The 72,089-nt window shown below is 42.5% G+C and overlaps 1 protein-coding gene across 3 annotated transcripts; it reads right to left on the bottom strand.

The window, feature by feature from the left end:
* Positions 1 to 5,101: 5,101 nt before the first annotated feature.
* Positions 5,102 to 58,396, bottom strand: LOC143996175 (integrin beta-1-A). Of its 3 annotated transcripts, none has more exons than XM_077491088.1 (17): positions 58,221 to 58,396; positions 40,089 to 40,155; positions 38,312 to 38,397; positions 35,760 to 35,976; positions 35,501 to 35,671; positions 31,430 to 31,668; positions 30,610 to 30,765; positions 29,498 to 29,593; positions 29,266 to 29,355; positions 29,013 to 29,153; positions 24,141 to 24,343; positions 20,960 to 21,198; positions 16,202 to 16,424; positions 14,328 to 14,560; positions 14,066 to 14,232; positions 10,476 to 10,556; positions 5,102 to 7,484 (listed from the first exon to the last, which is right to left on the bottom strand). In XM_077491088.1, exons 2-16 carry the CDS (start codon positions 40,153 to 40,155, stop codon positions 10,482 to 10,484), a joined length of 2,403 nt encoding a protein of 800 aa, XP_077347214.1. In that variant the 5' UTR covers positions 58,221 to 58,396; the 3' UTR covers positions 5,102 to 7,484; positions 10,476 to 10,481. The 3 variants fall into 3 exon arrangements, with proteins under 3 accessions (XP_077347214.1, XP_077347215.1, XP_077347216.1); XM_077491089.1 differs by lacking the exon at positions 58,221 to 58,396 and adding an exon at positions 55,785 to 55,859; XM_077491090.1 differs by lacking the exon at positions 10,476 to 10,556 and having other exon boundaries at positions 58,221 to 58,394.
* Between the last annotated feature and the right edge of the window lie 13,693 nt (positions 58,397 to 72,089).

Genomic DNA, 72,089 nt, shown 5'->3' on the forward strand with positions numbered 1-72,089 from the left:
AAAGGGAAAAAGAGGCACTTTATTTTGCAACTCCTAAGCCTGCAAAGGAACCTGTGAAATCAATTTAGAATTAGTGGACCTGGAAGCCTCATAGTCATAACCTCCTTTAGAGCCTTCTGGAATAACAAACAGGAAATCGGTCTACGTAAAACAAGCAGTGGCTAAGAGGTAAACCCTGATGGCCCTCGCCACATCCAGACAAAGAAGAGAGTTGTCCTTGGCATGAACTGATGAACACAATAAATGTAATGCAATATCTTAAGGGGAAAAGCAGAGCCCACTTTGCGCAAAAAGGAAGTCTGTCAAAAAACAACCTTGTCTTTTTGTAAAATCCAGTGGTGATACTTATGGGTCAATGCTGATAACTTTAAACAGCTAAAAAAAAAGCCAAAAAAGCTAGCAAAAAAAAGACAACACCAATAATAGTAGAATTAAATACCGCAGTTGGAGTGGGGCAGAATAGGGGTGCAACTCCTTGAATGAAGGTAAAAATCTGAGAATTATCATCAACCTTGAAAAAGAACAGACAGGGCGGACATCTGAGTCTTGATGGTGCTAAGGGCCAAACTATGTTCTGCTATCAACTGAAGGAATGAAAGAACACAGCCCACCGAAAAGGCACATGGGAAAGTAGTGCAAAGTTCTGGAATACTGGCATGCAGCTCTTGGAAGACTGATAGAATAAAGCTGCCGATCATGACTCTCCAAGGCCAGAGACCTTGTACGTTAGGTATCTGAAAATACCTCTTAGAAAAAAAGAAAAAAAAAAAAAAACAGAACTTGTTTGAGGACCTTTGTGAACACTGGCTGTGCGGAGGCAAAGCTAAAAGCAATGGCCACAAATTGATTATTGTTGCCTGGTGACCCTAAAAGATAGGAATGTGTAAATCCTTAATATTAATGGATGAGAAGTCTCCTTAATGATGGGTGGCACTAACAGAATAGGTTTTATCCAAAACTTTGAGGACAAAGGTATTGAGAAACCTTTAAATCCAAGCTAGGGTGAAGGCCTCCTCTGGGTTTTAATGCTGTAAACACTTTTGAATAAAAAAAATGAACTCTTTTGGCTGGGGGGGGATCAGGAATGGTAACTCCTGGTTCAATAATCCCTAAAAAGGAGGTCTATCCGATGTTGCTGAAACATGTAAAGACGCAAAGCAAAAAACGGAGGTGGAGGATGAAGTTAAAACAGTTTAATATATGGATACTACCAGGGGTCAAGTCCAGGGGAAAAAAGTGTGGGACTGTCACCCAAGATACGCTCCCCCACCAAAAAAATAAATGATACGCTCATATGCACAAACGCTTCAAAAGTGGTATTTTTCATCCAATTTTCGTATTGTGTGTATGAAGCTTAACTGTTAGTACATAAAAAAACAATCCTCAAACATAAATACGGTAATTCTCTGAATAATCAGCATTCATTCAATTGTGCTTCCATGCAAATGTGAACATGTTCTGATCTTTATTGGGGAATGTTATTTTGTATATAGAGTGTTTGTGGTGAGTTTACACTTTTCAATGAACAGAGTTTGGATAACACAGGGTTAAATAGAAAGGTCATAAATTAACTGCACATTATCTGGACAGATTGCTTGGGGAGATAGTGATGTGTTCCTGCTTAGATGTATGTTAGCTTGGGGGGCTGCAAACTCTGCAGGGCTCCAACACACACTCGCTGCTATTCCAACCCTTCACATAAACTTCCCTCCTGGCATTAAACTTTGCCAGGTATTGTGCTCAGCTTACCACCCCAAACTGATGTTCCTCTCTCAGCTCACCTCTCTCCCTGCATGTCCTGTGAGCAGAATAGCTGTGCTCCTCCTCTGGGTTCTATCATCATATGGCACTGAAGATAGAGGAGCAGGGGATTCAGTGGGACACACAAAGTATGCAGGAGACTAGGGGGGCAGATGAGGAGACAAAATCAGGAGGGGCCGGCGGGGAGGAGCTCATCACAAGAGGTCTGACTAAATACAATCTCTTAGCAACAGGGACCTGATCTACCTGTCAGCTAGCTGTGATTGACAGGTAGATGGAAGCAGAAGCTGTCATGGGGCCCCCTACTGGCAATGCCTGAATGGTCAGGGGTGCGGCGCTTACTAATGCAAGCTGTGTCGGCGGCTGCTGGTGTAGCACCTACCACACAGCTCGTATACTTCAAAGTCTTGCAGGACACGGCTGCTAATGGGAACGGAGTTTCTGTTGTGGAAAAAGTACAGGAACTCCGTTCCCATAGGACTTGAGCCCTGGATACTACTTTCTGAATCCATGAGTCAGCTAGGTTAGTTTTCCAAATGCCATTAGACATCCACCTCACATCTGATGATGCTGGTGGAGGCAGACCTTTATGCTAGGGGGAATGAACCTGCAAGCTTTGAGCTTGATTTGCTAAAGATGTTTGAAATCTGAGGAAATTGTGAAAGTCAACTTGTGGGTCTGGGAACCAGAACCTGGCTGGTCAATGCAACCAATAAATTGAGTATCAACACTGGCAGATGTCTAATCTTCACGTATAGAGATTTAGACTAGTGAACTAAAGTCTGGGACATATGAGCAGTGCCAAGCAAGGGCAGATCCCACAAAGGGGGTAGGTGGATTGAGAACCCTTAATGTCTCCATTTTGCAACTTTGGCATGAGTTAAAAAAAATAAATAATAATAATTGTAGCTACTTTACTGTATCCAGGTGAATTCTACCTTGTTTTTTAGGATAAATTGAGGCTTTTTTTTTATTAAAACAAAGAAAAAATTGTCCCAAAATAACTTCTCCCATTTCTCAGGTTTGTTTTGTTACACACTTGTATATTTGTTGTAAGCACCCATTAGTAGGCCTAGGGAAAGACCGTGTGTATTTTGCTTTTGCTTTTTTTCCTACCTAAAACAGACACATCGTAAATATATATTTTTTTTAAACCTACCTAACGCACACCGAGTCTTGACCATAACGTAGATCAAGCCTGATTCTGTTTTATCTTGGTGGTGGGCTCACATGTTGCGATTCCCCTACGAGTGCTGTGGAGAATCCCTGACAGACACAAATTCGGAGCATCCCCGAGTTATAATACACTGGGAATGTGACGGTGGATGTTTTAATACCTAGCATTAGCTTAGCCATAAAACCTTGCATAACAAAAAGGAACAAACCACTTAAACCCCCCCAGGAGTACTCAGACTCAAAACCTGGAGTTGGTATGTGGGATGTCGGGTTAACTGGCAGTAATGGCTCTGACTCCCCCAGGAGAAGACCGTGATTATTGCTAGCGCCTATAGCAGCCACTTGTGAATACGGCAGGCTGGTTTTACCCAAGTTGATCGATTGATCAACTTGCTGCATTCAGCCTGCCCATTAATAGTTTGAACTGTATATGGCAGCCTTAAGGCCTGTACACACGATCAGACTTTTTGACAACAAATATGCAAATTAGCCGTTTTGGAGCAACATCCGACTGTGTGTACGCTCCATCGGACAAACTTTCTGCTTTCATTCGACTTTTGTTGGCTGTGCGAACGGACAAACTTTGACAACATAAGTCCGATGGAGCAAAGTCTGCAGCCACAGCAGCCAAACAAGGGGGAACAAAGTCCAGCGATGTGGCTTATGAGAGGTAACACTAAAAACTTCTCTCCAACAAGACGGTAACCAGGCGGGAGATGGGCAACACCTGCGTTGGAGATCCATGAAAAAAATTAAATGCCATGCCCACACTTTACGTGAACTGTCACACAAATTATTGTAGTATTAGCATCCAGTGACGAAAAGCAAAAAAATGCAGCAAAAAAAGCAGATGATGACCATGGAGTCAAAACGCGCAAGTGGACCTACTGTTTGCATTGCTCTTTGTACTATACATGCTTTTTTATACTCTTCCAAATGTGAGTGTTTTATCCAATTTTTAATAAATTGCCTTTATACAGTATCACGCTAGGTTAGCCCATCTTGTCATTGCATGATATATCCCTCCAGGCATTTACCTTACACCCTCCTCACAATGACTGGAGCCTTCAAGTCACTATTCAGTGACAGTCCAAGGTCAAGTGACACAGATCTAGGACCAGTTGTTTCCAACAGATGTGTTCAACCTAATAAGCTCTGCAGACTTGGGTGGTGTAAGCGCCACCAAGTCAATAAGTTCTGTTAAGCCTCCCCCTGTTTACGGTGGTGGTACTTCTGTTTTTCCCTTCACAGTTGATACCAGTGAATGGATTTCTTTGGACTTTATAATTCACCATTTTCATTTTTTGGACTTTGTTTATTGTGCAGTTATTATACTAGCACATTTTTCAGAAATTACTCATTTTTTGGACTCACATTGAAGTTTGGAATCGCATTCATTAATGTGTTAATCCTTGTTTATTTGATATGTTTATGTTCAAATATTAACACCCTAATTTCTATCTCTCACCTTATTTATGGTATAGTCACCATACTAGCACATTTTTCACCATACCTGCATTTTTTTCAGAAATGTCACTTTTTCTTTGATTCACATTTCACTTGTATGAATCTCTAATTGATATATTTTAGTTTAAGTCACATTTATATAATTTATGCAAAATAGCTTTTTGTAACCTTAGCGCTGCACTTATTTATTCATAGTTTTTGCTTTTTGTCTACAAGCTGTGCTGGCTGCCAGGTTGCAGGTTCACAGCGCAGTATTCCTTTAAACTTTATTTTTAGACATTTTTATTATGGTTTCCAGACTGAAGTGTGGATTCGGCTAATAAGCATGAGAGGATCTTCATCTGTTCCCTCAAGGATCTGATGAGGCGGTTCTGGCACGGCTAACAGTTTGTGTATTGTATGAACTGAAAGGAGGGAGGAGGGGAAAGGTCACTGCAGGTATGTCTCTGGTTCAACACAGAAAAACCAATGACAAATAAAATGTAAATGGCTGCATTCTGAACAACATGGCTGCCACACACATAGCCTGTTGCTTGCCCAGTATGCACAATTACAATACTCATTATACATTGGCCTTTATTGGGTGTTCAAGGCAAACTGGAAAGAAATTTACAACCAATGGTCTTAATATGCTTATGTAACTTATCCAAAAAATAAATAAAAAAAATAAAGTAAAAAACACAATGAAAGACGGGGGTAGTTTTAAAAGTAGTTTTATTTAATAAATAACTTCAGTTAACAGTTTTGTAAAAAGTGAACACCTGCTAAAATAAAAAGGCACTTAAAAACAAGAGATTGTGACAAACATGAAACACAGGCAAAGCAAAATGGTCCAAGGCTAAAATACAATGAAACCATATGGCATAAAATGTTGATTGAGCTGTGACAAGGCTGAATAATAAAATGGTCACAGTGTAAGTAACCTAAAAAGGACAAGTCTGTACATTTTAGGCCCCTTTCACACATGCAGATGGTATGTCCGTATTTCATCCATCCGTTTGCGGATGAAATACGGGCCATACATTCATCCCTATGGGATAGCGGGTGTCTGCGGATGAGCATCCGCAGACACCCGCTATTGTCCGCCTCCGCAATTATCCGATTCTGCAGACGGAGGAAAATCCTATTTTTCTGTCCGTCTGCAGAGCGGATCGGATGAACACGGACACACGGTCCGTGCTCGTTCGATCCCCATAGAGGAGAGCGGAGAGCTGACAGAGCGGTCCCCGCACAGTGTGCGGAGACCGCCCTGTCCGCAGCCGGCTCAGCGGGGACAACGGAGCGATCCCCGCTGAGTGAGCGGATCATCACGGGGCGGATCTTTACTGATCCGCCCCGTGTGAAAGAGGCCTTACAGCTTCAGGTGAAATTCTGATGAAATGCAAAAAGACACTAAATGATTAGGAAGACAAGGAAGCACTTGATTTAAAAACAAACATACTCTGACATTACTTAAGGCCTTTAAACAAATAATGCACTGTGAAATTTTTGGCTGGGTATTAAAAAAGTATGTACACACTTGTGCAGCGACTGCAGTAACCGAGTGGTGCATCCATCTTGTGTATAGATCACCCTACCCCAGGAATTCGGGATTAAAAGTAATAAAGCCAGAAACCAGATTCTCCCTTATACGAGGAGGATAATCGAACTGGTTGTAAAGGCCAAACCATTCTCCCTGTAGTGTGATAAAGACTGACACAACTTTAGTGGAAACAAGACATACTTGGAACTTGGATATGAAGGCCACACCATGGACACTGAAGTCCTAAATTTAAGCACCATTTACACCTCTGACCACATAAATATGCATACAGTTTAGTGTACAAGTTTACTTTAAATAAAACTACATTAATTCACCATTCCTAGACCGGCCAACTCATTTTATGACCCCCTTCTCCAAGCTGTTTACTTAGCTGAGGCACTGTCCAAGTTGTGGCCAGCGTTGAAAAGGTTTGGGGGGTCGACCACAGTAGATAAAAATCACTGCTTGGGATGGTCACAGCTATCTTGTTAAACAAGTAAACTGAGGCAGGATTTATTATACAAAATAGGCTAGGTGGTCTAAGGAGGGAGGCCAATATACTTTTACTGTAAGCTTACTTGTCCTTTAAAAAAAAAAAACTGACAGTCTTCTGAAAATGCAAATTTGCCCATTCTTTGTGTCAGTGATCTTGTATGCTTGTTCAAGGGTCAGCAAGACAGCCAGGCAACAAAAGCTGAGATTGGTCAGCAACGGCAAGCTTTTTATTTGTCCCTTGACATTTTCTTTTGCCATTATTTTGATGCAGCTATCGGGACAGCAGGATGGAAACTGCAGTGCCACACAAGTGTGCTGTTGCCCTTAAATTGTGGCAGAAATTCCTACAGAGTGGGAATTTACCATTTACAGAGGCATGCACCAGGACCATTTATGGCTTCCATTAATCAGGACATTTTTTCCTCCCTCTCTCATTTGCACTTAGATTCATCCATTATATATATATATCTTACAAAATCTAACCTACATTACACCATCCAAAACTTGCTGATCATGCTGAAATCTGAGGTATGCATCGCATTAATATTGGCTAGTCTGTAAATTCCAACCCCGAATTTCCCTGTGAAGCAGAAGTGTAATACTTGCATTGGCAAACCCTGTAATTACAACCCAAGAAAAAAAAAAAAAAAAAAAAAAAAGAAGAAGAAAAAAAAAAAAAAAAAAGAAGGATCTGCTTGCACAGAGGTAGGAGGTCAAAAAGGCACAATGTGACCTTCCATGACAATGAACCTCTACCCGATCTAAATTTTTTTTTTTTTTTTAACAGTCCAATGGCACAAGCTACATTTTCTCGAAAACCTGACATGAATGATTTTTTTTTTTTTTAAACATAAACTGTACATTATGAAAATCTGAATGTCAAACACTGTAATGTTTCAGTGAATTGCTGCAGATTCACCCATCAGATATCGGTGGTGGGTTTAGAACAAACGCTACTTTGTAAATAGCCTGGCAGACCAAACACAAGTCATCACATTCATTTTCCCTCATATTTAGGATTCACCACTGTCGTTACAGCACTCTTGTAGATGGGGTTTTCACCCTGGAAAGAGTGAAAGAGGCAAGCGTTAGGACAAGATTTTACTAGAATATGTAAAGAAAAAAAAAAAAAATACAAAAACCGTTATAATGAAGCCAAAACACAACACTTCACACAGTGCATCATCTCACCACACTGTGACTAAAAAAGGAATCAAACACGAAGCAAAGCTGTTAGAGTAACCTCATTCTGATAAGGTACAACATTTTTTTAGTATAAAATCAGTTCTTAAATGAAATGCAAAACCCTCCCTCAAGTGTAACATCTCTTACGTCTGTTTAAAACTCAAGAAAAAGGCAAACCGGTGTGGGGGCCCCCCAAAATCCATGCCAGACCCTTATACGGGCACGTAGCCCGGGAGGTCAGGAAAGGGGGTGGGGATGACTGAGCGGGCACCCCCCCTCCAGAATCATAGGAAGGCCGCATGCCCTCAACATGGAGGTGGGTGCTTTGGGAAAGGGGGGGCGCCCTGCCCACCCCAAAGCACCTTGTCCTCATGTTGAGGACAAGGGCCTCTTCCCGACAACCCTGGCTGTTAGTGGGCTTATCGGAATCTGGGAGCCCCTTTAATAAGGGGGGCCAAAGATCCCGCTCCCCCCCATGTGAATGATTATGGGGTACATCGTACCCCTACCCATTCACCTGAGGAAAAAAAAAAAAAAAAAAAAAAGCGTAACAAAAACAAAACACAGGTTTTTAAAGTAATTAGGCAGCTCCGGGGGTCTCTTCCGTCTTCTCCGCTCACTCCGGCTTCTCCCGCTCTCCAGCCAGCATTGGCTCGGTCTTATGAATCGTCTTCTTCCCCCTTCTCTTCCTCCGATGTTGACACGACGCTCTCTCCCGCTGAAATGTCATGTGAGCGGTGTGCAACGACTTGGGGTGACCCCGCCCCTTATGACGTCAGGGTCCCATCATGCCTCGGGCTGTGACATCATAAGGGGGGTGACCACGCTCCATGCCTATATAAGTCGTTGCACACCGCTCACATGGCATTACAGCAGGAGAGTGAATGTCGTGTCAACATTGGAGGAAGAGAAGAGGGAAGAAGATGACGCAGAAGACCGGGCCAACTGGCTAGCAAAGGAGCTGGAAGAAGACAGTGGAGGAGCAGACAGAAGAGCGGGAGAAGAGGAGTGGAGAAGTCGGAAAAGACCCCCGAAGTTGGAAGAAGACCCACGGAGCTGCCTAATAAATTACTTTAAAAACCTGTGAAGTGTGTTTTTATATTGACACTTTTTTCCCCTCAGGTGATAGGGTAGGGGTACGACATACCCCATACTCATTCACATATGGTGGGGGGCAGGGATCTGGGGGCCCCCTTATGCCAGATTCCAATAAGCCCCCCGCAGAACCCGACAACCAACGGCCAGGGTTGTCAGGAAGAGACTCTTGTCCTCATCAACATGGGGACAAAGTACTTTGGGGTGGGGGGGCTGCAGGGCACCCCCCTTCCCCAAAGCACCCACTGCCCCCATGTTGAGGGCATGCGGCCTGGTACGGTTCAGGAAAGGGGGGGGCACTCGTATAGGGGTCTGGTATGGATTTTGGTGGGAACTCAATGTTGGTTTTTATTATTAGAAAGGCGACTTTTCCTGTAAAGTCGCTTCAATATAGATGGAGATCCAACTTGGAGGTGACTTCCATTGAATTCTATGGGTAGAAGTCGGATTGAAGTAGTACAGGAACCTTTTCTGAAGTTGGAGCTACTGCAGTAGTGTGCATTAAGACGGATCCATTCACTTACATTGATTTTTTCATGTAGCGCAACTTGAGACGACTAGGGTCAACTTGAAGTCTGATCCAAAATTGCCCGTGTGAATGGACTCTCAGGCTTTTGATGTAGCAACTGCAGGGCCCCTTCCCTCCGGCAACGGAAGGCTTTGTTTAATTTTCAAAATACAAGTTTTCTGCTAATGAACAGCAGAGGGGTAGGGTGGGAAGAGTGGCTGCTGTATGGCAGAGCACATCTGTCCTGAATGCTGAAAGTATAGCAATAGCTGCACTCATGGTGCTCAGTAAAAAAATGTAAATTATAAATAAGGCGGCATACACCTCATTGGACTTTACCACTTCATAACCCAGCATTTTTTTTTTTAAGTGCGGACATTTTTAGAGTTCTGTTTTAAAAAAAAAAAAAAAAAAAAAAAAAAAAAAAAAAAGAAAGAAAGACCGATTTGACCACAGACAGTTCATATTTAAAGAACCATTGTATAGTGAAGAAAAACTGCTTGTGTACTAAAATACTATTCAGTACACAAATTTCTTTATTTCAACTATAATGCTGTCAGGAGTCCTTAAAAAGAAGGAGTTGGCACCCGCCCCAAAAATGAAAAAAAGGCAGCAGCTACAAATACAGTAGCTGCTGACATTCTGACATTTACTATTAGGGCACTTACCTGTCCAGGCATCCAGCAGTGTCCTCACCTGAGCCGACTCTTGAATCGGCTTTTGGGTGCTGGCTAAGGAAAACCAGCAGTGAAGCCTTGCGGCTTCGCAGCCGGTTTCCTACTGCGTATGCTGGAATCGTGCTGCGCTCTGAACAGGCCAGCGAACTTCTGTCTCACTTTGCTGTGGTGAACTGAGCCGGAAGTGGGAGTAACTTCTATTAGAGTGGCGGATGCATTTCAACAATCCTGCCAGTGTTGAGATGTTGTCAACGGCAGAATCGTCTGAGTGACATGGTCCAGCTATAGTTTGTCCCAACCTCTGTTAGTGTCACTTTTAAAAATGGGACATCAGATCTATATGTAGAAAATGTGCATAAAAAACCCAAACATTTGGATAACCACTTTTTTCGCTCACCTTATACATTAAAATAGTTTGGATTGAAGCGTTTAAATTACCATTTAGCCACATGTAAACCACCCGTGTCAGTTCACTTGTATACAGGAACACTTCACACTGCAGTTTCCAGCAAACAATGAGAGTGTTAAGAGGCAGGACAAGGAGCATGCATGAAGGAAGCAGAAAGGAAAGAAAAAAGGAAATACAAACTGAGAATCAGAGAGCGGCTTTGCGTCCATAGTTTGGGTTCTTGAAATTATTAATAGGACTCTTGTAAATAGGATTCTCTTGCTGGAGAAAGGAATCCACAGAGAAAAGGTTCACACATATAGTCTGACAGAAGTCTGGACAGTGACTGAAAAGCAGGTGAAATCTGAAATACATCTAACAGGACAGCTTTGTGGAAAGAAACTTCTGGCCTGGAAAGGCTAGCAGCTACCAGAAATATCCCAGCTGTAAGCTATCTACACTGCCAATCCAATGTACAGGAACAAACAGACAACTACAGAAGCTCAACACACATGTCCTGGGAAAAAAGGCATATTTGGATCTCCTCTGGTCTTCAGCATGTCTGTCTAGAGGTAGTTCACTATAATCTACTTCATCAGCTCTAGCATAAGTTTATCAATAGACCATTCCATCAAAAGTGCAGTTTTGGGAGGGTGATGGTTTAACTACCAACTGGCTTACACATAAACCAGTAAAATAAATATTATAATATAATGCTCTCCTTAACCGTTTTTTAAAAACGGGAAAAAAAATAAAAATAAAATGTATGGCACTCAAAGAACCCTGCCATAGCAACGTCAGAGATTTATAGCTCTGGTGCCGAGTGATGTACAGTTGATGCTACTTACAGAATGGCCAGCTTCAGTAGACACACATCCAATGCAGTGGCTAGTGATCATAGCACATCAACCATTTTTATAGCAGCATACAGCAGACACACACAGAAGCAACTCTTCAGCCAGCTACAGCTCAGAGAAAAATAAAGAGGGTTGTAGCTGTTACAATGCTGCTGGTGTGAAATGGCTCTTAGGGGTACTACAATGAAGATCTTCACCTGGAGACCAACTGCCATTTATCTGCTTCAAGATAAGCAGCAGTGTCTTCTAAATAGAGAATGCTGGGGGGAAAAAAAAAAAATATATTCGTATTCCATCATCGAGTACTGAAATTCTATGGGTAACATGTCACATGCCATTGAATCATATCTGTGATGGGGAACACACACCTTGTACAACTTTTGGGGCAGCAAGTTCACAAACAAAATGCAATGCTGACACCCTTACTCTTTCATAATTAAGTGTGTGCGGGCGCGCACACACACACACACACACTTGTGCGCATAAGTTTATATAAACTGGCAGAATTACTGGCAGAATTTATGATTTCTTGGCCATTTTTCAGAGAATAGGAACGATAACACAAACGTTTCACTCATGGTTAGCGTTTACCTGAAGCCATATCAACTGTGTTGACCCTTTTCAAATCAATCGCAACAGAAGCTACTAAAAAAAAAAAAATGACCCTGATCAAAGTTTACATACCCTGGTGATTTTGGTTTGATGACATGCACACAAAGTTGACACAATGGGATTTGAATGGCTATTAAAAAAGGTAACCATCCTCACCTGTGTTTGCGAATATATGAATATATATATATATATATATATATATATATATATATATATATATATATATATATATATATATATATATATATATATATATATATATATATATCCATCCTACTGTGAAATACAGGAGGTGGATCGCTGATGTTTTGGGGATGTGGGCACTACAAGGGCATAGGAAATTGGTCAAAATTGATGGCAAGATGAATGCTATGTTTTAAAAAATATACTGAAGGAACATTTTCATTCATCAGCCAGGAAGCTGCGCATGGGACGTACTTTGACATTCCGATTATCCAAAACACAAGGCCAAGTTGACCTGTCTTTGGCTACAGCAGGATAAAGAAGGTTCTGGAGTGGCCATCTCAGTCTCCTGACCTCAATATCATTGAGCCTCTCTGGGGAGATCTCAAAACGTGCAGCTCATGTAAGACAGCCCAAGAATTTACAGGGACTGCAGGCTTTTTGACAAGAGGAATGGGCAGTTTTACCACCTGAGAAGATAAAGAGCCTCATCCACAAATATCACAAAGGACTTCAAGCTGTCATTGATGTTAAAGGGGGCAATACGCGGTATTAAGACCTGGGGTATGTAAACTTTTGATCAGGGTCATTTGGGTAGTTTCTGTTGCAATTATGATTTAAAAAGTAAACACAGTTGATTAAGAATAAATGGCTTCAGCCAAACACTAACCATGAGTGAAAGAAAAGTTTGTCTCATTCATATTCTCTGAAAAACGACCAATAAATCATAAATTCTGCCAGGGTATGTAAACTTATGAGCACAAATGTAAATATCCGCAATTTCAGGCTTCCATCTTTGCCGGTCTTCCTTTCTGGTTCGTGGGCTGCTTCTGCTTGAATGGTTGAGCAGTCATGACGTCACTCCTCCATGCATTTGCTACACAGATCGAAGGAACGGCACGGTTATGCCGTTCCTTCAGAGCATATACGGTAGGGACGCCACAGCTGCTGCTCGCTTGAATATCTATCTATAGATATTCATTTTAACTACAGGTAAGCTTTATTATAAAAACTTACCTGTGGGTAAATCTAAATGTGGGTTTACTACCACTTTAACAGATAAGAGAAAATAGAGACATTAGCAAGTACTGCAGAGGTGGCTTGAAAAGAGGTCTATAATACAATATGATGGAAAGGAAGAGATGATAAACTTTTAATAGTATTTTTTTTTTTACTTCTAGTAATATCAAATCCACGATGACATTGTGCTTGCCAGAAAAATCACACAGGATAGCGCCATTAACACATCCCCAGTGTACTCACCAGAAAAATCAAAGAATTTCATACACATCCCCAGGGAACACCACAAAACCGTAAACACAAGATAATACCATACACATCCCCAGTGTGCTCATCAGAAATATACACACAGGATAAAGCTAGTTTCACACTATGCTGGTTTCCCAGCAGCCAAGTTTGCATAGGCACAGAAGCCCATTCATTTGGATAATGCAGGGAAAAGGTCCCTGTACCTACTTTAAAACTGCAACCGCAGGAAAACAGCAGGCAGCAATGCAGCTCCAACCATGGTAACCTGCTTAGATTTCCAGTGTGTGGGAACCACTAAGAATTAATGGCACCCCCATTGGTTGGGAAAAAAAGGTGAGCATTTACACATAGTGCCACATATAGTGTGAACCTCTGTTTTTAACGCATACTGTTAGGTTAATTTGGTTGTCTGCGAGCTGGTTGGTAAGCTTGGGTTTTTGCCTGGGCATTCTCCAGGCCTTGTTGTTACATATAGTGTGAATCTAGCCTGTTTTCATTCATTTCCCCAGTGTACACACTAGAAAAGTATGCGCAGGATTTTCTATGTACATTCTCAGTATCCTTACTAGAAATGCACACACAGAATAGTTCCATACACGTCCTCACTGTGCTCATTAGAAAAGCACACACAGGATAGTTCCATTCCCCATAGTGCTCCAAACCTAGAAAGGCACACACGTGAAAACCCACTGCACAACATCATAAAATGGGAATGGATTGTCCCATCACACTGTAGTCATTACTCTTAAAAGAAACCATATTGTTTGTGGGGTAAATCAGTACAGTGTGACCAGGAAACTGCTGGCATGTAATATCCAACAGTGCAGTACAATAGCAACCCACCAGCCCCCTCATGGCAAAAATACTTACAGCATCCCATTTGGCATTCATCTTCTCCTTTTCAAATTTGGCAAACTCTCTTCTGTCGTGAATAATCATAAGAAGCTTCCATATAAGCAACAATGCCAATCCTATAAGTACAATTCCAGCCACCACACCAGCAACGATGGGAACTATTTCAGGGCCACTGGGACACTCTAAAAAATAGGAAATGAGTAGAGGTTTCCTCATTAGCTGATCACTTTATATGGAAATACGGGTGGGGGGGACGACTCTGCAAAGCCTACATTACCTGGGTCTTTTACAACATGCACATTAACCTCAGAGTTAGAATTTACAGAGTAGGTATAGTAGAACCAGCAATCATCTACATCCTTCTCTTTGCAGTGTGTGAGAGCATCTTCCTGTCCTGGCTGAGGCAACTTGTCACGGCTGTCAACCATAGTAAGGTTAAAATGTGCACACTGGGTATCACACCCTTCTTGTTTCTCTCCTTTATGGAACGCTCTGCACTGAACACATTCCCTGGGCAAAAAAAAAAAAAAAAAAAAAAAAAAAAAAAAAAACACAAGCAAGCATTAGCAAATTGCACTGTTAAATAGATCAGCTCAGTTTAAATAACTTATGAAGTTAAAGGAAAAAAACAAAAAAAAACAAAAAAAACATGCTAGTCCATAAAAGACCAGTATTTGTCTGTCATTCTACGGTGTGCATGATGGAACAGGGTTGAAATGTGGATGGTGAAGATTCACCTGTAAAACCCTCCCAACAAAAAGGGAGGAAGCCCTCCTCTGTTCACCTGTTATGTCTGCCTTAGAACTACACAGCCATGCTTCTAAAGCCTAGGCTTCCCACTTTAGACATAACTTTGTGAATCCAAAATGTATGTATGCATGCATGTCTTAAAGCGGTAGTAAACCCGCACTAAAAAAAAAAAATAATAATAGCAAGGCAAAGGCATAATGAGCTAGTACGTAGCATACTATCTTATTATGAAATACTCACCTTAGAACGAGGCGCCGGAATCTCACCCGCTCCACGCCGAGGGAGCTGACTTGTTGCCTCGGCGTGTCTTCCAGGTATCGCGGCTCCGGTACGGAGTGTCCGAAGCCGCCATACATCACTCCTGCGCTCAGTCTTTCCCACCAAGGTCTGGCAGTTCTGCCAGACCTTCAGCCAGGCCTTAACAGCGAATGTGCCGCATGACGTCAGCAGCTGCATGAAAATTAAATATCTCCTAAACTATACAGGTTTAGGAGAAATTTTACCTACAGGTAAGCCTTATTATAGGCTTACCTGTAGGTAAAAAAAAAAAATTAAAAAACACAGACTATACAATCACTTTAACCTCAGTGGTGACAACAGAAGCTTCCTAGTTCCAACTACAGAACTGTGGCATCAGTTACATTATAGTAGTGTATTTCAGCCTTTTTCAACTAGGGTGCCTTAAGGTTTCTTCAGGGGTGTCCTGGCAAAATGGCTAAAAAAAAAAAAAAATTATCAAAATGTTATACAAGCTGGCAGATGGATCAAGCCTGCTATTTAGATACACAAAGCCACGAGTTTTCATTATGAACCATTAAGACTTTCCAGACACTGGCATCCTAACCAATGACATCAGTTAAGGAGGATGTCTGTCGCCTTCACAGCATCCTTGTTTGACCCTCCTGTGCCCCTCTCCCTCAGCACTGGGGTGAGATTAGCATAAATTGAGGGAGAAGAGAAATCAACGGAATACTAGTCAGTACCAGCATGCAAAAGTGTATTTGCTTTGGAAGGATACATAACCTCCAACATTGGGTGCCCTGTGAGTGGATGTTGCTGCATTATGTAAAGCTATTAGAATAGTTTACATTTGAGAATGGGGTGCTTTGAGACTGCCCATAATTTTAAAGGGGGCATCTTGAGATCGTCTAATTTTCAAGGGTGCCTCGAATGAAAAAAACTTTGAGAAACAGGTAAAGTTGATGCGAAAGCCACAGAGAAGTAGGTAATTGCAGGCAAACGGCAAACTTACCACTAAAAAGGCTTAGTTATGCACATGGTACATGCAATTTATTTATTGACCATAGATTTGTTTCAGAGATAAAAACAATGATTTCACTGAACTAAATTTAATTTACACATTCACTGTTAAGGAGAAATGTGTTCTTCCTTACTACTCACTTGTGTTCCGCACAAACACCAACACAGGTCTGGCACATCTCACACGTCTGTCCCTGGAATTTGGGGTCTGTACATTTGCACCTTCCACATTCACACGTTCCTCTTCCATTACATAGCTGACCATTAGATGCAATGCACGTTGATTTATCTTCTGAGCAATCACAAGCACTACCAGAAAAGTTGGGTAAACACTCGCAAACTCTGCATTTGCAGACTCCATTACCTGTAAGAAAAGACATGCTTAAGGAAGAATCCAATTTGAAAAACCCGACATACAACTACAATATTCGCCACTTTGCAATTAGAAACACCCTTCCATTTCTGTTGGCGAAGACCCATTATTGTTACCGCTTGTTTAGGAGAACTCATTTTTCCCAAAGTGCATCTCTACACCCTGAAGTAGAAGGAAAATCACAGGCTGCCTGGTTGCAGAGTCTTTGAGAAACAGCCCAACTACAGACAAGTACATGCTCATAAAAGGAATAGGATTTTTACATTTCCACTCTGGAGCATGAGCAAAAAAACACAAAGATATAAGATTTTTGTACTTTGATTTTAAATCATTTTCTAGGAGTCCATTGAGGGACACAGGAAGTCTCTAACCTTAGAGTTATAATTCTGCCCAGGGGAGGATTATACACGGGAAAAACAAAAATTTGAGGCAAGCCCAGGAAAACTCCTACCAGCAGGTCTCCGTTTAGTGGCTAGGCAGTACTAGTAGCATAAGCAGAAACAGAGGAGTTGGGCTACAGAAGTGCAACTTTTGGAATGCCTCAAAACATTCAAACTGAGGGGTGGGCAACACAGCTGACAGACCCAAGAGAAAATAAATAAAATAAAAACCAACCAACGGGGTTACCTTCAGCTCAAACCTAAAAAGGACCTTGCACAAAGCAAAAAAGGGGCTGGCAACAGACCAGGATGAAACTTCAACTTAGTAGAACATGTGAACCATGAAACCGTTACCCAATCCTGAAAAGCCGAAGAAGCGCTCACAGATTGAGCAGAGTATGCCTTTACCAGAGCAGAGCCTGATCCTTGGAGACCATAGGCTTAGATGATGACCTTTCTGAGCCATCTAGAGATGGTTTAACGAAAGCTGGTGGACCCTTTCGAGGTCCATCCAGGATAACGAAACTGAATCCAGTCTGACAGAAGTAGTTGGTGAGAGATGGTCCTTAACACCACCTTACCCCTATAACAAACCAGAAAGTGTTCCTTGCAGGATAAAACCACCAATTTAAAAAACACCCATCACAGAGAAGAATGTCAAAATGGGATATAAGAGAGCGATTTCTAAGACGCAGACAGAACCAGATTCAGATCTCTTGGAGTCATAGGCGAAACAGACAGGGGTACTACATGAGACCGCCTATACAAAAGGGTCTTAAATCAAAGTTAGAAGGCCATCAGTCTCTGAGACAGCCTAGAAAGGGCAGAGACCGGATCGTTGATAGTTGTGAGAACCAGCTGAATGGAAAGGATTCATTACATGGAGAATTGCCTGGAGTGGAAGGTCAGAGACTCAATTCGTACCATTTAAATATATGCCTTCTATGTCTAATGATAGTCAAAAAGTCCTTTAAGGTCTTCCTAGGTTATTGCAGTACAGAAATAACAGACTTGGAGATGACCCTTTCCCTTAGAACCTGGGCTTCACAGTTATGCCTTCAGAGCTAGAGAACCTGAAACAGGATGACAAATCAATCCTTTCTACCGAAGGTCCTGCTGGTCTGGCAGTAGACACGGCGTGTCTGAGAAAAAAAAAAAAAAAAAAAAAAAAAAAAAAGTCTTATGCCGTGTACACACGACCGTACTTTCCGTCAGACTAGGTCCGACTGACTTTCCGAAAGAACAGACTTGGCCACACACAGACTAAGTCCGCTCGTTTTGAATGTGATGATGTAAACAGGACTAAACAAGGGAGTTCAATAACCAGTAGCCAATAACTTCCCTTGCGTTGTATTTGGCCCATCGGACCAGCACATAGACAAACTGTTTTCCCGATTTTAGTCCATCGGATAGATTTGAAACATGTTCTATTTCTAAGTCCGTCTGATTTTTTATTTTTTTTTCCCCTTCTAAAAACGTATGGACTAGCCAACACACGATCGGATTGTCTGACGGACTAATCCCTTCAGACCTAGTCTGCCGGAAAATCCGGTCGTGTGTACGTGGCATTACAAGACTGCCTACCACATCTGCCTGAGCCAGTCTGGTGCAGCGAAAACCTCTAGAATCTCCCAATCTTGAATTAGAGGGGGGCAGGGGGTGTTAAGATAGTAAAGGGACATATTAAGGTATACCGAGTCCATGGAGTCACCAGAGTTGTTAAACCTGTGACACAGGTACTGGAACAGCTCTGCATGTAATGATCCCCGTTTCAGGTCCAAGCACTGAGTAACTCTGGCTGCCAATTGTCTACACTTGGAATATGCATGGCTAACAAGGCAGGAATGTGAAGTACTACCCAAGACAGGATACACTCTACCAAGTTAAAAGGCAAGACCTCAGGTACTCATGAATCCCAGAAAAGCTAGTAACAAATAAAAGGTCAAATGGCCAGGAGGTAAATCAAAATCACCGTTATCAAGCAGCAGGAACAGAATTTCTTAATGCTGTATGGCAGCAAACAGTGCAGAGCGAGCAATACTCCACCCAGGAGATGACACCAAGGCTCATTCCCACCGCGTTAACCTTTTCTGTGGTTAAAAACAAGTGGGGAATAAGAGGTGTCCATTGAAAATGAGGTAGCTCCAGGCACTCAGCCTGGCAAGCCCACTCAAGTGTTTTTGAAGGTGCCCCAAGAGGAACCCCATTGCTGGAAGGCCCCTTCCAGTCTTTCCGTGCAACATTCATGCCTGTGGAGCCAAGGCATTGTACTTCAAAAAGCCAGGCCTGAGGTCAACTGCAGCAGATTAGCTGATAGAGACAAATCTCTAGCAGCAATGTAGAGAAGAGTCTTGATTTAGGGGGAAAAAATAAATAAAGTTCTGGCAAAAATAGTGCAGTCCAAAACAGCAGAGCTGGGAGAAGAGATGCACATCCTTATAGGACACAAACAAAACAGACCTGTTGGTAAGTAGGAGGAGCATCCTGGGTCAGCCTGGTTTTGTTTGCAAGTGTCAAATCCTCCTGTAGGTGGCAGTACCAGCAGACGATTATAGTCCCCAGTGAAAACAAAACTACCCCCTTGCCATGGAGCTCCCTCTAGAATCAGGTGCTGCTGAAATCCTCTCACACTCTGGCTTGTGGGCAGGTCCCTCTGAGTCCCCACATACAATGCAGAGCTATTGGCCTGCATTGTACCCGATAATGTCAGTGCCTGCCACTGCTGGAGCATCAGGGAGAAAAGACTGTGGGGAACCAAAGTGTGGAGGGAGTAGGGGACTAGGCAAGTAAAAGTCATTCTGGGTACACTAGGCATAAGCAAGAATTTAAACCTTGCAGTGAAGAGGGGCCCAGAGTTCAGTCTTAAAGACTTCCTGTATGTGTCAATGGAAAAGAGAAAAAAAAAAAATAAAAGAAGAAAAAAAAAAAAAAAAAAAGTGTCATTTTTGGAGACACCCTGACATTTGTACCAAGGTTTTTTTATTCCCCCTGCCAGAAAGACAGATCTACAAATTTTGCAGTTCTACAGAAACTTACAGTAAAAGCAAAAAAGGAATGGTCTGACAACTTGCAGTATAGTATGACTTTATACAAATTTTACCTTGAGTACTGTACAGTGGTATCAAAAGCAAGAAAAACAAAAAGACACAAACAAAACCAAAAAAAAAATAAACTGCAGTTTAAGGATCTTTAAACAAGGTGGCTAAATTCGTTTTTGTTTTTTTCACCTTATGATCCAGACAGTCTTATTTCTTAACTTCCTTTAAAGTGGAATTAAACCTCTGTCAATTATTATTTTTTTCTTTTAAAAGGAATTTTTATTGAATTTCCATACAACAGGAATAAAAAAATAAAAAAAATAAAAAAATAAAAAAAAAACCCATCTATGTTAAGTGTAAAGCAAAAAAAGGAAGCAATATAAAGATTACATAACTTTACTCAAGCCAACTTTTTTTTTTTTTTATTGGGACCCAGGAGTGTATGCAAAATGTATTAGCGCATTATGGCAGACTTACCATGTTTTGGATCTTTGGCTGCTTTGATGGTGCAGCCAAGGCAATGTTACTCATTACAGCACAGAGTAGTGCTGTAAATGTATGCGGAGCCATGTGGCTCAATGTACATAAATGCTGACAGGCAGGTGTGAAGGGTTTAGGATGAGAGACCAATAGGGACCCTTCTTTTATAAAAATCCTGCCTGTCAACAAAAAAATGGCAGAGGATTGAGACAAACCATTCAACACCGACAGGGGTGCTTACAATGATCTGATATTCATGTAAAGCCTTTATTGCAAAAAACAAACACACACAAACTATAAACTGATGGAAAATAAATAAGCGTTCAGATTTTTTTAAATTTTTTCTTTATAGTCAAATCCTTTTATATCTGCCAGTGCATCTAACACTATCCTATCCCCACATTGGCAATGCAGCTACCCAGTTTCTGCATTGCGCCTCAATCCTGAGTGGAGACACCCTAAGAAAGAAGTGTTACTAGCCATATTACAAAGTAAGGAAAGAAAGAAAATAAAATAAGAAAAACAAAAGATACCATGTTTAGGGATTGGCAGATTTATTTAGGGTTTAATACATCAAGCATCCAGAGTTGTTCTTTCCTAAAGTTTGTGAATATAGTGCTGAACTCACCTCCACAAATCAATCCATTGGATCGATCACAATTGAAATTGTCACAGTCACAGTATTTTCCAGAGTAGACCTCATTGGGATTTTCCCTCTTCTTACACACACACTGGCCACAGATACAGTCTCCATTGTTACTGCAGATCTCCGAGCTGTTCTCCTTTCTGCACTGAGCATCCATGTCTTCACTGCTGACTTGCTCTGTGCTGCATTCGCACTGTTTTCCAATACGACCCTCATTGCATCTGAGAATAGATTAATCTAGTGTGAAAAGCCAACATACACCAAAAATAAGGGGACTCATTTACAATAGTCAGCCAAACAGCACCTACATCCAATCAGATGCAGACAATGTTTGGGCATCTTGGCAGCTGGCAAAGCGTAAAGGCAGTTTTTTTTGTGTGCAGCAGCCTCCTGAGCCTCATCTCTGTCCAGCGATGTCAATGAGTCCCTCGGTCATCCCTGATGCTTACTCCTGATTGGGCTGAATGGCAGCTCTGTCTAAATGGACACACGGAACTGGAGCTTGGGTGCCCCCATAGCAAGCTGCTTGCTGTGGGGGAACTCGATAGGAGGGAGGGGCCAGGAGAACTGAAGAGGAGGATCCAGGCAAGGATAATATACGTTTATTTTTATTTTTTTAAAACAATCACTTTAATCAAAATGCATTATCTGCAGTGGGAGTCTCGTCCATCTGCACTGTGTGGCATGGATGAAGGAATCTGATTTGTTTGCAGACTGAACAAAAAAAAAAAAAAAAAACGTATGGCCAGCTTTACCATCACATTGGTGGGGCAAAGTAAATATAAATCAATATGTACTAATTTACTATTCTTGAAAAAGCTGCTGCAGTGCTGCACCGTGGCAAGACTGAATATTACAGTAAGTATAAAACAAATTAAGAAGCCATTAAGTTGTCTGTTTACAGAATACAGCTTCAGTACATCAAATAAACCCTCAAAATAATCCCCGTCAGTAGTCAGCAAGGGGAAACCACAAAAAAAAAAAAAAAAAAAAAAAACACAACATTTAAAGTGGAGGAGAAGTTAGACTTCTATGGAAACCTGAAAATGAGAAAAATAAATAAAAAAAAAGCTTCCCGTTACCAAAAAGTGACATTAGGCAAACAGATTAAACTGCTGTAATTATTCTCTCTAAAGTGGTTGTTAAGTCACTCTGCTGTTGTCTCCACACAATCCTCTTTAATAATGCTGTGTGCCCCAGTGACTTTTTTTTTTTTTTAAACACAAAAGGAGGTTGTTCTATACCCGATTTCAGAGCTCGTGACTGGCTGCCTCTCCCCTCTCGATCTGACAGCTACAGCGGGAGAGGCCGAGAATCCCCCTGCTGATGTCTGCCAGGAGGAGAGGAGGAAAGAGGCAGAACCAGGCAGGATCAAACAGGTATTTCAGGTCATACAAGGGAACAAAATTACACAGCACAAGCACAGTGCTGTTATGCATGCTTTAAAAAAGGAAAAGGATCCATCTTTAGGATCATTTGCATTTTTATAAAGCAATGCGTAGGACAATCTGCACAGTATAGTATGTATTGAGGCTGGTGGTAATGTAACAGTGTGTAGTATATTTTTCTGGTAGACACTTGCACATTACTTGAATACAACCGTGTACTTTAAATATTATCTCGGACCATGTGAGGGATTCTTCTCGTGTTCAGACTACCAATATTCCAATGTCAAAGCAATGCATCACCTATTCTACAGCCATGACAAAGCACACTTGGACTAAAGAGGAAAGGTGGTGTGCCACAGAAAAACGTGGTCAACAGAAAATGTGAAAGACTGCCTGATGCCATCTAGTCAGCCTGGACTATTTACAGGGGTGGTGAATGATGGGATATTCATGGAGGCTGTTCTAAGCACTGTAATGTCTTCAGCTTCTCCTGCCCTGCTGATGACATGGGCGGCAGAGCGAGGGACCCTGGAGAGAACACACACAGGCTGAATTCTGAATCCGAAAGTAGGACTGTACAGTAGTACAGAGTAAAAAGAGGGGGGGGAGTGCATGACTGCAAGGGGCACTGTGACAGACTGCACACGATTACAGAGCAGTCCCCTACCTACAGGTGTAGGAAACGTTATCAAAACTACCACAAAAACACTTGCTTTAGGTGAAAAAAAAAAAAGCTGCAAAAAAAGGGAACTACAGTCAGAAAAGTGGCACTAGAAATTTAAAGTGGCTCTAAAAGCATAAGGGTGTTTACCGCAATTCATCTTCTGTGTTAAACGTAGTAGTAAACCGTATATAAAAAAAAAAAAAAAAAAGGGCCTAGGCAGTTTAATGTGCTAGTACGCATAGCATTCTAGCACATTAAGACACTTGCTTGAAAACAAAGCCCTCCAGCACTGCACTGTCACCGCCGACGCTGCTTCCATCTTCACCCGTCTGTCTGTCTTTCTTCCATGTTGGCGGTGTGAATAGCCAAGCTGGCAATGCGGTCACCCCTGGGCATGCACACAGGAGTCACTGAAGGAACTGCACCGGTATGCAGTTCATTCAGAGCACATGCGCTGGTGACATCACCGGCTGTATCTAAAAAACAATATTTCCTAAACGGTGCACGTTTAGGAGATAATTTCTGTACCTACAGGTAAGCCTTATTATAGGCTCACCTATAGGTTAAAAAAAATAAAAAATAAAATAAACCCCCACACACAAACAAGGGAGTTTACTCCTATTTTGAAAGTAAAATAATCTGTGTTCAGCGCACCCTTTTACTTATCCAAGCCTGATCTCAACCCAACGATGTATAGAGGCGCTCCCCACACTGGCTAAAACACAGCAACGAGAGCCTTTGGCTTCTGCTGCAGTCAATCACAGCTATTGAGAAGGGACAGCACGTGGCTTGGGAGCGAGCCTGCACGAGTACCCCCATAGCTAGTGACTATGTTGGCATTCAAGGGGGGGGGGGGGGGGGGGGTAGGGAATCAGAAGTGTCAACTCCGCTTTAAAGAACATATAGGGAAATATGCATATGTTGCAGAGATTTGCTGCATAATGTTATTTATTGTGCGCAGGCAACTTTGAAGGCAAAATACTTGGACATCAGCCCCCAGAGAGTCTGATACTGCCTCCTCCCACAGTGCTTGTAACACATAAAAGCATAAAGGATTGTGCATGGATCAACAAAACATGTAGATAAAGAAAGAACAGCCAAAAACAATTACCTGCAGGCTCCACATTCAAATGTACCATTCCCAAAATGACATTCTGGGCTATCAGGTGTTCCCGACTCTTGACAATCACATTCACAGATAAATTTCAGAAGAATCTCAACCTCCTCAGTAAAACCCAATGGCTTAATTTTAATGGACTCGGTTTGGTCCTTTTTGGGGCACTTGTGAGCAGTTACACTGATCTCAAATTCAACCTGAAAGAAAAACCATTCTAACTTATGCCATGTTTCCAAGCAATCCAAAACTGTCCAAAATACATTGATGCGGGACTTTTAGTGGAGTGCAAATTAAGCATATGGGAGATAGAGGGATTAAAGAGAAAATGTATTCAAAAATAAATAAAATATATTATATACACACACATTTTATATATACATATATAGATACATATATATATATATATATATATATATATATATATATATATATATATATATATATACACATATACATATACATATACATACACACACACACACATCTTTAATCTGCTGTCTTTAATTCAGCTTATTCCTTCTCACAGGAAGAAAAGTTTTAAGTTACTGTTCACCACATTGATTTATTGTGGTGCGAGACAATAATATGATCGGTGAAGGGTTATTGCTGTCTATTTCTTGTTCAATAGTTTTTATTGATATAAAGTAGTAAGTAGAACATTACAGAAGAATCAAAATGGTACAATGATACGAACATGTAGCATATGTATAGTGGGGACGGAAAGTATTCAGACCCCCTTAAATTTTTGGCTCTGTTATGTTGGAGCCATTTGCTTATGGAACCTAACTCGAACGACCAATTAGAACTGCCCCCTTTCCCTATTTAAACCACTTCAAACATGGTAATCCAGATGCCTGATGAAGGAGCACGCATGCTCCGAACGCGTGCAACGTAAACCACAAACGAAACGTCATCGCAGTGCGCCCCTCAACGTAACAACGAACGGACCTCCCGGACGCTGCTACACCGAGCCGTGCGACGCTGGGAACCACCGGCGCCACCGGACGAGAGATACAGCCGAACGAGTTACCGCTTCTCCTTGGGAGCCCTGCGATGTCCTCTAGATACATGATGTGCCTGAAACTTTCTGGTAGAGTGTGAGTGCATAACTTCACAAATTAAATGTCTTTGATTCAACAATACTGCACTTAGATTGGCGCTGTTTTTCTTCTGTTTATATGTCTTTTACAAGGTACCTTCTACCCTTGAACATACTGCCTTCCTGCCTGTGCTAAAGAAATCCTCCCCTTTCTATGGCTATTTTCCACAACCAATAACTGTGGACTATAATTTGTGATCATGCCAGCTATCCATTACTTTTGCTGCATTTACTGACATATACAGCAAGGATTGCAAAACTCTGTGATAAGCAGACTTGACATCCCTAAATCCGCCACGCCAACTTACCAACTTCAGCCTTTTTTTTCCCCAAACCCTTCCCCCCCCCCCCCCCCCTCTTTTTTTCCTTCCTCACTCCCCCCATCCAGGACATATATAATCCAGCAGCGCAACGCACAAAAAAACAATTTCTATTGACAGGTGTGTGGCTTTCCTAATCAAGTCTAATCAGTATAATGAAACACAGCTGGATTCAAATGAAGGTGTAGAACCATCTCAAGGATGATCAGAAGAAACGGACAGCACCCGAGTTAAATATATGGTGTCATAGCAAAGGGTCTGAATACTTAGGACAGTGATATTTCAGTTTTTATCTAATAAATCTGCACAAATATCAACAATTCTGTGTTTTTCTGTCAATATGGGGTGCTGTGTGTACATTAATGAGGAAAAAAAAAAGTGAACTTAAAGGATTTTAGCAAATGGCTGCAATATAACAGAGTGAAAAGTTTGAAAAAATTACACTTTGCTACAATGTAAAGTAGTACTTGTATAATGGTGTAAATTTGCTTTCCCCTCAAAATAACACAGCCATTAATGTCCAAACCGCTGGCAACAAAAGCGAGTACACCCCTAAATGAAAATGTCCAAATTAGCCATTTTCCCTCCCCTGTATCATATGACTCGTTAGTGTTGCAAGGTCTTAAGTGTGAATGGGGAGCAGGTGTGAAACTTGGTGTTATCGCTCTCACTCTCTCTCATACTGGTCACTGGAAGTTCAACATGGCACCTCATGGTAGAGAACTGAGGATCTGAGAAAAAAAAAAGAATCATTGCTATACACAAAGATGGCCTAGGCTATAAGAAGATTGCCAAGACCCTGAAACCAAGCTGCAGCATGGTGGCCAAGACCATACAGCAGTTTTAACAAGACAGGTTCCACTCAGAACAGGTCTCGTCAAGGTCAACCAAAGAAGTTAAGCGCACGTGCCTAGCAGCATATCCAGAGGCTGTCTTTGGGAAATAGATGTACGAGTGCTGCCAGCATTGCTGCAGAGGTTGGGGGGGGAAGGGGTGTCAGCCTGTAAGTGCTCAGACCATACTCCGCACACTGCATCAAATTGGTCTGCATGGCTGTTGTCCCAGAAGGAAGCCTCTTCTAAAGTTGATGCACAAGAAAGCCTGCCAACAGTTTGCTGAAGACAAGCAGACTTAGGACATGGATTACAGGGACCATGTCCTGTGGTCTGATGAGACCAAGATAAACTTATTTAGCTCAGATGGGGTCAAGCTTGTTTTGGGAAACCATGTGAGGAGTACAAAGACAAGTGTGTCTCGCCTACAGTCAAGCATAGTGGTGGAAGCATCATGGTCTGGGGCTGCACGAGTGCTGCCGGCACAGGTGAGCTACAGTTCATTAAGAGAACCATGAATGCCCACGTGTACTTTGACACACTGAAGCAAAGCATGAACCCCCCCTTTCGGAGACTGGGCCACAGGGCAGTATTCCAACATAACGACCCTAAACACACCTCCAAGATGACCACTGCCTTGCTAAAGAAGCTGTGGGGTAAAGGTGATGACTGGCCAAGCATGTCTCCAGATTCAAACCCTATTGAGCATATGTGGGGCATCCTCAAATGGAAGGTGGAGGAATGCAAAGTCTCTAACATCCACCAGTCTTCATGGAAGAGCGGTAGAGGACTCCAGTGGCAACCTGTGAAGCTCTGGTAAACTCCATGCCCAAGAGGGTGAAGGCAGTGCTGGAAAATGGTGGCCACACAAAATATTGACACTTTGGGCCTAATTTGGACATTTTCACTTAGGGGTGCACTCAATTTTGTTGCCAGCAGTTTAGACATTAATGGCTGTGCGAGTTATTTTGAGGAGACAGTAAATTTACACTGTTATACAAGTTGTACACTCACTACTTTACATTGTAGAAAGTGTCATTTCTTCAGTGTTGTCACATAAAAAGATATATTTACAAAAATGAGGGGTGTACTCACTTGTGAGATATTAGAGAATATATATATCCCTTTGGAGGTATACCAACTTCAACTCTTCTTGGAAGGCTGTCCACAAGTTTTAGGAGTGTGTATGCAGGAATGTTTGACCATTCTTCCAGAAGTGCATTTGTGAGGTCAGACACTGAGGTGGAAGAGAAGGCCTGGATTGCAGTCTCTGCTCCAATTCATCCCAAAAGGTGTCCAGGCCAGCAAAGTTTCTCCAACCCAAATTCGCTCATCTATGTCTTTATGAACCTTGCTTTGTTCACTGATCCAAATTATTTGATGGAGGGTGTTATGGTGTGGGGTCATTTTTCAGGGGTTGGGCATGGCCCCTTAGTTCCAGCGAAGGGAACTCTTAAAGCGTCAGCATACCAAGACATTTTAGACAATTTCATGCTCCCAACATTGTGGGAACAGTTTGGGGATGGCCCCTTCCTGTTCCAACATGACTGCGCACCAGTGCAAAGATAGATCCATAAACACATGGATGAGTGAGTTTGGGGTTGAGAAACTTGACTGGTCTGCACAAAGTACTGACCTCAACCGATAGAACACCTTTGGGATGAATTAGAGCGGAGACTGCGAGCCAGGCCTTCTCATACAAAATCAGTGCCTGACCTCACAAATCCGCTTCTGGAAGAATGGTCAAACATTCCCATAGACACACCTAAACCTTGTGGACAGCCTTCCCAGAAGAGTTGAAGCTGTTAAGGGTGGGCCAACTCAACAGTGAACTCTGCGGACTAAGACTGGGGGTGCGGACAGTGGGTAAGAACTTATGTGGAAACACGTAAAGCTGTAACCACATGTCCTGAACAGAAAGCAGAAAATTTAAAGGAAGGGTGACCGGAGAAGACGAAAAGCTGGTAGGCCAGCAAAAGGAGAAGGAAAGAGGGGAAAATAGAAAAGGGCAGGTAAGAGGGAGGCTGCCAACTCCACACCAGTGTAAGGGTTATCTACGTACTATGCAGGATTTGTAGAACTAGGGTTTCAAGAGCATGGAGTAAAAATGTGAAAGGAGGAAAGGATTCACCCATGGTTGCCAAGTTTTCAGATGCTGCAAGATCTTATATAAAATATATAGTCACCTCAATCTTACTAAGGATCATAGATTGGGTCACCCTATTCTCGGTTTCTAAGAGGCAGAGTGATGGGAATTGCCAGGCCTTTGCTATAGTCTGCTTGGAAGTTGTCAAGTTTCAATTGTACTTTTGTGAGGTCAGTGATGCAACAATGCCAGGGCAGTGTCAGAGTACTGCTGTCTATTTTCTAGAAAATGAACAGAGAACATTGAAGAACTGAATGCCCAGGATCATGCAGGTGATATATTACTGTTTAACTCCAAAACAGCTGAATAAATAAGCTGTGTAAATCTTAGGAATGGATGGACAGAATACAAATCTATTGGCAAGTTTCCACCTATGTATCTCACCTGTGTATTCAGCAGTTTGCCTGAAGTTCAGATTTAAGAAAATGAAGTACATGCTGCATAAGCTTTTAACCTGTAAATTCTTACCTGATCTCCCAGAGAGATATTGGAGCATTTCCTTCCATTCTCTCCTGTTCCAATCACTCCGTTTTTACAGAATGACTTATAATTGATTGTTACACCTTCTGGTAATTTGCTGTTTTCTAGGATAAGCTCTGAAGACAGTGACTGGATAAAATAAAAATATATATTTTAAACAGAAATACCACAAAGCTTTGAAAAACAGGAAGCAGACATGAGCCAAGATGGTTATCAGCCAGAGACAGAAGTGTGCACTTACGTTGTAGGAATCAATGATCAGCTGAATTACATTACTAGAGTTTGAAGACAGAGTTCCCACAGCTGATTTTGGGATTAGATTTTTCAGCTCCTAGAAATGAGAAAGAATACTTTAAATTACTATTCATACAAAAGAACTATACTAATGGGGTAATTGTCTAGGATGCTCAAACATGAAACAAAATACAGGAAAAACAAAAAAACGCACACAACTCAAAAAATATCATACATACCTTGTAAACAGCCTGAAATTCCACAGTAACAGCAAAGATTGTCTGTATGTTGTTTTCACTGAGCTTCTGGACCAAATGAGCAATTGATGGGTAGTCCTGTAAACGAACATATGAAACAGTATTGAAGTAACTCCTATTTGGGTAACTGTATTGGAGGGAGAGAGGGAGAGAGAATTTTTCTCCACTGTTCACTTTCAAATAAGATCAGTTCTAGAATTATCTAACTGTTCTCCCCCTACCACAGACCTAAACATCGCTGCTGCACGACCATATGATAGGCAGTAAGATTTTGGTAACACCCCCCCCCCCCCCCTTCCAAGGAAAGGTTGCACTCTGCAGCAGTTCACAGGACAGTAAAACTTAATGTTTGCCTGGTCAATGAGAAGCTCATGGCAAAAATGATATCAAATTTAAGTGGTTTTGGGGATCCCTGGATTTCGCATTGCCTCCCAGGGAATTTTGATTGTCGTCTCCTCAACCTTTTATTCACTGGTCAGACGTAGACAAGGATCATGCACTTGGAGGAGGAGGCGTTTGGGGAGCACTCCTCACCCAACTCCCCCCTCTACTCCCCTTCAATTCTTCTATTGCTCCAGGATAGTTAGTTTCATTCCCCTACACGTGCCATGGTCTTAACTAGGGCCATGTTATCAATGTCCCCACTGGTCACTCTTGCATTCCACCAGATTCCTTATTTGTGTCCTTGTTACTGGGCCGACGAGTATCTTTGTATAGTTATACTTGTAACACTATACCTCAAAATATAGTGTACCGCCTTCGGTTTCTTCGCAAAGCACTTTTGCAATGTTTCATTTTCTTTGAATATTTATACAAAAACTAATACAAATATTAAAGAAAAACTTTTGCATTGGAATTGCAGCTTTATGGAAATGCTAATAGCTTTTGTATCTTGTGCTGTGTTATGGGAATAGTGTTTATATGCCTTTAAAATAAGTCAGAAGTATTAGCATTACAATTAATAGCTTTCAGATACAGAGCAATAAGAAATACATCCAATTTTTATAAGAGTTATAATTAAACTTCAACTGATCCAACTTATTAGCACAGTCTAAGAGGAATTAAAATAATCACAAAGACATCTGCAGACTCACATAATAATGGCTCATTGTGTACATATTGTTTTGCATGTGACATTTTCCATCATTTGGCAGGACGATTCCTCCTAACTTGCCATCACCAGCAAAATGGAAGCCAGCATCGGTAGAAAACACCAACAAGCGTGTGACATTCCTCCATCCAATGTGATCCTACAATGAAGGATATTATTTTCATGGTAGAAAAAAAACAGTAACATTCAAATGCTCATAGAAACATGAAAAACAGCCATGCTATGTGTGTTTAGCAATGCCACCATGGTGGTGTGAGAAGGCTAGGCCAAATGACAGCAAATAGGACTACCAGTGCCATTCTTATATATAGCAAGGTCTTGAGGAATAAGGGCACAGCACTGTAAAATTAGTATATATGGCACAAGTTAGAAGGGGATTATGCTGTTAAAATTGTCATCTTCTTAACAGAGGGAGATGTGGAGTGTAGGGTGTTCTGTAGCTCTCTAGGTAATTGGGTAGGGCTTATAACACATGCAGAGGGGCACATCAACTTGATAACTCACTGTATTTTTGTCAGGATCAACTTTTTTTTTCAAACAGATAAAATGCTTTTAAAATGGTAGATTTATAAGACCAAAAGGAAGCAAAACTGCATAAAAATTGTAGTGTTTACACACACACACACACTCCGCAGTAGGAAGGGTTGAAAGCATTTAGGGCACAAGTGGACTTATCATTCAAAACATTCAACTAAAGCATAGCATTATGTGTGATATAGTGGTGGGTCACCTATATAAAAAACATATGCAAGTGCGGAAATAGTTGGTTCCAATGTTCACTATACACTTTGTTTAGGACTTACACCACACACAGCGACTTGCATGATGGCATCAAATCCACCTTCTGGGGAATCCAAATTACCAGAAATCTGCTGCTTGCCTACTAGTTCATTGAAAAGGTTTCCATTACTTGTGAGGCTGAGAACATTCTTGTAACTGAACGGACTGGTACAATTCTGTTCGGCTGTGCACGGGTTTATGAGTTTAGCAGGAGTAGTACTAATATATGGCATGACTGTCTTCTCTACAAAAGACCCAAAACCTGAAGCAAAACAGAGATGGTATTAAAATTTAGTACATTTCAAAACATACAGAGGGCAACTTGCATCAAACAAAACAAGCCAAAACCCCCAAATCCGAAAAGAAAAAAAAAAAGTCAGAAGTTATACAAGCCATATTTTATTAACAGAAAAACATAGGCGTTTAAACTGAGAAATATGTACCAAAAAAAAATTAAAAAAAAAAGGCAACAAAAAACAAAAAGTGAATGGCACAAAAGGAGGAGCTGGAAGAACGTTTTGCAAACAAATAGATTAATTGGTAACAGTTGAGTAACATAATTGGGTAAAAAAAATAAAAAAAAATAAAAAAAAATGCCAAGTTGCAACTAATCGTCGAACAATTTCAGAATAATGTTAAAGGGTTCGTTAACCCATCTATATAAAAGACTATGCCAGTCCCTCTATTAGAGGCTGGCAAGCTCTATCGTAGCTGTAAAGTGGCCGTGAGACCGGCCTGAAGACAGCTCAAATTTGGCATGTAGAACACTTGTTTTTGAAAACTACTGACAGTGTGCTATGCCAACCTCTAATAGAGAGGCTGGCAGTGACAATTTTAGTTTTTTAGTTTTTTTTTAAACACAAGAAGCAGCCGGGGCCGGAGACAGACACAGAGGGAGATGACAGGCAGGAAGGAAGGGGGCGAGAGGAGAGCTGGGAGGATATACCGGCGTATAACATGCACTTTTTTCCCCCTAAAATCAGGGGGGAAAAAATCGCGGGTGCGTGTTATACGCCAATCCTCCACGATTTCTGGGCGGCTTTAAGCCGCCTCCGGCCCTTCTCGGTGGCCGAACACCGCAGAGAAGGGCCGAGATACAAAGGACATCCCGGCAGCGCCATTTTAAAAAATAAAACCCAACACTGAGGGGACAAGGACGCACAGGCTGCAATGAGGACACTGACAAGGCTTCAGATGGACACTGATAAGGCTGCATTGATGGGCATTTAAATGCAAGTTTTTTTTCCCTTAAATTTCCCTCCTAAACTTGGGGTGCGTGTTATACGCCGATAAATACAGTAGCTGTATGATGCAGGGATGTACTCTGACCACGGTGATCAGCCCTGATTTTGGTCAGCGTAGAGAAGGCATACAGGAAGTGCCAGGTTGGGGGTTTACAGTTGTTTAGAGGGAGGCAGATTACACAGCACAAGCACTGTGCTGTGTAATCTGCTTTAAGGGACCAGGATCTGTATTTTTTTGGGTTAAGACTTTAAAATGCAAAATTGCAACGACTTTAAAATATATAATTTACAGTACATAGTATCAAAAGATTGAGAATCTGGAGAAATCTTTGCATGCAAGGGACAAGGCTGATGTGGGCCGTCAGACAGCACTGCGTTAAAAACAGGCATTATTCTGTGACGGACTTCACTGCATGGGCTCAGGAATACTTCCAAAATCACTGTTTGAACACAGTTCTCCGTGCCATTCAAAAATACATTTGAACATGATCCATAAACGCCACCATCTTCTGTGGAACAAAGCTCATTTAAAATGGTCTTGCAGAGTGGAAAATTTTTCTGTGGTCAGACAAATCAAACTTACGTTTTTGGCAACCATGGGCGCTGCGTTCTATGGCCTTAAGAGAGGGGCCCCTTCTGGCTTGCCATCAATGATCAGTCTAAATCCTGCATTAGTACGTATGAAAATGGGCAGCTTGCATATCTGGAAAGGCCCCATCAGTGATGAAAGATAGCCAGGTTTTAGAGCAGCATATGTATCCAGACAATGGTTTATTTCAGGGAAGGCCTTGCCTATTTCAGCAGGACAATGATAAACCGCATACTGCACCTATGACAACAGCATGGCTTCATAGAAGAGTCAAAAAAAAAAAAAAAAAATAAAAATAAAAAAAACACACAAGACCCAGGACTGTTGAGCTGTTGGAATCCTATATCAGGCAAGATAGGGACAACATCCCTCTCTCCCAAAAAGCCAGCAACTGGTCTGCTCAGTTCCCAGGCATTTAAAGAGTTTTGGTAAAAGAGAAGGGGATGCTACACCATGGTAAACATGGCCCTGTCCCATCTTTGAGATGTGTTGCTGCCCTCAATTTAAAAATTACCTTATTTCCTTCAGGGTTCCCAAAAGGACATCAGACCACAGACGTGACATGAAGTCCAATTTATATCATCCATCGCACTAAAGCATGAGGGTCACCTTCTCTGCTTCTGGTGCCAATTGCAGAGAAGGCTTTTGACCGAATACACTGGGGATATTTTTAGCTAAAGTATTGTCGGCCTTTGGAATTGCAGGCTCAATATATTCATCATATAACCATCATGGTTTTACACACCAAATCTTCGGCTCAGGTATACACTTCTGGCATCCTTTCCACTCCTTTCGCCATTCGGAATGGGACCTGTCAGGGATGTCCACTCTCCCTGTTGATCTTTAAAATCTTATTATGGAACCCATGGCAACTAATATTTGCAACCATCCCTGCATCTCAGGCTTTTAAGTCCAAAACTCACATACCATCAGCCTTTTTGCCTATGACATATTAATGCTCACAGATGTATGGAATTCCCCGGCTTTGGTACACTCTGCTTTAAAACTGTTTAATTGCCTCTCCTACAACAAGGTGAGACAAAATCTTATGTCTTAGGACTGAACCCCCCCCCCCCCCCCCACACCCATAAAACAAACCAAGTCCATCATTTCCCAATGCCTGGAGGGCTACAGGGATACATTTTTGGGTATCACACCAATGGCAAGACTAGAGTAATTCTTCAAAGCTAACTATATCAGTTTCTAGATAAACTATATTTAAAACTTAGCAGCCTTTAAGATGATCCTCCAATTTCTATACCTATTCAGAACTTTGCCATAGCACACACTAAACGTGTGAAAATCTGACAAGACATCCTGTCAGGTGGAAGGGATCCATGCATGATCGATTAACTTAAGAGGTCAGACATCAGTATACAAAATATAAAAAAAAAAAAAAAAACTTTGGTCCCCTAAAACAATGGCGTTCATTAATATATATATAAAAAAAAAAAGTGTAAAATATAAATTAAAGTCACACCCAAGCAGCACTAAATTTTAAATACAAATCAGTCCCAGGTCACACTGCCGTGACTTGTTGTGCGATTTGAAAGTTCAAAGTCGCATGACAAGTCATACCCCATTAACTGCAATGGAACCATTCTAATTCTCAAGTCACTCAGAAAACGTTGCTTGCACTCAAACTGCATAGCTACTTAAAGTGGTTGTATAGCCAAATTGGGGACTTACCTACATGAAAGCCTACAATAAGGCTTACCTGTAGGTTTAAAAAAAAAATATATATATATATATATATATATATATATATATATATATATATATATATATATATATATATATATATATATATATATATATATATATATATATATATATATATATATATATATATATATATAATCTCCTAAACCTGTACGGTTTAGGAGATATTCCCCTCGCAATGTGCCGCTGACTGCAGCAGCGCATGCGCACAGCGGATTCCCGGCTGGAAGCCCGGCAGACGCCGGATCCTTCCGGAGAGAAATCTCCCACGCTCATGCGCGGGAGTGACGATACCCGGAAGAAACGCTGAGGGAACATGTCAGCTCCCTCGGCGTGGATCGGGACAGATGTCGGGGCCTCGTTCTAAGGTAAACATTTCATAATGAGCTAGTATGCGGTGCATACTAGCTCATTATGCCTTTTGCTTTGCAGGTGAGCAAAAAATAAAAAATTTCAGCGAGTATACAACCGCTTTAAGATTTAGAGGAGAGTTTGTTCTGATCTCTTCTCTAACAAGCCTATGATGCAACTCCTCTTACCTATCCTGAAATCTGAAGTAATTTGTTCCATTTCTCTCATGAGAGCAGTGCCAAGGCTTTTTACATTCTCCAAATCGTCTTTCATGGAATATGACAGGTCCATAAGATAATACAAGTCAATGGGATAATCTTCTGCTCGTCTGAATGTTAAATTAAATGTCTGGGGCTCTCCTGTACAAAACAAGAAACAAAAGTTAGATAATCCATGTGACAAGGCTTATACACAGAAACCCACCACGCTTAGAATATATGTCCGCACCTGATCTCAGTTCAAATTTTAACTGCTGGGGTCTGATCTGTGTAATTTTGGAGGGGTCCATACGCTCTCCTTTGGCCTTATTTGTTATAGGGTTGTCCTTTAGCTTTTCTTTGCTTCCTCTGGGATTTTGAATGTCTTCCTCTAGACAGCCCTTCGTTTTTAATGCAGCAAGATCATCACAGCGTGCAGATGTGGGCTCACCTTCTTGCAAAAAATCCTAAGAATAAAAGGTACAAAAAAGGTTAAAATGCATGAACGTAAATACACAATCAACTTCATAAAATAAAAATGACTTCTAACTTGTTATGGCAGTTAAAGCAGTATGAATTATACCATTCTTTTTCTTGGTTTAACTGGCTCCACTTAGCCCAATGTTGTACATCAAAAGTTATCAGTACAATCAAGAAGGCTACCAGTCAGTAACTAAACTAGAAACACACGTTTCAGCCAAGGTCATGGGTTAAATATACAGTAGACTTAAAAACCAAAATAAAAGCTTAAATAACCATTTGGAAATGTGTCCATATACTGTACATGGGATTTCAATAGAGTGAGGAGAAACTTACTCATAGCAGCATGCATCAGTGACAGTCAGAAATGTTTCAATGACCTTTCTCTGCGATACCATTCATGGCCTTGTTTACAAGTCAGCCAAAATAATATTGGCAAAAAAAAAAAAAGGGCCAACAACTGCCATGTTCATTAGAACACAGCAGGAAAAACTGTGGTAAAGTTTTCTGAATTGCATTATATAAAAATTGTTATGAATATCTTTATACAAATTTTACCAAATGCTACAGATATACTGTGAGGCACCATATTAATTGTATACCCAAGGAATCCCTCTTACTTTATATAGTAACTTCATAATGGTTTCATAATTTTATCCAAGACCATTGTGCTTTGATATAAAAAACCGATTCAAGCTAAAATTTTAGTTATTGAAAGATAATCGATAGGGGTAGGATACAGAATTATAGGTAACCGTTATAGGTCACACCAGAAAAGTTAGTGCTTTTTTAAATTTTGTTGACACACTAATAGGGTCAATTTTAACAAATGTTCTGTTGATGCAAAGACAATCAAGATGTTCCCTCCTTGAATAAATGTTGGTTTTGTAGCAATGTCCACAACCTAGAAGAGGTAGCCCTTCATAGTATGCATTATTATCCTTATTTTCAAAATGAATCCATACACATCCGCTACATAAAATGGCCATATAATCTATTTCTCATCAGAATTGTTTTACAATACTGTGTCTTTCTGCCTATTTATAACATCCTCCATGACCTCCCGAACCTCCAGAGAAGGCTGAGAGCAATAGAAAATACTTTTCTAAGTTAAATTACATACGATTCACCCGTCCCCTCTAAGGGGGCTGGTGACAGATTTCAAGGTGGGTGGCAGATAAGATGGAGACACGGGGACTCGGAATGTGGATCAATTCTAAATAATATTTCTGACGAGGGGATATCTTGCTCTGTAGTAACGAGTTATATGGTTTCATTTTATACGATAGTTAATAGCGGGAACTGGGAATCCCCCTTACACTTTAGGGGAATGAAGTACCCTTGCCCCAACCGATAGTCCATTATAGGGCCAGAAGCGGGGGGGAACAAAATAAGAGGACAGGCTTCATTAAAAGTAAAACTACAAGATAACAGACACAGATATATACTTTTAAAAAGCAGTAAAGCTGGCTGGCTGTATGTCTAGATAATCCTATGTCCTCTGTAATGATATATGATGCAAGTTTTTTTGTTCAATGGAAGAGTTTATCCAAAAAAAAAATATATATATATATATATATATATATATATATATATATATATATATATATATATATATATATATATATATATATATATATATATATATATATATATATATATATATATATATATATAAATAATAATAATAATAATAATAATAATAATAATAATAATAATAATAATAATAATACTAAAACAAAAAAAATATAAAAACACACTACATACGATTCAAGTATGCATGTCATTTTTTAAGACCCCTTTCACACTGATGGCATTTTGCAGGTGCTAGAGCATTAAAAATAGTGCCTGCAATCCGGCCTCAAACAGCTGCTCCATTGTCTCCAGTGTGAAAGCCCGAGTGCTTTTACACTGGAGCGGTGCGCTGGCAGGGCATCAGGAAAAGTCCTGCAAGCAGCTTCTTTGGAGCGGTGTGTTTACACTGCTCCTGTCCATTGTAATCAAAAACGCTGCTATTGTGCTGCATTGCTGGCGGTTTTAACCCCTTCTCATCCACAGGGGGGTTAAAAGCGCACCGATAGCGCCCAAAATGCACTGCAAAGCCGAAGGTAAAATGCCATTAAGAATAGTGCAATTTTATCACAGATGCTATGGGCGGCACAGTGCACAATGGGGCTTAAACCAGAGCTTAGTGTCACTTTGGATGTTACCGCCAAGCTTTGTTTTGCTAAATACCCTTACAAAAATTGTAATTATGTAGTTGCACAATTATATATACACACACCTATCGGATACCACAAACAGTACATCATCCACACTCACCACTTTTGTGCACCACCCACAATTTGGTCCAGCTTGTATACATTCTCCACAAGATTTGGCATTAGCTTTTAAGCACTCTGTTCCACCTAAAAAAATAAAAATTAGTTACCCTGGCATTATCAGTCCAAGCTAATTCAGTCTCATACCAGTTTAAGGCAAGAGCTTTCCAAAAGCCACTTTTAACCAGTGTCCCTCTAAAACAAGCAAACAAAATTTATTTATGGTTATTTATCATTCCTTGCCTTTCTCTTCAATATATAGGAGTGTTTTTTTCTAGTGTATATTTACATTAGTATATTGGTGTCCTTATTGTAATCACTGTACATAATTCCGTATAAGATCGGTGTTAACATTCACTTATCTAATTTTGGTGATATATTTTTATTTTATGTTTTTAGCGCAACCCACTCCTTTTTTCCTAGACTTTTAAAAATGTGCATTTTTTGGATAAAAAATAAATGACTTAAAATAAAAATATAGTAGATTTGTTTTGTTTATCAAATCTACATTTTCAGGAAAAAAAAAAAATACATCAAAATAGAATTTCTTGCGCACAAACAAAATTGAATCCCCAAAATTTTTTGCACAAAATCAAAGAGGAGATGGTAACAGAGACCAAATGTGTCAAGCCTCAAAACTGTGTGCATACATAAAATCTTCTCCCCGATTTCACCATCATTCATTCACAGAATTCTTCAAACAGGAAAACTACAAGTGCCTACACCCTTTGCGGTAGTTCTCAAAGCACTACCAGGGCACTGTTGAGCGCTCTAGGTAGTTCATGGATGCTTTTTGTCAGTGTGTAACTGCCTTATGAGGTACAAGCAGACTGCTTTCATAGTCTGAAGGAGCCTTGCATGGCACCTGTTAGCTGCCCATAGCGGGTGCAATGCTTTAAAGGCTCCTATTGAAAAGAAATAAACGCACATTTTTTTTACCTGCAAAAAGATGGGTTTTGTTTGTTTTTAAGTGAATTTACCCTTTAGCCCTAGTTCACACCGATGTGGGGAAACGCACAAGATACCCTGCATTTCCCCAGCATCGCAATCGCACAGCCTCCACGCGATCTGCTGCAGGTGTCAATGTTAGATTTACAGCACCCCGAAACAGATTCACATCGCATGGGTGTTTGCACTCATGCAATGGAGGAGGAAGAAGAGATGGAGGAGGAAGAAGAGATGGAGGAGGAAGAAGAGATGGAGGAGGAAGAAGAGATGAAGGAGGAAGAAGAGATGAAGGAGGAAGAAGAGATGGAGGAGGAAGAAGAGATGGAGGAGGAAGAAGAGATGGAGGAGGAAGAAGAGATGGAGGAGGAAGAAGAGATGGAGGAGGAAGAAGAGATGGAGGAGGAAGAAGAGATGGAGGAGGAAGAAGAGATGGAGGAGGAAGAAGAGATGGAGGAGGAAGAAGAGATGGAGGAGGAAGAAGAGATGGAGGAGGAAGAAGAGATGAAGGAGGAAGAAGAGATGGAGGAGGAAGAAGAGATGGAGGAGGAAGAAGAGATGGAGGAGGAAGAAGAGATGGAGGAGGAAGAAGAGATGGAGGAGGAAGAAGAGATGGAGGAGGAAGAAGAGATGGAGGAGGAAGAAGAGATGGAGGAGGAAGAAGAGATGGAGGAGGAAGAAGAGATGGAGGAGGAAGAAGAGATGGAGGAGGAAGAAGAGATGGAGGAGGAAGAAGAGATGGAGGAGGAAGAAGAGATGGAGGAGATGGAGGAGGAAGAGACGGAGGAGGATCTAATTAAGTCGGAAGAAAGGGGTCTAAAGGATATACTCACTTTGCTGAGCATTGCTGTATAAAAGTGAACCAAGACACAGCCCCAGGAAGATGAGTTTATGCGCCATCTGTAAGATAACAGAATGATTTCATTAGTGGATTCATTGCTGAAAGGTCCCAAACTAGCCATACATCAGCCCAATTTGCCATAAATTTGATCTTTTGGATTAACAACATATTGTATATCAACAACTGTTTAACATGAGGGCCCACCTAAACAATTTCCAGGCTTTTATTACTGGTAAGAAAGCAAGTGTTTCATGGCTCTCTATGATCTGCCAGATTCTAAACTGTGCACAAACTTGCATCAAATATTACCAGAAAAAAAAAAAAAAAAAAAAAAAAAAAAAAACAAACACCATGCCACAGATGTGACAGCTTTTCAATACACAGGCTACTGAGAAAAGGTACATATATTTTGGCTTAACATGTGAGCAATTTTTTTTTTTTTTTTTTTACAAAAGTGCCCCTGTGGTGGTGTGGGGCACTTTAACCTTATACTCTTACAGGATACTAGCCTTTTGTTTAGAAATGCATCAGGGTTGCTTTAATTCTAGTGCCTCCTTAAACTGTATCTAGAGATTACATTTTCCTTAATCTGTTTTTTTTTTTTTTTTTTTTTTTTTTAGCAAAGATTCAAGTGTAAATGCAGCGTTATTCAAATGGTGCAATAATACATCTCAAGCGTTTTACATGTTTGTTGTAGCGATGCAATTTCTGATTACCAGTTCCCCATTTTTGGTAATCCTAAAACTAGATATGTTGCAGACCCATGCCAGCCATATAAATAAGCTCTGAAAAATTCAGCGCTCCCTGAGTAACAGCCTGGAAGACCAGCAACGTATCGGAGGAGTGGAGCAGTCGCCGGATTCCTGAACTACAATGTTTCCATATATGGGCTGGCCTTTGCCTCTATAACAAACACTCCTCTGGGCTGGTTACACCATTACATTGAGCTGTTCCTCTTGCAGTTCAGAACAACCAGACTTGTGCAGTAACACTATATACAGTTCAAAACAAAGAAACAAGCCAGGAAACGATCGGCGAGACATTGGTTAGAGGCCAATGCATCACATATATTTCATAAATTTTTCCTTAAAGCAAAAAAAATAAAAAAAAAGTAGTTACTTGAGGCAAAGCTTACAAAAACTCAAAAAAAAAAAAAAAAAAGATTTTGCACATCTAGAAATATAATTCCCCCCCCCCCCTTCAGAAAAGTACCAGGGCATCCACAAAGTGCATGGTGGGGCTCTTTTTTTTTTTTTTTTTTTTTTATTTGTCATAGAAAATTGTTATTGCAGCCCAATTTACTGTATAACAAAGAATGGAGAGCAATACACTATAATAAAGTTCTAAATCCAATAAAAATTTTCTGACAGTTTAGCTTCCTCACCCTGGATCTCAGGACTATGTTATGCAGCCAAATAAGCAGGAACATCACCCAGCAGCGGTTTTTCAGCAGAGATCTATAGCTACTCATGTAGAAATAGATAGTTGGTTTATACAGCTACAAATCGCAGTGTGCCGTGACCATCAGCAGCTGCACTGGTAGAGCATACTAAGAAGTCAGCCATTCTGCAGCTACCATTATCCGCACAATGACTGAGCCACCAATCACTGGACTTGCTGTGATCTTCCACTGACTGCCATTAAAGTTCACCCCCCGCCATCACTTTTTAAAAAAGTTTTCTTCATTCAACCAGCGAAAACACACAGATACCCACATCCATTCAAATGATGAATGGATGCAGGGATCATCCCCACGGAGTCCGCGCCCCCCCATAATATACATTCGCTACAAGTGCTGATCAAATGCTGTTCAACACAAACCAGTTATTAACCGAATTCTGATGAACAGAGAGGAGGCATGCTTAGCATTAATTTCAATGGCCAGAATAAATGACTATTCTGGCTAACGAAATGAACACCCAACTGCTTGGTGTCTAAATGCATCGAAAAAACACAGCTTAAAGAGGAGGGCCGTTTAAAAAAAAAAAAAAAAAAAAAAGTCAGCAGCTGCAAACACTGCAGCTGCTGACTTAATAAACACATTTACCTGTCCAGGGCGCCCGCGATGTCGGCCGCTCCGTCCCTCGGCTCTCGGGTCCCGGCGCCGCCATTCCCTCTAAGGGAAACAGGCAGTGGAGCCTTATGGCTTCACTGCCCGTTTCCTACTGCGCATGCGCGAGTCCCGCAGCGCTTTCTGAATGGGACGCGCTGTGTTCTGGAACACACAGTTCCCAGAACACAGCGCGACCCATTACCCAGAAGACGCCGCGACGAAGAGAGAAGACAGAAGATCTCCGCGGAGGAGGAAGAGGAAGATTAGGATTATGTGCCTAGCAACAGGCATTTCTGGTAAGTCAAAAAAAAAAAAAATTCTTTTTTTTTTTAGATTTTTTTGTAATTTTTAAAAAAAAATTGTTTTCAGGGTGGCCCTCCACTTTAAGGCCTGTTTTTAAAGCTTATGTCAGGAGAAAAATAAAAATAAAAAATTCAATAAATAAAAAAGGTGTTCAGAAGAGCATAGTATGCACGAGGCCTAAGGGGAAACATACATGATATACAATGCTTCGTTATATGGGCTGCTCTGTATCAAAGACTAGTATTCACTTTTAACATACTGCAACATGCAAAGTTCTATACGGGCCATAGTGAGAGTAAATCATTATGCCACGCTGCCCTCACACAGTGCAATCATTATGGCTGCAGAATAAGGGTCCTTTCACAAGGGCGGTCCGCCCAGCGGACTTCACTTTGCTCAGCAAATCCTCACTGAGAAGGCAGATAACAGGTCAGAGAGATCGGATGAAAACGGGGCGCCTGTTTTTAATCCGAAAAAAGGGTCTCCTTCCATCTGGATTTCACGGACAGGATCAGATCAGATGATGGTGGATGTCAGCGGACAGAGGAGGTGGCAAACATATTAGCCTGGAGCTGCAACGAGTGCAACCAGCACCTGCTAAAGGGCATTCATTAAAACATAGGTGTGTCTATGCATTGCTTACATAAAGGTTTAGCCCTGGAGCCTCTGAAACGTTACAGGATCCACATTTTGTGTTTTTAGGGGTGAGGCTAATATAACAGAGCCCTGATGCAACCCTTTAGGCCAGCGGTGCTAAACATTTTGAAGAGCAAGGGCTACATAAGCGATTTGGTAACCAGCCAGCCACAATGATCTATGGCGTTTCATCGACCCCCCAAACCACAAATGTAAGGGAGCCCTTACTATCCTGAGCCCCCTATAAGACTGATTTCAAACTGATGTGCTGCAATTTACCGCACTGTGGCTGCAGGGCAGGGCACCTGCGGCTTTCTCCTAGGTTATCTGCACTGATCCATGTAAATTCTATTATGTCTGGCGGGTGGTACACTTTCAGAAATTGCATCAAACGCGCAGTATGAATAGAAGTCTATGGCTCAGTGCAACTAACCTATGGGAAAGCTGCAGGTGCACTGCCCTGCACATCAGTGTGAAAGCAGCCCAATACCTTTTTTTATTTTTTTTTATTTTTTTTAAAAGGTGCCAATATGTCCATTGCAAAACTACACTTGAGGACCAAGCCTATTTCTGACATTTGTTGTTTACAAGTTAAAATCAGTATTTGTTGCTAGAAGATTACTTAGAACCCCAAATATACCTTTTTTTTTTTTATTTAGCAGCAGTCTTACAACGCAATTTGTTTTGGGATCGAGAGCGCGAGCGAGATAGAGCGCGAGCGAGATAGAGCGCGAGCGAGATAGAGCGCGAGCGAGATAGAGCGCGAGCGAGATAGAGCGCGAGCGAGATAGAGCGCGAGCGAGATAGAGCGCGAGCGAGATAGAGCGCGAGCGAGATAGAGCGCGAGCGAGATAGAGCGCGAGCGAGATAGAGCGCGAGCGAGATAGAGCGCGAGCGAGATAGAGCGCGAGCGAGATAGAGCGCGAGCGAGATAGAGCGCGAGCGAGATAGAGCGCGAGCGAGATAGAGCGCGAGCGAGATATCCCCTTTTTAATAATGTGAAAGATGTTACACTGAGTAAATAGATACCCCCCATTTCACACTTTAAAATTGCACCCACTTATGGAATAGCGTCAAACTACAGTACTTAATCTCCATAGGCAACGCTTTAAAAAATTCTTTTACAGGTCTAGTGCTAGACTTGTTGCTCTCCTAACATTTGGGGCGACATGAACACGACTTACCTAAGCATTTGTCGCGTCTGCGCGCGAGCCTAGAGGAACGGAGTGCTAATAATTAAACAAAAAAATAATAATAATTCCCCCCTTATTTTTTTATTTTACTTTATTTTCACACTGTCCCTTTAAAAAAAAAAAAAAAAAGTGTTTTGATCACGGTTATTCCTGTTACAAGGAATGCAAACATCCCTTGCAATATAAATAAGCAGGACAGGGCCTCTTTAATGCAAGATCTGGGGGTCAAAAAGACCTCAGATCTCACATTTACACTTAAAACCAAAATAAAAATAAAAAAGGGCCCTTTAAGGCTGGAAGTGATGTTTGATGACGCTCTGCTACGCCAAGGGCATAATGTCAAGTGGGGGCCATCTTGCCCCCACTCGACTTTCTGCCCATTAGCCCAGGTGGTTGGATCATTTTCACCGCTACTGACGGCTGCGGTAAGTAGGGAAAACGAACGAGAAGCGGCGTTAATATCCTTCAGCATCTGTGAGCTCTAAGACAACGGAGAAAGAGCAGAAGGGACATGCAGCCAGGGTGGATTTGAGTTAAGCCTTGGTTCTGACTAGTGCAATCTCAGACACCGAACATGATTTGCGCCCTCACAGCAGGTGCTGATCACATGCAATGTCTGAGCAATGCGAGTTCAGCCATACAGTTGTATGGCTGAACTCGCACAGAAAAAGGTGCATGGACGCGTTTTTCCCTGCATTGGAATCGGATCGCATGGGCGCTCTCACCTATGCAATCCGATTCCTGCACGAATTCACAGTTCGCACAGCGATCTGTGAACCATTCTGGGGGCGTCATTAACATTGTACTGACACCCGCAGCAGTTTGCAGAGGGCAGTGTGAACTGTCTGCTGGACAGAAGAGAAGCGGGAACCGGCGCTGGAATCGCACTTATTCCCACATCGCACTAGTCCGAACCTAGGCTAAAGCAAAATCGATTTAAATCACCATTTAAATCACTCGTAAAAAAAGGCTTTATTTAAAATCAACTCAATTTAAATCAATTTTTAACCACTTGCTTACTGGGCACTTAAACCCCCCTCAGTCCCAGACCAATTTTCAGCTTTCAGCGCTGATTCACTTTGAGTGACAATTACGCGGTCATACAACACTGTACCCAAATGAAATTTTTATCATTTTTTTCCCACAAATAGAGCTTTCTTTTGGTGGTATTTAGTTACAGCTCGGAGTTTTATTTTTTGCTAAACAAACAAAAAAAGATGCAAAAAAAAAAAAAAAAAAAAAAAAAATCATGTTTTAATAGTTTGTTATAAAATTTTGCAAACGGGTCATTTTTCTCCTTCATTGAAGTGCGCTGATTAGGCGGCACCGATAGGCTGCATTGGTGGGCACTGATGGGCTGCACTGGTGGGCACTGATGGGCTGCACTGGTGGGCACCGATGGGCACAGATAAGATGGCACAGATGGGCACTGATAGGTACCACAGATAGATGGGACTGATGGGCACTGATAGGTGGCACTGCTGGGCACTGATGGGCGGCACTGCTGGGCGGCACTGCTGGGCACTGATGGGCGGCACTGCTGGGCACTGATGGGCGGCACTGCTGGGCACTGATGGGCGGCACTGCTGGGCACTGATGGGCGGCACTGGGGTGCAGCACCTTTGAGGCAGATTTTGGGTGGCACTGTGGGTGGCACTGCTGGGTGGCACTGTGGGTGGCACTGCTGGGTGGCACTGCTGGGTGGCACTGTGGGCACTGCTGGGTGGCACTGTGGGCACTATGGGCACTGCTGGGTGGCACTGACAGGGGGGCACTTTATTTCAGGATGGCACTGCGGGTGGCAGGTGGGCACTGGCAGGGGGCAGGTGTCCGCTTAAATTGCTGGCCGTGATCGGGACTGATGTCCCGAACACGGCCGCCGGCGATCGGCTTTTTTTTTCTCTCCTCGCGCTGTCAGCGCGAGGAGGAATAATAGCCGATTACCGGCTCCGTTCTATCACATGATCAGCTGTCATTGGCTGACAGCTGATCACGTGATAAGGGGTCGGGATCGACCCCTTACACGGATCGGTGATCAGGCGAGTCTCACGGACTCGCCGATCACAGAGCGCGCCGCGCGCGCCCCTCAGGGGGCGCGCAGGCCGCTCGTAACCGGGACTACGTCAATAGACGTAGTCCCGGAAATGTAGGTCCGCGCTAATGCCGTCATTTGGCAATAGCGCGGATCTGAAGTGGTTAAAGAGCAACTGTCATCAATGTCACAGCGGCTCCTCCTCTGACCCGCTGTTGACTCACTCAATCACTTTAATGGAATGGCTGGTGAAGTGGCAGTGACACAAGGAGAGGGACGTGGCGGTGGCAGGCGAGTGGATGCCCGCTAACAGGTGCTGCCATGATGGATCTGAAATGACAGGTGCGCTTTAAATGTAAAGGACTCAATCTTGCTGGTAGTTTGAATCTTTAATACTTGCAAACAAAATTGAAAGTTTAACAGTATTTAGAATAAGCTGTCAGGTTAGTAAAACAGCGATATCAGAACCGATCCAATCATACAGTTTGTGGTGTACATACGATTTGCAAAACAATGGGAAAAAGGAATATTCCTGAACTTCTGTTTATCTCATGGTTACTGTGAAATTGTGTGAATGCATCAATGCAGTGCATGTTCTCTGCTTGCAGAGCTTGGATTCATTGAATGAGTTTACCAAAAATGGAATTATTGCAGAGCATACATACAGCTTAAGGCTACACAACCAAGCTCAATTTCATGCTGAATAAACTAAAATGATTAATGTATATTAAACAGAAAACTAGATCTTTAGATAGATTTTTACTTGAAAATCATTTTAATACTTTGCTTTAAAGCGGGAGTCCGCCGGGAATGCGCTTTTTTTTTTTTTTTTTAAAAGCCAGCAGCTACAAATACTGCAGCTGCTGACATAAAATAGTGACACTTACCTGTCCAGCGCGCCCGCGATGTCGGCACCCGAAGCCGATCTCTAGATCGTCTGTCGGGTGCTGCCGCCGCCATCTTGGGTATGGGAATCAGGAAATGGAGCCTTTCGGCTTCATTTCCCGGTTCCCTACTGCGCATGCGCGAATCGCGCTGGCAGGCACCGGGGCCTCTCCCACCACCGATAAAAGTGATCTCACGGTGGATCCGCCAGCAGAGACCACTTTTATCTATAAGTCGACCACCAGCGCCTGTTAGGGGGCATCCACATCCCTCATCTTGTTGTGTCACTGCTGCATCACCAGCCGTCCCATTAAAGTGAATGGGACTGTCAGTGAGTCAACAGCGGGTCAGAGGAGGAGCAGCTGGAGCCTCATGATGCATAACTAAGCTCCATTTCATGCTGAATAAACTAAATTATTAATGTATCTAAAAACTTTTTCTATTTAAGATACATTTTCACTCCAAAAGCATTTCGTTAAAATAAATTTGATAAAAAAAAAAAAAAAAAAAAAAAAGGAAGAAGAAGAGAAGAAGGAAAGTAAATCCACCCTGCTTTGACCTCTCCATCTTACTAATGGCCACTGCCCTGACCTACAGCTGCCCTCCACAGCAAGCAGCACACGGAAGGGCACTGCATACAAAACCAGAGAAAATTCCCCAGCTCAACTCACCAACAGAATTATCCTGTCTAACAGTTTGTGTTAAAGCGGTTCTTCACCCTAAAGGGGAAGTTCCGCTAATCTTATCCCTTCCCCCCTCCGGTGCCACAATCAGCACCTTTCAGGGGGGAGGGGGTGCAGTTACCTGGATAATCCAGGTAACTGCACCCACTTCCGGCCAGAAAGCCGCCCCCCCCCCCCCCCCCGTTGTGTTCTGGGAAACACTCAGTTCCCAGAGACACAGCGGGGGACCATAAGAGACGCTCAGCGTGACTCGCGCATGCGCAGTAGGGAACCGGGCAGTGAAGCCGACATGCTTCACTTCGATTCCCTGACAGAGGATGGCGGCGGTGGCAGCAGCGAGACGAGCGATCGCCCGTCATCTGCCGCCGACATCGCTGGAACAGGTAAGTGGGATTTTATTAAAAGTCAGCAGCTGCAATATTAGTAGCTGCTGGCTTATATATATATATATATATATTTTTTTTTTTTTTTTTTTAGGTGCAGCTCCTCTTTAAAAACAGCAGTTTAGTTAAAACACATTGGCCATTATATCAGGATAATCCCGGTTGCCGAGTTGAGCATTTTCTCCAGTCTTGTTTTCCCTATTTTAGCCTATGTGTCCATGCGGGGAGAGGGGAGAGGGAGCTGTGCATCCAGGAGCAGAGGCTGTTTGGCTGTAAAAACTCCAAACACAAAATAATGCGGTTCTACGCTGTAACAAACCTTAAACCACAATTTTACATTTTAGGGAGTGTTTTTTACTGTAACTACGCTTAAAACCGACAACGCTCAAAAATGTGCATAAATGCTATTAAAAACCCTAAAAGCACATTTTTAATGCCACTTTTTCCTGACAGCAGTGCTAGCATTTTTTTTAAACATCCTGTGTGCATGAGCCCTACTAATTTCACAGTACTCTGTTGCAAAATGAAAATGCATTTTAAGGAAAAAAAAAAAAAAAAACACGCAACTGCATTTGACATGCGTTTTCTATTCATTTAAAGGGGGTGGGGAGTACATTTTTGGCGCATTGTTTTACCACGCCAATCATGCAAGACATAGAAAAAAAAGACTAAAGTGGAAGTTGGGGGTCTTGTGCTTTTTATTTTTTATTTTTTTTTCCTCTTTCTTCTCTACACACTTCAGCATCCAGACCTCTTCTTCTGGATAGAAGGCAACCCATTTCCTAGGTGCTCAGACTGCCATGGACACTCCCGCTTGGTCTGGGCTCACATGGCATCAACACCGTTCTCAGCAGCACTGAGGACCATCCACCATGCAGAAGAGGCCCCCCTCTCTTTACAGAACCAGGCAGCAAACATCTGGAATGTAGGTATGTAGGCACGCTACAACTACCAATCCTCACAATGTCAGGAACAGTCAAACCACTGGAGAGGGAGTTGATAGGGAGCAGAGGTCTGAGCCTCTGGATAATGGAATCCACTTCTTAAACAAGCAGAAGTTGTGAAACTATTTTTAAACTATAAAAAATGACATACCAAGAAAATGCTCTACAGATACGAGAGACGCTTAGAACAGCAACCCAACACACAGGCTGACTGAACAAAGGCATCTCAAAGAGTAGGATAGTAGGTAAATATCAATACTGAAACTGCTGAATGAGTACAAAGTACAAAAGGAGAGGTGCAAAAAAGGATAAATGCACTCACAAAAAAAATCATCATATATATAGGTCTGACATGTTCCAGGAAATATATTTCAAATTCTTATTTTATCATCAGAAACCAAAATGACAAATGTAATGTTGGAAAGTTGGCTGTTAGATTAAATTCTGCTTGTGTATGACCAGAGTTGGGCCTCATCCACACGGGGCAATTACACCCATGCCCCATGCATTGTCCCCACCACCATCGATCACAGTTTTTCCATTGCAGTGGATAACAGAAGCCCCATAGTAACTATGGGTGACGTCACTTCCCAGCCGGTGTCTTCTGTACACGCCATCCGTCGCTGGAGACCAGTCTGGAGCAGCTTTAGAAAATGTATAACGAATTCTTCTTTACAGTGTTAGATAGGTTAGTCTTAGATTGTGGCTGCAAGTAGATTTAGAGACTTTAGTTTTATGCTGAATTCCCACTTTAAAGTGGATCTTCAGTAATTTTTTCATCTTTCCATCTATTAAATCTTCTGCCCTTCTTGTTTTAACTTTGGATATGAAAACATTCTTTTTGCCAGTAAATACCTTATACAGCCCACTTCCTGTTTCTTGTCTGGTAAAAATCCTAGGCTTACGACATCATGCACAGCTCTCACTCTTGTGAGAGTTTGCCAGGAAGGAAGGGGGATGAGTCATAAGAGGGCCAATGAGAGCTGGAGGTATGTCTGTAAATACAGGAAGTGAACAGGCAGCAGCTTCAGCTGCCCATAGTTAAAATGGATGCAGCCAGACTCAGTGGAAGGAGATTTCTGCAGCATATTTGGCAAGTACAGAATCACAGTGTACATAAAATACGCAAAGTGGTTGGGGGGGGGGGGAAGCTTCAGAATGCCAAAGATGTTTTTATTACAAATTATCTGAGCAGCTAACTGCAGTTCCTCCAAGTCCTTTGCACTGCAACAAAATTGGATGACTCACCTCTGCCCCCCAAAGCTGCTGGCTAGGAGAGTCCCTGGTTGGCAGCTGAAAGTAAACAAAAGGGATGGTGCCTGGTGACATTACCAAAATGTGGGCCAAATCTGGCTGTCAGCCATCATCCCTGGACCTGTGCTTGCTTACTTAGCAGTCTGACAGGAAATATTCAGGCTAGCAGCAAAAACCCCCACAAAGCTAGTGGGTTCTGAGAGGAGTTTTTCAGCTGTAAAAATGCTCCAACTCTGAAAACGGCTTAACCACTTCATCCCCGGAAGAATTTGCCCCCTTCCTGACCAGAGCAATTTTTGCGATTTGGCACTGCGTCGTTTAACTGACAATTGCGCGGTCATGCAACGTGGCTTCCAAACAAAATTGACATCCTTTCCCCCCCCCCCCCCCCCCACAAATAGAGCTTTCTTTTGGTGGCATTTGATCACCTGTGGTTTTTATTTTTTGCACTATAAAAAAAAAAAAAAAAAAAAAGTGACAATTTTGAAAAAACACATTTTTTATATTTTGCTATAATATCCCCCCCCCCCCCCCAAAAAAAAAAAAAAAATAAATAAAAAAAAAAAAAAAAAAATCTTCCTCAGTTTAGGCCGATACATATTCTACAAAATAGGGGATAGTTTTATGGCATTTTTATTTATTTTTTTACTAGTAATGGCGGCGATCAGCGATTTTTACTATAACTGCGACATTATTGCAGACACATCGGACATTTTTGACACATTTTTGGGACCATTGTCATTTATACAGCAATCCGTGCTATACAAATGCAGATTCCTGTGTAAATGACACTGGCAGTGAAGGGGTTAACCACTAGGGGCGTGGCTAAATGTGACACGTCACTAATCTCTGCTCTCGATCACAGGGAGCAGAGATCAGTGACACTGTCACTAGGCAGAACAGGGAGATGCTTGTTTACATTAGCAGCTCCCCGTTCTTCCTCCCTGTGAGGTGAACGCGGGTATCCCCCCCCCCCCCCCGCCGCTATCGAGTACCCGGGACCCATGACCTGACTCACAGAGCTTACCGCGGGTGTGCGCTGGCCGCCTCTTAAAGGGCAACACACAGGTATGTTAGTTTGCCTGTACGAGCCCTTCTGCCGACGTATATCGGTGTGAGGCGGTAAATAAAAAAAGAAAAGAAAAGAAAAACCACACACAGCTATTCTGCATTTTTGAGCCATAAGCTTTTATTGGAGTATATCGTTTTTCAAATATAAAAATAAAAAAAACTCTTTACATTTCTTCAGTTACTTTCTGGCTTCTTGCCTAGGCAAATGAGGTCATACAGGGTTTTCTCAGTCAAGCAAACTCTCCTGCATGCATGCTTGAACTAAGGGCAGATGGATTCCAGGACATACATGCTACATAAATCATTTGCCCTTTATTTTGTTGATTAAGTATGAAGACATGGATGGATGGGTGAATTTGCTTTGAATATTAAAAATGAATTAAATTGCGTTTTTGGTGATCAGATGCAGTGAAGATTCACTTTAACTGTAACTGAGCACCACAAACCAAAACACCATTTAATTCATTTGTAATATTCAAAACGCCATGTTTCTATGCTTTATTTTGTTGCAAAGTCACTTTGGTGGGTTTTACTTCCTTTTCATTTCCCTGTAAAGGTAGCATAATGGGCTACTATGCACAGCATCACTTGTCTGAAACCGAAGCCTGCAATGTCACTGCTGTCCCCCACTAGTAGGGAGCGTCCATCTTCAGCCCTCTTCCTTCTGGGGCCGCGAACTCCGGCTCTGTGACTGGCCAGAGTCACCAGTCATGGCATGACTCCTATTAGAATGGGCATGATGTGCCCTTTCTAGAGTGCACATGCGCCGTAGTCATCAGTGCTCGGCTTTTTCGTAAATATCTCCTAAACTATGGAGGTTTAGGAGATATTTCCAGCACCTACAGGAAAGCCTTAACATAGGCTTACCTGTAGGTAAAAGTGGTTGTACGGGGTGTGCAACCACTTGAAATGGTTTATCTCAACCCTGTAACTACCACTTTTGCTGGACAGCTTGGTCTGTTAAAGGAATCTAAAACTAACAGACTAACTGGCCGTATCACTGGGTGAAGGTAAAAGCTATAAAGCCTAAGAAAAGTAAACTAATGCAGCCACCACATGTAAAAATTGGTCATTTGCAATACAATAAGTTTATGGTTTAATACTGCTTTAAGTAGAGGAATGCTAGAGCCCCCGTCTTATTTTTAAGGTTTTCTTTTCCTGTTGCAGATGTCTCCCTTATTTCCTGTCTGGTAAATTATTGTCTCCAGATCAGAAAGTAAGAGAGAAACCACTTTAAATGGTACGAAAAAAACAGTTTTCAAAAAGTAATCCTACGATAATACGATCGTTAGTAAACAGCTTTCGAGAGCCGTCAGTTCATCCGATATGATCAGCATGAAAACATTGGAGCCTACAATTCATTTAAATCAGTACAGCGAGTTGTCACTTGACAATACAAATACAATACGGTGCACGAGAATATTAGTAACTTTAGTCAATTCTTAATTTTCAATATGAAGACTAGCATGCAAAAATTTTTTAAATAAAATAAAAAAACGATTTGTCGGATAATCTCAGTGTGTACCAGGCATCAAGGGTCAAAATACACGTTACAATCTGATTGAACAAAAGATTGTCCAATCAATTTTAAATTTTCCAAACTGTGCGATTTGAAAGCCCACCTAATCTATTCAATCAATTTGCATCCAGACAGACTTGTACACAGTTGTTGGTAAGAGATAGTACAGATTGTAGTGATAAACTTGGACCCCTTTCACAGAGGACGGACCCTGTTTCGATCAGCAGGGAATCAGGGGAGAGGAGAGATCTCAGACATCACCTGGGTGGTGACGATATACACAGGCTTACTTTGGAAGGGAGCCAATCACATGAGCAGACTAGAGGTCCCCCTCAGAATAGGCAAGTATAAGCATCTTTCTTATCCAGGAAGGGGGGGGGAGCAGGTAGTAGTAAAACCTGACAGGGGTTCCAACTTTTTCCGACTATCCAAAAGATATATAAACGTTTTGGCTATAGATATTGCACTATTTTGTGCAGAGTAGAGGGAACTCATCTGTATCCAAGGTCACAACATGCAGAGAGAACCCTAGGAGACACCCAGTACCACTCTTCCCACATATAAAAATACTCATTTACATGGGCACCCATATGACAACCATGTAAATTGGGTTACATGGACAGCAGCTGCTCCCAATTTGACATTTATGTGGGTCCCCAAATGCACCGTCTACATCCCAACTGACATGAATGGGATTGTCTTCACAGGGATAGACGGAATACCTGTGTATCCCGATGACAGCAAATACTGCCCTCGCATGGACGTACACCCGTGTGAATGAGCCCTACCATCTGTGTTTCATGTCTGAGTGCCCGAAACATTTACCTCCTAATAGAAGTGTCACAATTAACCATATTGACAAGTTACAAATATTCAATTTTGTGTGTGGGGGGGGGGGGGGGGGGAGTTGGACATTTACAGCTTTAATCTGATTTGTTGGGATGGGGCAACAGACATTTTTAGGCATTTGGATAGAAGAAGCCCATGGGTCACTGGATTATTTGCTAGGGACCTGTCTGCATAGGCAGCCAGGGGGCATTAAACTGACAGTTGAGCCCCAACTCCATATCTAAACAGAAAGAAATGCAGCTGTGAAGGGATGTACACATGCCAAAGTAGGGCATGACTGCTGAAAAAATGTAATGGCATTTCGCATTCAGCAGACCGTACCCACTGCTGAATGTGACCCATTCACTTAAGAGATGTATGGTTTTATTTTTTAGAGTCATTCACCCTGGTGGATGCAGCATCTGTCTCCTGGCACCTCTAACACTGAGATGATGGGTTGGCGGTAGGGATGCAGTTATCGGTATTGGTAGCAGTGCTGATTTTCACAAGTACTCACTCCAACAAACCTGGGTTCATACAGGAACAGAGGGGGAACCACATGTGATGCAGGCAGGAATCGCACCACTTTCCTCTTCAAATTACATGCGATTCTTTGTAGTTCAATTTGTGCCCATTCATTTTGTATGGATGAAAAAACAAAAAAAAAAAAAACACCACACTAAAGTACTCGGTACCGGTGAGCACTTGACCAAAAATATCAATACTTGTACTCGCCAATAAAGAAAGGGTATTGATGCATCTCTAGTTGGTGGTGAGCTGACACTGCCTCCTGACCACCTGTCAAACTCCCCATTAACATCAATCCTCTGTGGGTTGCAATAATAGTTGTGTGCGAGTGAGCCCTAATGTCAGCTCCCACCTGTCTGCCTTCAGCTATGCTGTATATGGATCTCTCAAAGCAGATTATGATCAATTAGTATATCCCCTGGGCGGACTTTTCTAAATCACCAAGGGCCCTTTCACACTGCTCTTTGTTTCAGATGAGTTTGATGTGCATTTCTGGTGCGTTTTTAAATCGCTTGCACTGTGAAAAACCAGACAAGTGACTCAAAACACACACAAAAAAAAAAAAATACAAAAAAAAAAAAAAAAAAAAAAAAAAAAAAAAAAAACACACACACACACCACAAACCGTGGTGCGTTTTTACTGTAATTTGCATTCATTTCAATGGGAAGCTGCGTTTTTCAAAACCACAAAGATGCAGCATGCAGGACTTTTCAAAACGCACCGCACACAGCACAGTGGTGTAAAAAGTCCCATAGAATTTAAAGGGAAACATTTTTCTTGCAAAGTAAAAATGCCAGAAAAAACATTAGTATGAAAGGGGTCTAACTGCATGGAGCTTTGCTCTCATTAACGAATGTTGTAAGGACACTTTACAAAGCATAATTATTCATTTACAATAGAAATTTTTATCTTGGTGAAATATAATACAAGAAACTAATAATAAAGCAAAAAAAAAAAAAAAAAACGCTGAATCTACATTACGGGCATTACAGCCTCACATGGCCTTTCACTCCTTGGAAAACAAAAGAAAGCAGAAAAACACACCTTGAGGGAAGAGAAAATAAAAAGCAGCTCAGACAAGTGCTGACACATCAGCTCCCGAGGCCAGGGCTCAGCCAATCCAACCACAAGCCATGTGCAAAGGCTCAAACATCGGCAAGTCTACAGCTTTTCTATATGACTAATACAGTGCTATTGTGGATTACAGGGGTTCGGTATAGACATCGCATAGGATAACCTAGAAATCTGATAGTATGCGCAGTACTTGTGTAAAATGTAATGTACAAATCAGAGGTTTACAACTCATCCAGCTAAAAATCCATCAAGTGTTCAGGAAAAGTGGAGAACAAGCTGTATGTTTACATCTGAAACTTACATCAGACTTCTTGGCGAAGCTAGCGTGCAAGAATGGATAGAAAAGGCGCAGGGTAGAAATCTGAACAATAAAACAAAGTCATCTAGCAGGTATTTCAGTTTACAGCCATGTGTGCTTTATTTGTAGCAGTCTAGTGTTATAAATAAGCACTATAGGGAGCCCAGCGGGACGAGGCTGACACCCCAACCCCCTCCAACACACCACTCCCAGGATGTCCTGCGTTTCCCTCCCACTGCACATTCCTACAGGGAAACTCCCTGCTGCCTCTGGGGGGGTGGAAAGGACAGTGTACAGCATATGGATATGTCTACTGTACAGACAACCCTGGCTCCGAGGCCTATGTACACACAGGGGGACATATGGCACTTCCATTCAGAGATAACAACCTTGGCACCATCTCACACAAGCTCTGCGGTATCTAAACCGTCACTGCATTACCGAGGGATCATACCAATCCTTTGTGTGCTCATTCACATACAGCTTTCATGAAAACCGGACAGACACTATTTTTTTTTAAAAAAAGATTCAAGAATAAAAATGTACATTTTATTTAAACACAAACTATTAAACTGAATATGACCTATAAAGTATAAAAAAGTAATATTTGTAGCACTGGTTGTGTACGAGGATACATTTATTAAAAGCTACTTCTCACATTATCGGGGTTTAATACAAAACAAAGACGTTTTACCGGACAGTGTGGTAATAGAGGATAGGATTTATTAGTAGGGTAGTAAGTGAAATGCATCCTTCCTACAAATCAGCTGACTGCTACATTTCGGGGAAAGTCTCTGAAGACAGAACTATTTTGGCAGCCAATGATAGAAGATCCTCAACTGACAAATTGCTCTGATTACTGACTTGTCCTTTTATGGCCGACACTACATAACAATCACAAGAGTCAGTAACAGACATTTCCTTTCTATTGGACCCGCGCTCTGTGTACTGCACCCCACACCTAGTTATAGCCAACATACAAACTAAATGCTGATTTACTAAAGACCGGCATGACTATTGTAATATGACAGAAATAATAAAACATTTCCACGCTGCAGTGTCACAAGAGAACCAACAAAAAATATAAATAATAATCTGGCTATTACATCTTGTGAACTACAATAACCAGCATGCCAAGTGTATCCATTATAAACCAACAATCACTGGAGAGACCAGGATAACAAGAGTGTCAGTCCTACATGTCACCCCACCCTGATTATATATATTATACACACACACAGTGGAGGAGGTGTTCAGGACTAGTCATGGTGAAAATAACTTGCGTACAGGCCAGCAGCCCCCGAGGATGGTTGGCTGTGTTCCTAGGAAATTAATCAGTTACCCATTTTCACTGCAGGACAAAATTCAACCAGCTTCCCAACACATCCTCCCCTATTCTTGGCACGGGTCCCCATCCATGGCTCATCCCTGGTGATGGGCCCACATCCCTGGTACGGGCACACACTGATATCCGTCCCTGGTGATAGGCCCAGGCTGACAGCCTGTCCCCGGCATGTTGTCTTCACCAGAATGACCACATTTTGTGATGAGAAGCCAGCAGAAACCTCCATATTATGACCTGTGAAATGCCAACTTATCATCCAGTCCGGCCCATTCCCAAACCAACTGTTCCCGACTTCCATCACATATCCCCCATTGTAATTGGTCCCTGGAAATGTGTCACTAGGCTTTCCCTGTACAATGGATTCTTTATCCTACAAATAGAATATTAAACCTTATAAATACATAAACAAGTCATCAGACATAACAGGAGGAGCACTGGGCTGTGTGATCAGCTGGAAACAATGGCTGCACATCCTGGTCCCTGGAAATGTTGGCCTCTCCATCCTGTGTGATCAGATGGGGGGGGGGGGGGGGGTCGCTGGCACTATCCGCCACCAAGACCGACCACACAGCACAGCATGGAGTGCCTGATAGTTCCAGGGACACTTCTACTGAGCCTGAGATCCCATCTGATCCCACAGGGGTGGGGTGTCCCCAGAAGATCCCATCGGGATCAGGATGTCCCCAGAAGATCCCATCGGGATCAGGATGTCCCCAGAAGATCCCATCTGATCCCACCAGGATTGGGGTGTCCCCGGAAGATGCCATCTGATCCCACGGGGATTGAGTGTCCATCTGATCACACAGGGTGGAGTGTCCCTGGAAGTACTGACCACAAAGGGGATCAGCTGGGATCCCTGGCTCTATGAAGCCACTGACTACTAATGCACTCCATATAGTTACACTGACCCCATAGCACAGTATGGGTTGTCCATGGAACCACTAAGGCACTCCGAGCTGTGCCGTATAACCAGCTCAGAGCCCAGTCGATGGAGCCCACTAGGGCACTCCGTGCAGTGCGGCCGTCCACAGACAGGGCGGAGTGTAGTATAGCGCTCCGGGTAATGGAAGCTGTAGCGCTGTACAAGGTCTCACCTCTATAGCAGCTCCGAGGCGGATCCAGCCGGCCCGGTGTAGTCCTGTGTACCGGGGTGTCCGCTATTCGGTCCCGGTGTAGTCGTCTCTCAGTCCGTTCTCCTCACACGACGCGGTGACGTCCCGAGCTCGCGCTCCGCTGGCGGCACCACAGGAAGCGCATTCCAGGCCGGTGACGTCAGCGGTGTAGGCGGGGCGAGGGACACGTGGGTGCGGAGGGAGAAGAAGGGTGACCTCAGGGTGGGAGATTGCTGTGCTGACGAATAGAATCGTCCAGTCATAGCCGGGGAAGGAGGGGGAGGGGTGTATGGGATAGTCCGCTGTGTGCAGCAAGTCGCTCCGATTTTATTTATTACAGGGATTTATACAGAGCCCCCAATTTACATACATACTGTACGTTCATATCTGTCCCTGACCCCAAGAGCTGACAGTCTGCACTCCATACACATACTAGAGCCAATACACCTCCCAGCATGTCTCTGGAGTGTGGGAGGAAACCGGAGTGCCTGGAGGAAACCCACACAGGGAGAATATGCATACCCCAGCCATGTAACATACCTCCCGACTGACCCTGATTTGGTGCAATGTCCCTCTTTCCTCCTCATCTGTCCCTCATTCCTCCTGATTTGTCCCTGATTTTGGTCTGATCTATATAGATGTATATAAAATGCACTTTTTATTTATTAAAAATAGTTTTCCAGCACTAAACATTTCATCTGATTTCTAAATTGCTGCATTTGGAAATTCCAAAAGCCAATATATAGGAATATTAGTGGTAAAAAAAAGCACTTGTGGGTTTAACCAATCTTGTTTTTTTTGTACAATTCCCCTTTAAGGGGGGCGTGGCAAGGGGTGTGTCCTATGTCTGCATACTTTTGCTGATAGGTGTCCCTCATTCCCATCTCAAAACGTTGGCAGGTATGATGTAATGTCCTGTTTGGGATTTGACTTGGGTTTCCCAAGGGTCGGGACAAGGGGTGGGCAGAAGGGTCGGCTGCCCAGGGCGCAGTGTGTATTGTAGGGATGGGCACACAAGATATTTGGGGGGCACACCCTAAACGATGCATTAAAGATAGTGCAGCCATTTTTTGCATGTGTGCGTTGTAATATTTTGTTCTTTTGTAGGGATGGTGGTGCCGCAAGTTCCTTCTACTATAAGGCTGACAGGAGTAGTGACAGTGGTATCCCTACTTTTGTCAGCCATCGCTGGAGGCAGCAAGGAGAGAGCTGGGAGGAGGTGCAGGCTGTGCTCTCTCTCCCCCTCCCTCCTCATAAGCTCACACATAAGGCCTCTTTTACACGGGCAGCTATTCTACTGCTGTTTAAAGCATGTTTTGTTATTTTGAAATTCCAAGACTCCAGGCACATTGATCAACTGCCGTTGTACATTGCGATTAGCAGCGATTACATGCGTTTACATGCAGCTGTGTTTAGCTGCGGTGGAACATTCTTACCATTTCTGATGTGCTTCCTGTTGTTTTTCTTTCCTCGTTGCCTCTGCTATCCGCAGGAGAAATCGTACACTGTGATCACCTGCAGTTATGTACAGATAGCTGCGATAAATCGGTCCTGGACGCAGTCAAATTTATTTTTTTGAACCGCACCAAACTCCATATAACAAAACCTTCACTAAACGCAGTGTGTGAATGGGGCCATAGGCAAGGGCGTTGCTAGGTCTACAAAAGATCTGGGGCTAGAGCCCATAGCAATGTAGTAAAGAAAGTCATATGTTTGGGTGGGCATACACATGTATATACAGTAATATACCTGTGCATATATATATACCCAGAGAGCCCCCCTTACATCAGGGTCCCCAGAGACCCCCCCACTTACATCAGGGTCCCCAAAGAACCTCCTCTCCCCTTGGGGACCCCTGCAGAGACTTGGGGCTATGAACCCCAAAAGCCACCCCCTAGCGATGCCACTGGCCATTGGAAAGCATCGTGAGTTTAGCTGCAGTAGATAACTTCATCTATCTGTGGCTAAAAGCTGAATTCTTTCCGCCAGTGTGAAAGGGGCTTAATGAAGTGGGGGGTACGATTTGCCATCTTTGCCTTGGGCACTGGATTATCATGTCCCAGCACCCACCCCAATCCTGTAAGGCTGATGTGCTAATCACTAAACCATTGTGCTGCCCCAACAACATAAAAAGCACACAAAGCTAACGTTTTGTATTGGATGGAATAGTGAGTTACAATGGAGAAAATAATTATTTGATCCCCTGCAGATTTTGTAAGTATGCCCACTTACAAAGAAATGAAGGGTCTATCATTTTTTATCATAGGTGTATTTTAAATGATAGAGACAGAATATAAACCGAAAATTCAGCAAAAACACATAATATAAATGCTATAAATGAAAAAAAAAGGTTGTTTTTTTTTTTGTTTAGTTTTGGCCATTCATACTTACCTAGGTGGATGCAGCATCAGTCCCCTGTCACCTCTTCACTGAGAACCGAGTGATCGAACACCACGGATGGCTCGGTTCTCACAGCTCCCTGAGCAGAGAGCTGCTGACTGTCAATCTGCAGCTCTCCACTCTGCTCCTTCTCACTCACCAGAGTGCTGAGCTGTGGAGAAGCTCGGTGAGAGCCTGAGATGGTTCTCACTCCAGGCACCTGAGGGATCCAGACTTTATTGTTCTGATGACGCGGTGCCTGGACTGATTCCTGTGACATCAGCAGAGAGCGGACTTCAGTTCACTCTCTGCTGAAAACGTGTCAGAGTAGTGCAAAACTAATTGCACTCCTGTGACCCTTAGGAGAAGCCCAGCCAAACAAGCTCAGGCTGGACTTCTCCTTTAGGCTAGGTTCACACCGGAGCGATGCGGGAACGCCGCGAATCCGCAGCGTTTTCTCGCATCGCATGCCTCCCGCCGGAAGTTCACACTGCCCTATGCGGACTGCTGGGAGTGTCAGTGAAATGTTAATGACACCCCCAGATCAGTTCGCATATCGCAGTGCGATCTGCAAACTCGGACAGGAATCGGATCGCATGGTGTGAACACCCATGCGATCCGATTCTGCTGCGGACCAAAAAAAGGGTCCCGTGCGAGTTTGCGGCGGGTGCGATGCGAATTCAGTCATACTATCTGTATGGCTGAACTCGCATCGCACAGAGATCGGATGTGATTTTGCACTGCAGTGAGGTGCGAATCACATCCGGTTCTCGCTGCCGCAGCAGTGTGAACCCAGCCTTAAAGCGGGAGTAAACCCGCTGACTATCAACTATCTAACAACTATCAATCAACTAGAAAATTTGAACATTATATGAAAATAATAAAAGTTTCAACTTTTAAAGAACTATGTTTTATTTTAATGTTAAACTTTACTGAAATCATACATAATTTAAATAACAAAAATAAACAGGAATAAATGCACAAGTATTTAGTTAACATCTCGAGTAAATCAGAATTTGCTTTCCTGGCCTTCACAGCTGCAAAATTGAATAAGATCATCAAAATCAATGCACTCACTTTCAACTGATAATATTGCAAGAGCAGAACTGTCCCATTGACTGTACCATTGTAGAATGCAAATAGTTCCTTTGTAAGTTTCACTTATGCCAGATTTTCAGTTTTTATATCAGATTTTCTGCTGATTTTTGTCTTCAGATTTACCATAAACATATAATATGAGGTCAAACCTTAGGAGTTTCAATGTGTTTGCAATCAGGCAGGCCCTTGCACTACATGGTTTTGGTAAATCTGAAGACAAAAATCAGCAGAAAATCTGATAGTGTGTATGGGGCTTCACACACGATCGGGCATTCGACAACAAAATCCATGGATTTTTTCTGACGGATGTTGGCTCAAACTTGTCTTGCATACACACAACTACACAAAGTTGGTCGGAAATTACGAACGTCAAGAACGTGGTGACGTACAACACGTATGACGAGCCAAGAAAAATTACATTCAATAGCCAGTGCTGCTCTGTTTGATTCCGAACATGCATGAAACTTTGTGCATTGGAATTGTGTACAAACGATCGGATTTTATTGTCGTAAAATTTGAGATCCGGATCTCAAATTTTGTATGTCGGAAATTCCGATGGAAAATGTCCGATGGAGCCTACACACGATCAAAATTTCTGATAAAAAGATCCCATCAAACATTTTCCATCTGAAAATCTGACCATGTGTATGGGGCATTACTGTTCCCTGGAGGGCAACAGGATCACAGCGGGGCAACAGGCACAGGGAGGGAGGCAGATTCTGGCAAATAGGTACAATGCATATACTATTTAATATGCATAGTCCAGATTTTGTTTCTTCCTCCTCCCTTCAGGCTCCTCCTCGGCCTGGCCTGCTATCTAGTAGAGCTGCACGATTCTGGATGAAATGAAAATCATAATTTTTATTTGTTTTGCTCCTACAGCACTGCAAAGATGCTTTTTGCAGGACTTTTTTTCACCGTCCTGCAAGCGCACCGCTTCAGTGTGAAAGATTGCCCTCTCTGTCCTTCTAAGAATTGAGTCCCCTACCACCAGAATCTGTCTTTCCTTTCCCTTCACTTCCCCCCACTCTCACTGGAGGAGTTCTTCCCCTGGCAACTAGGAGAGTCCCTCAGCTCCAGCAGTGCTGGTCCCTGACCGGTTTCACCAGTGTCACTCAATGGAGCGTACTTATTGGGATGTTCCAGCCCTGGATCGGCCTCCCTGGCACTTTCCCCTCTACCCTTCCTGACTGTCACCCATCTACTCTATTCTAGTCCCTGCACCTCTTTGTCTCCACCCACCTCTGTGCTGGCCTTTGCCGGGTACGTTCCCAGCTCTCGTTTAGTATGGAGGGTCTTCTCAAATATCATAGATTAAAAAAAAAGTTTCTGACATACAAATCCTTCTGCATCCGCTGACCTGCTCTGCCAAACCCACCACTGGCATCTGCTCACCCAGCAAAAAAAATTAAAATAGTAACAACATACAAAGCCATCCACAACTGTTCCCAGCTTAATTGCCAACCTCCTATCAAAATATTACCCAAACTGTCCTCTTCGCTCTTCCCAAGACCTCCTCCTCTCTAGCACCCTAATCACCTTCTCCTATGCTGACCTCCAGGACTTCTCTAGAGTCTCTCCCACCCTCAGGAACTCCCTACCCTAAACTGTCTAGCTATCTCCTACTCTAGCTTCCTGAAAAGTCATCTCTTCAGTGAAATGTATCCCTGCTCTAACTAATAGATTGTATTTTTTCTTTCTCTATTAGCTCACCCCCTCACAGGTAATACAGTTACCCTTTGTATCACTTGCCCCTCCTTATTAGACTGTAAGCATTCTTGAGCAGGGCCCTCTGACCCCTTCAGTATTAAATTATACTGTAACTCTTCTGTTTCCCTTTATTTAGTAGATCGCTATGAAAAATGTTTTCTGTATATAAATCCTGTACAATATTATAAATAATAATAGATATACTTGAAAACTATTTGTAATATTATGTTGCTCCTGGGTGGTTGTGACGCCATCTAGCAGATGCAATCTAGTTTGATTCACCTATGAACCCCTTTCCCATGTGGCAAGTCACAACAAGGCTGCATTGTAAGTGGAGTTACTTGGTAGGCGGCTCTGACCCCATGGAGCAACAAGGCACATATAATATATTGAACTCTTTGTTTAGGGATGGTGCCACATGAGCCTTGTTTGCTGTGCTGTTGGGAGAACAGTTGAATGTTGAATGCCGCACAATTAACGCATGTGGGCACTTACTGCTCTTTTGCATTTAGCACCCATGTAAATTCACTTACCACAAAAGATATAAATATATATTAGAGCTGCTTGATTCTGGCCAAAATGAGAATCGCTATTTTTTATAGGTCTGATGGAATCATTCCATCCGATATTCCGATCGTGTGTGGGATAATCCAATCGTTTTTTCGTAAAAAATTTCCGACAGACCTAGAAATAGAACATGTAACTCAATTCCTATCAAGAAAACCGTTCGTCTGTATGTTGGTCCGACGGACCAAATACGATGCAAGGCCAGCTATTGGCTACTGGCTATTGAACTTCCTTTTCTAGTCCCATTATATGTCATCACGTTCAAAACTAAGGCCGCGGACACACGGGCGGATTGTCTGCCCAACTTAGTCCGCTGAACCGTGTTTCAGCGGACAATACGCTCGTGTGTGGGCTTCAGCGGACTTTTTCAGCGGACAGTCTGACGGACTTAGTCTTTCGGAATTTCCATAATTTTGTCCGTCCAAACTTGGTTTCAGCGGACATTCCGCTCGTGTGCAGGCAAGTTGGACGGACTAAGTATGGCACATGCTCAGAAAGGATTTACACGGCCGAAGGTTGCATTGCAGTGTATTGGACGTCGTTTTTCTAGTCCCGTCGTACGTGCTGTACACGTCATCGCGCAAGTTTTCAGCGGACTGTCTGTTCATCGTGTGTGGTCAAGTCCGTTCATTCAAAATTTGGACGGACTGTCTGTCGGATTGTCTGACGAACTTAGTTGGGCAGACAATCCGCCCGTGTGTACGCGGCCTAATGGACATTCGAACGGACTTTAGTCCGTTCGTGTGTGGGTAAGTCCTTTCGTTTGGAAGTCCATCGGAACCCAGTCGAAAATCCGTACGCGGACTTTACAAACAGGTCTATTCCATTGACAAATTGTTACAATGTTTATACTTACAGTGCCTTGCGAAAGTATTCGGCCCCCTTGAACTTTTCAACCTTTTGCCACATTTCAGGCTTCAAACATAAAGATATAACATTTTTATTTTTTGTGAAGAATCACCAACAAGTGGGACACAATTGTGAAGTGGAACGAAATCGAAAATGAAAAGTGGGGCGTGCAAAATTATTCGGCCCCCTTGCGTTAATACTTTGTAGAGCCACGTTTTGCTGCGATTACAGCTGCAAGTCGCTTGGGGTATGTCTCTATCAGTTTTGCACATCGAGAGACTGAAATTCTTGCCCATTCTTCCTTGCAGCTCGAGCTCAGTGAGGTTGGATGGAGAGTGTTTGTGAACAGCAGTTTTCAGCTCTTTCCACAGATTCTCGATTGGATTCAGGTCTGGAGTTTCACTTGGCCATTCTAACACCTGGATACGTTTATTTGTGAACCATTCCTTTGTAGATTTTGCTGTATGTTTGGGATCATTGTCTTGTTGGAAGATAAATCTCCATCCCAGTTTCAGGTCATTTGCAGACTCCAACAGGTTTTCATCCAGAGTGGTCCTGTATTTGGCTGCATCCATCTTCCCCTCAATTTTAACCATCTTCCCTGTCCCTGCTGAAGAAAAGCAGGCCCAAACCATGATGCTGCCACCACCATGTTTGACAGTGGGGATGGTGTGTTGAGGGTGATGAGCTGTGTTGCTTTTACGCCAAACATATCATTTTGCATTGTGGGCAAAAAGTTTGATTTTGGTTTCATCTGACCAGAGCACCTTCTTCCACATGTTTGGTGTGTCTCCCAGGTGGCTTGTGGCAAACTTTAGACGAGACTTTTTATGGATATCTTTGAGAAATGGCTTTCTTCTTGCCACTCTTCCATAAAGGCCAGATTTGTGCAGTGTACGACTGATTGTTGTCCTATGGACAGACTCTCCCACCTCAGCTGTAGTTCTCTGCAGTTCATCCAGAGTGATCATGGGCCTCTTGGCTGCATCTCTGATCAGTCTTCTCCTTGTCTGAGCTGAAAGTTTAGAGGGACGGCCAGGTCTTGGTAGATTTGCAGTGGTCTGATACTCCTTCCATTTCAAAATGATCGCTTGCACAGTGCTCCTTGGGATGTTTAAAGCTTGGGAAATCTTTTTGTATCCAAATCCGGCTTTAAACTTCTCCACAACAGTATTATGGACCTGCCTGGTGTGTTCCTTGGTCTTCATGATGCTCTCTGCGCTTTCAACAGAACCCTGAGACTATCACAGAGCAGGTGCATTTATACAGAGACTTGATTACACACAGGTGGATTCTATTTATCACCATCAGTCATTTAGGACAACATTGGATCATTCAGAGATCCTTGCTGAACTTCTGGAGTCAGTTTGCTGCACTGAAAGTAAAGGGGCCGAATAATTTTGCACGCACCACTTTTCAGTTTTTTATTTGCTAAAAAAGTTTAAATTATCCAATAGATTTCGTTCCACTTCACAATTGTGTCCCACTTGTTGGTGATTCTTCACAAAAAATTAAAATTTTATATCTTTATGTTTGAAGCCTGAAATGTGGCAAAAGGTTGAAAAGTTCAAGGGGGCCGAATACTTTCGCAAGGCACTGTAAGTTCAACTGATAAAGAATGTTTTGATTCTTGGCAGACTGCCCAGTTTTTCTCTTCTTTTCTTTTGAAGGCTGTGGCTTCAGAAGAGCAGAGAGAATTTTTTGCATAGAAAGAATTGTGATTCTTGACGATTAATTGTGCATCTCTAATATATATATATATATATATATATATATATATATATATATATATATATATATATATATATATTTTTTTATTTTTTATTTTTTTTCCAGTCCTGTAGACAGGTAGGAGGAACTATGTCCAAAACAAGGTAAATCCCTTCTTGAACGGTTGTCTCTGGTTGTTGTGACATGTGCCCCCCTATTGGAATATTTTCCCTATATTTCTTCAGGTAACAACTAAAAATTTGGAACTTTGTATCACTTTCAGTCGCCGTGACAACTGTCACCAGGTCAAGCAGAGAGCATAAACCTCCTTAGTGGGGACACAGACAGCAATAAGGTACTGATCCTTCCCCACCCTATACAAAACAAAAAAGGCTTTAACCAGATCATTCTAAAATCCGGCCATACACAGCTCAAATTTCAGCTAATTTCTGCTGAATTGGCCACAATTTGAGCTATAGGTGCCCCTGTTGGCACCCTCACAACCACCGAGCCAGGGTTGTGGAGAAGAGGTGCTGCCCCCCCACCCGAAAGCACCCGCTCCCATGTTGAGGGCATGTGGCCTGGTATGGTTTCAGGGTGAGGAGAGGGGTCACTCACTCTCCCCTCCCCCTTTTCTGGCCCGCCGGGCTGCATGCTTGGATAAAGGTCTGGTATGGATTTTGGGGGGACCTCACGCCATTTTTTTTTTTTTTTTAAATGGCGTGGGTTTCCCCTTAAAATCCATACCACACCGAAGGTTCACAGGCTGCCATGATGGAGAAAGGAGAGAATATCAGGGGGCTAAAATAAGACACAATCCCTGTAAATGTAACTATTTTGTGTCTTCCTGGCAGAATTCTTTCCTGCTTTTTTTTTCTCCCTCCCTAATCTGTCCTCCAGACAGTCTGTGTCATTCCTGTTGCTTTCTTCCCCCTTCAGCAACAGTAAATTTTAAAACTGACAGTCTCTAGTCTAGTGCCAAGAACAGAGAGCAACTGAGCATGTGCAGAGGAGGGCGAGTGCATTGCTGGATTTTAACCACCTTCAGACCGGACCATTTTGCTGGTAAATGACCAGAGGTCTTTTTACAATTTGGCACTGCGCTGCTTTAACTGGTAATTGCGCGGTCATGCAATGTTGTACCCAAACAAAATTTGCGTCCTTTTCTTCCCACAAATAGAGCTTTCTTTTGATGGTATTTGATTGCCTCTGCGATTTTTATTTTTTGCGATATAAACGTAAAAAGACCGCAAATTTTGAAAAAAAATGATATTTCCTACTTTTTGTTATTAGAAAAATCCAATAAACTCAATTTTAGTCATACATTTAGGCCAAAATGTATTCAGCCACATGTCTTTGGTAAAAAAAAAGTCAATAATTGTATATTTATTGGTTTGCGCAAAAGTTGTCACATCTACAAACTAAGGTACGTTTTCTGGAATTTACGCAGCTTTTAGTTTACGACTGCCTATCTCATTTCTTGAGGTGCTAAAATGGCAGGGCAGTACAAAACCCCCCCAAATGACCCCATTTTGGAAAGTAGACACCCTAAGGAAATAGATAAGTGGCATGTTGAGCCCATTGAATATTTTATTTTTTTGCCTCAAGCGATTGAATAATGACAAAAAATAAAATATATATATTTTTTTTTACACAAAGTTGTCACTAAATGATATATTGCTCACACATGCTATGGGCATATGTGAAATGACACCCCAAAATAAATTCTGCTGCTTCTCCTGAGTACGGGGATACCACATATGTGGGACTTTTTGGGAGCCTAGCCGCGTACGGGGCCCCGAAAACCAAGCACCGCCTTCAGGCTTTCTAAGGGCGTAAATTTTTGATTTCACTTCTCACTACCTATTACAGTTTTGAAGGCCATAAAATGCCAAGATGGCACAAAACCCCCACAAATGACCCCATTTCAGAAAGTAGACACCCCAAGCTATTTGCTGAGAGGCATTTTGAGTCCATGGAATATTTTATATTTTGCCACAAGTTGCGGGAAAATTACAAACTTTAATTTTTTTTTATTTTTTTTTCACAAAGTTGTCACTAAATGATATATTGCTCACACATGCTATGGGCATATGTGAAATGACACCCCAAAATAAATTCTGCTGCTTCTCCTGAGTACGGGGATACCACATATGTGGGACTTTTTGGGAGCCTAGCCACGTACGGGGCCCCGAAAACCAAGAACCGCCTTCAGGTTTTCTAAGGGCGTAAATATTTGACTTCACTCCTCACTACCTATTACAGTTTTGAAGGCCATAAAATGCCAAGATGGCACAAAACCCCCACAAATGACCCCATTTTAGAAAGTAGACACCCCAAGCTATTTGCTGAGAGGCATGTTGAGTCCATGGAATATTTTATATTTTGCCACAAGTTGCGGGAAAATTACAAACTTTTTTTTTTTTTTCACAAAGTTGTCACTAAATGATATATTGCTCACGCATGCCATGGGCATATGTGAAATGACACCCCAAAATAAATTCTGCTGCTTCTCCTGAGTACGGGGATACCACATATGTGGGACTTTTTGGGAGCCTAGCCGCGTACGGGGCCCCGAAATCCAAGCACCGCCTTCAGGCTTTCTAAGGGCGTTACAGTTTTGAAGGCCATAAAATGCCAAGATGGCACAAACCCCCCCCAAATGACCCCATTTTGGAAAGTAGACACCCCTAAATTTAGGGGTACACTAGTGAGACTAGGTAATAAATGGTGGGTGCCCTGAAACTATAAAAAAAATAACTAACCAACCAGCGTCACCTGTAACAGTTATATGGTGATCACTGGTGAAAGGGTTAACTAGGGGGCAATCAGGGGGCTTTATGCGGTAGTATATGGGGGTCCCTGGCGCTATAAAAAGCTGCGGCGAACCTAAATACCTACCTGCCTAACTAGCGTCACCTGTGACACTAATGCAGCGATCAGAAAAACGATCGCTTATTAGGCTGGGTTCACACTGGAGCGATGCGGGAACGCCACGAATGCGCGGCGGGTTCCCGCATCACATGCCTCCCGGCGGCAGTTCACACTGCCCTATGCGAACTGCTGGGAGTGTCAGTGAAATGTTAATGACACCCCCAGATCAGTTCGCAAATCGCAGTGCGATCTGCAAACTCGGATCGCATGGTGTGAACACCCATGCGATCCGATTCTGCTGCGGACCAAAAAAAGGGTCCCGTGCGAGTTTGCGGCGGGTGCGACACGAATTCAGCCATACTATCTGTATGGCTGAACTCGAATCGCACAGAGATCGGATGTGATTTGCACTGCAGTGCGGTGCGAATCACATCCGTTCTCATAAACCGCTGCAATGTGAACCCAGCCTTAGTGACACTGGCGACGGGGGGTGATCACGGGGTTAAACCTTTATTGGGGGGGTTAGGGGGGTACCTTAGAACTAAAGGGGGCTAACCCTAACTGCCCTAACAGTTATTACAGTCACAAATGACACCCGCCGGGTGATCAGGGGGTTAAACCTTTATTAGGTAATAAATGGCGGGTGCCCTGAAACTATAAAAAAATAATTAACCAACCAGCGTCACCTGTAACAGTTATATGGTGATCACTGGTGAAAGGGTTAACTAGGGGGAAATCAGGGGGCTTTATGCGGTAGTATATGGGGGTCCCTGGCGCTATAAAAAGCTGCGGCGAACCTAAATACCTACCTGCCTAACTAGCGTCACCTGTGACACTAATACAGCGATCAGAAAAATGATCGCTTATTAGGCTGGGTTCACACTGGAGCGATGCGGGAACGCCACGAATCCGTGGCGGGTTCCCGCATCGCATGCCTCCCGGCGGCAGTTCACACTGCCCTATGCGAACTGCTGGGAGTGTCAGTGAAATGTTAATGACACCCCCAGATCAGTTCGCATATCGCAGTGCGATCTGCAAACTCGGATCGCATGGTGTGAACACCCATGCGATCCGATTCTGCTGCGGGCCAAAAAAAGGGTCCCGTGCGAATTTGCGGCGGGTGCGGCGGGTGCGGCGGGTGCGATGCGAATTCAGCCATACTATCTGTATGGCTGAACTCGAATCGCACAGAGATCGGATGTGATTTGCACTGCAGTGCGGTGCGAATCACATTCGTTCTCATAAACCGCTGCAATGTGAACCCAGCCTTAGTGACACTGGCGAGGGGGGGTGATCACGGGGTTAAACCTTTATTGGGGGGGGTTAGGGGGGCACATTAGAACTAAAGGGGGCTAACCCTAACTGCCCTAACAGTTATTACAGTCACAAATGACACCAATGCAAAAAAAAAAAAAAAAAAAAGCAATTGGTGTCACTGTGACTGGGGGGGGCAGGGGTAATTGGGGGGTGATCGGGGGGTAAAGGGGGGGTGTGAGTGTGCCTGGCATGTTCTACTGTGTAGTGTAGTGCTTGTGCAACTCACCGATGCTCTCTCCTCGGTGCCGGAACAAAAAATACCGACACGGAGGAGAGAATACATCACTTCCTCTCCTGTGTTTACATTACAGGAGAGGAAGTGATGTCACGGGACATTTTCATTCGTCGGGAGCGATCGCGAGGGGGTGGCCATGAATGAATGGCCGTCCCCTCGTCCGGGATCGCTCCCGAACGAACACCGACCGGCGCAGGCACCGGGCGGGGGCCCGATCGGGCCCCCGACCGGCGGGCAGGCAAGGACGTACATGTAAGCCCTTATGCCTGCCCGTGCCATTCTGTCGACGTACATCGTCGTGCGGCGGTCGGCAAGTGGTTAAACAGTACAGGCACTTGTAACAGCAACCAAAGTGTAAATCAAAAAAATCCTGATCAACCCCCCCAGAATGTCACAATGTGACACTGGAACTACTCTGATGGACGTATGTAAAAATGTTAGTAAAAAAGAAAAAATATAAAATAATATAATAAAAATGATATATATATTTTTTAACATACTGTCACAAGTTAGTGTTCCTGATCACCGCCTTACCTGTCATATCATGACGCTGTACTGCACTTATGACAGTATTTGAAAAGAAAACAAATGTTATTTAATCTCTTCATCTTCTGAAAAAGTGTGACAAAAAATTTCACTATTAAAAAACCTTGCCATGCTTCTTACTAAATACCTCAGACCGCCTACTTTCCAAAAAGAGGTCATATGGGGGAATTTGTACAGTCCTGGCATTTTAAGGGCCTCAAAAAATGAAATATATACTGTATACCATAGTTTGTAAATGCTATAGCTTTCACTCAAACCATTTACTATACACTTATTGGTATATATTACATATTATATATATATTTTTTTTTACCAACGGCAGGTACCAGAATACATTTTGGCATACATTTCTGAAGAAGTTTTTTTTTTTTTACTGGATATGTTTTATCCAATAGAAAATATAATTTTATTTTCAAAATTTGCAGACTTTTTTTCTTTATATAATAAAGAAAAAAAAATAGTGGTGATCAAATGCCACCAGAAGAAATCTCTATTTGTGTGAAAAAAATAACATACATTTAGTGTTACATGATCACGCAATTGTCATTTAAAGTAGCGCAGTGCAG

The sequence above is a fragment of the Lithobates pipiens genome, unplaced genomic scaffold, assembly GCF_037356315.1.
Source record: "Lithobates pipiens isolate NorthernLeopardFrog02 unplaced genomic scaffold, aLitPip1_a1.2 Scaffold_19, whole genome shotgun sequence".
NCBI classification, from domain to species: domain Eukaryota; kingdom Metazoa; phylum Chordata; class Amphibia; order Anura; family Ranidae; genus Lithobates; species Lithobates pipiens.

Coding starts and splice junctions, on each gene's coding strand:
- LOC143996175 (XM_077491088.1), bottom strand. CDS start 40,155: ATGGCGCATAAACTCATCTTCCTGGGGCTGTGTCTTGGTTCACTTTTA. Junction 30,766..31,429: donor TGCAAGTCGCTGTGTGTGGT/GTAAGTCCTAAA, acceptor CCTTCATTGTAG/GATCACATTGGATGGAGGAA. Junction 29,356..29,497: donor AATTTCAGGCTGTTTACAAG/GTATGTATGATA, acceptor TCTCATTTCTAG/GAGCTGAAAAATCTAATCCC.